Here is a 72,089-nt window from a genome sequence, read left to right on the forward strand (position 1 = left end):
CAATCTTGCTGCATCATACTGGGCATGTTCTCTCCTGGGGACCCTTGTACCTGCTCTGCTCCTTCTGACTCATATCCCCTTTTTTGAGACAATTCTTCTGCATTCTTCATCTTCATCCTCTTTCAGATCTTCAGTCTCCTTCTCAGCAAGACCTCCCTGACCACCCTACTGAAAATTCCTCCACCACCTCCTCATCTGACACTCTGCATCCCTGTTCTTGGCAATATTTTTCTCTTAGGTACCACTGTTACCATCCTCATTTCATGGTAAGCTCAAGTATCTTGCTCAAGATCACAGAGCTAGAAAATGAAAAAGCCAACTCCCTGGAAGCTTACTCCAGAGCTTGTATTCTTACTTAGTGCTTTATAGAGTCTCTCAACGACTATTTTCTACAGCCAATTCATTACCCACTTGGCTAGGATGTAAAGGCCCATGCTTAGTGACAATTGACAGATGTCTTATCAGGGATAAACTGTACTTGCCTCAGTTTTTAAATTTTTCTTTGTCATCATTCGTAAAAGTCTGGTTTTCAGTGAAAGATTCAAAATGGAAATTCTGAGCATGAGCGTGTAAACCAGTATTTTCATTTTCTTTGACCAGTGATCCAGGAGGCTGACTGAGCAATAAATCGAGGAAAATTTATGTTTTATTGAGTCCCCATCATGTCTAAACACTGGGGGGTCCTGGGGCCTACAGAACGTCACAGACCCATAGTGAAATCATTTGTTTCACCAAGCAATATTGTTTCTGCAAATCAATCAGAAATAATTATCAATTGCACCATTTCTAAACCATTTCTAAACAGAGTCTTGTTTATTGGTGTGATGTCACCCTGATACACTTGTTTATTTGCATGATGTGACATACACTCATACACATTTATTTATTTGCCTGTTGCTGCACCCCCTCCAAAAAAAAATGGTCACCCATGCCTGAAGAGATTTCTGGGAATTACCCAAAGCTACAGTAATATTCATAATAACAGTTACCATTCATTGAGTACTGCCCATGCACTAGTGACTGTGAAAAGTGCTTTTGATGTATTGCTAATTTAATTTCCATAACAACACTGAGGCAGGTATTTTATCTCAGCTTTCCAGACGAAGAAACTAAGCATTTAGAAGATTCACTAACCTTGACCAATGTCAGTCTGCCAGAAAGTCAGGATATTTTTTAAAAGTTCAAAAAGACTATAAAGGAGTACAACCCAAAGATTGTTCAGTACACTTATTAATTTCCAGTGAAAAACATGCATGGAGCAGTCAAGAATACTTATGTTGGCTAGCTTCACGCACAATTTTCTCTGGAAAAACATCTACACTGGCAACCATATCACTCTCAGACATGATGTTTGTGAACATCAGGACATTCCTCTCTTAGGCCTTCCTCAAAAGGCACCCAGAATCTTGTATTTTCTCTACTTAGTCCAAAAAATAAATCATCACCTTTCCATTATTTTGCAATTCACCTCACATTCTTTCCACTACAATTACAAAGATGATGATTTTATTTCTATCAGTTAGAATACAGTTATATTTTCCAGGAGGACGCTGACCATCTTGATTGAATTTGGGAACACCTGGCCTCTAGATAAGCCACACATAATATACCCCTCACTCCCCAACAGCAGACTTACAAGCTTCTGTGGCCACAATTCACTGGTTCAGGTAGCTAATCTCATCATATCTGTATTGATTCTGATTATCTTCAATACAGAGTGTTTGGTTTATTATATCTGTGTCCAAAATATCTGAGGGTGCACATTTTTTTAAGAGACTGTGGGTCTCCTGTACTGACCTACATAACTAAGAATCACCATTTTTTTGATATAGAAAAAATTAAAATATGCTAACAAGTCTGAATTTTGTTGTGTACTGTTTTATAACAAATTTACAAACAGTTTTCCTTTTGCTAGAGGGAAATAAAATAAACCTCTTCACAGACCTATGGTCTTTGAAACACATAGGTCAGTTACCAGGGCTTCCTCAATAAATGTGAGCTTCCCAGGATTAGAGCCTATCTTATTTATCACCATATTCTTCACACCTATCAAGAAGATTGGCACTTAACAGTTCTCAATGCGCACTTAGAAACTGGATGCAACTAACTCCAGCCCCTGCCCAAATCAGCTCTGTGGAGTTTCTCCACATTCTTTACAACCACCAAGAGAGCAAGCACTGGCGGGCAGAGAGATGACACTAATGAGGTATACTTACGGATTTTATTTTTAATCTCTAAAAAAAAAGAAAGGTATTATACAAAGCTGGACAGAATTTCTGTCTTAAAGTCAAGTGCCTAAGAGTATAAAGCCCTCCTATCTCAATAGTTTCATATCAATTATTTTCCTTGAAGTCAGTAGGGAAATTACCTAATTCTCATTTTATAGAAATAGAGAATACCAAATTCTTGTTGTATCAAGTTGATACAAGTCACACAACTCATTGGTGGCATGACTGGGACCAAAAACGAGGTCCCTGGCTATCGTTCCTTGTTTTATTCTGTTAATAACATCCTGAGCAAGCAAACAAAGGGCTTGTAGAAGAGAGGCAATAAATGTGGTTGTAAACAGTCAGGGTCTGTGCATTTTTGGCCTAAAGCACTTTCCATTAGTTGTGTGTAGCTGACTCACACTCTTAACTAACACTGGCTGACCAACTGAACGAGCCAACACAACTGCAACTTGTTCTTTTTGCCTCTTACGGAGCATTTATTTGAGGTAATCTCCAAACTGTTATCTGGGAATTTTTTTTTTTTACTTTAAACAAATACTGCAAATCTCTTGTTATCTCCAGTAGAGGTCTGAGCTGTCAAGAAAGGGTACAAAATAAAATCCAGCTTTGATTGAGAACTTAGAATATGCCAGGTATAGTCTAAGAATATTACACATATGACCTCATTGAACTTTCACAAGAACCCAGAGGTAGGTACTACTCTTGGTCTCACTTAACAGATAAGGAAAATAAGGCCAAAGAGAGCTAAGATTTGAACCCTGGGAATCTGGCTCCCAAACCTATACAGTAGTTCTCTTTTATCCGTGGTTTTACTTTTTGTAGTTTCAGCTACCTGACACTAACTGCAGTCTGAAAACATCACATGGAAAAATTCCAGAAATAAACAATTTATAAGTTTTTTTATTTCTGAGTAGTGTGATGAAATCTGAGACTGTCCTGCTCCATCTCACCCAGGATGTTAATCTACCCTTTGTCCAGTGAACCTGCATTATAGATGCTACCACCCTGTCCTTAGTCATTTAGTAACCCTTTCAGTTATTAGATCAACTGTCCTGGTGTCACAGTGCTCGTGTTCAAGTAATGCTTATTTGACTTAATAATGTCCCCAAAGCACAACATTAGTGATACTGGCTGTTTGGATATGCCAAAAAAAAGAAGCCATAAATTGCTTTCTTTAAGCAAGAAGAGAAAAGTTCTCAACAAGAAAGGAAAAAAAGTTACCTGCTTAAGTTGCTAAAATCTATGGTAAGGATGAATCTTCTGCCTGTGAAGTTCTGAAGGAAAAAAATCATGCATAATTTATACAGGCTTCAGTACTATCTTCAGTTTCAGGCCTCCACTGGGGGGTCCTGGGACGTATCCCCCATGGATAAGGGTGGGGGGGGGGGCTACTGTATTCCTTTTATTTTTTATTTATTTTATTATGTTTTTATTTATTTTATTATGTATTTATTTATTTATTTTGAGAGAGAGTCTAGCTCTGTCGCCAAGGCTGGAGTGCAGTGGCGCGATCTCAGCTCAGTGCAATCTCCGCCTCCCGGATTTAAGCAATTCTCCTGCCTCAGCCTCCTGAGTAGCTGGGATGACAGATGCCAGCCACCACACCCAGCTGATTTTTGTATTTTTAGTAGAGATGGGTTTCACTGTTTTGGCCAAGCTGGCCTCGAACTCCTGAACTCGTGATCCACCTGGCCTCCCAAAGAGCTGGAGTTACAAGTGTGAGCCACCGCACCTGGTTTACTGTATTCTTGAATGTTACAGTAACATGCCTTTATATTCCTAGCGGTTAGCCTATTACTCAACTAAATCTTCTATTCTTATTTTTTGCATTTGCTTCTCCCCTGGAGAAAAACATATGAGTCCTTTGAGAGCATTCATCCATTCATAGGCTCACTCTTTTAATACATTCTTCATTTATTTGTTCAGTAAACATTTCTGAGAACTGGCATACTCTTGGGTAGATTCTGGGGATATAAGGACTGAACATTGCCCTTTCTTTTAAAAAGCATGTAATCTGGCAGATAAGGTGGACAAATAACATTGATACATGGTGATATTATACTGTGGTACTAAGGAAGCACCCAGGAGAAATATTAACCCCAGAGTAAGGTAAGAAGATAAATCGGGATTCAGGATGGGAAAGCATCTAGCTGTCTTAGAGGAAATACCATCGATTTTACAGATGAAGAACATTGATAATGGCACTTCAAACACAGGTGAAAAAGTATGAAAAAAAATTACCATTAGAAAACTTCAATAATTCTGTAGAATTATAGGTCAAAAAAGGCAAGCAGGTAACAGGTCACAAAAGACCTTGATAATCATATTAAGGGGCAAGCATGTTCTTATACTGTTTGTGGCAGAAAGTCAATGGAGGGATGAAAGAGACAAGCAACATAATAGATTAGAATTTTTTTTAAATGACTCTATCTCAATAAGAAGAATAGACTAGAAGAGGGTAAAAATAGAGGAAGGGTATTGAGGTAGGACATGTTTGCAGCAATCCAAACATGAAATAATAATGATGGAATGTCCTAAAGCAATGGCAGTAAGAATGGTGAGAGGGAAGTAGATTCTGGACATATTAGAGAGAAAAAGTCAACAAGTCTCAGAGAATGGTTAGATGTGCTATACAAGGGACTCATACACTGGTTTGGCAGTGTACCTTTCATTGACATGGGACAGGGGCACAGGAGAACATATGAGTCGAAAGAGAAAGATGAAAACCTCTAATTTTGCATATTGTTAGGTTTTGGGTTCCAAAGAAGAATGCTATGAGCTAGTGATTTCCCCAGCAGAGCTGGCAGCTCTAAAATTTCAAAAGAAATGAGGGCCAGGCATGGTGGCTCACACCTGTAATCTGAGCAATTTAGCAGGCCAAGGCAGGAGGATCACTTGAGCCCAGAAGTTCAAGATCAGCCTGGGCCACATAGTGAGACCCTATCTTTTTATTATAGCAAATAAAAACATAAAATAATGGAGACAGATGAGTAAGTAAACTGAGCCATTATTGAGAGTTTACAGGGCAAGTGAGAGGAAAAGATAGAAGGCCTTGTGCTGGAGAGTGAAGCTGGCAACAAACCAGGAGAAATGAGAAGGCATGAGAAACTGACAGTCTTTGAGAGACAAACGTGTACTTGGGAGTGAAGAACTGAGAAATCTTGGAGGAAAGAGGCTTTGTTTAAAGATGGGTACTTTGTGGTTTAAGATTTTCATAGCTGTAGAATTGATGGCGACTTTCCTAGCAGAGAAAGTTTATAACATTACCAAATATACCTCTTTTGATTCATTCTCTCGAAGTTGACAAAAGGCTAAGTGTTTTTTAAAGAAAAGTACATGAAATCCATGTGGTTATCTTTGTTTTCCACAAGGATATCCTAAAGGCATCTGTGATCAATTGACATGTGCAATTTTTGTTACTTCCAGTTATTTGATACAGAACTATTTAGTAATAACCTTCTCTAGAAGGACTGAGAAGATAAGATTCATCTAGGAAATATGTTAATCAATAATGTAATTTGTTCCTTAACTTACGATATAGAAAGTATAGTAGAGTATATATTTTCCCAAATGTATTACAGATTTTTATCCATTTCATTTTTCTTTTTTTGAAGGGTTGTCTGACACATACTTTAAAGACATCATTCCTCAGTTGGGTTTTAGTCTGTTGAAAGTTGGATTCTCATATCCCTGAAGACAAATCATGTGCAAGACATGTTCATCTCGTGAGACTGCTCTGTGGAGACTTGGAATGTGAGAGTTTTGCCAAACAGTTGCTAAAAGGCAAACAGTTGAGATACCCCAACATTTTTAATACCATGCAATTTTCTTTGAGACACCAGATTTGGATGAATATCAACTCATTGAAAACTCATATATTAATTGCAGTTTCCTTTGAGAACAAGTTCAAGGAAAACACTGCTCATAAAAATGAAGATAAATTATGAAATCAGAGAACATGCTATACCATAGGAAGTATGAAAACAGTTCTCAGCTACATTGTACTTAGAAATGTTTTGTAAAATTATTACAGTCATATCTTTGAAGTAGGTAACCATTTCATCCAACAAAAAACCAATACCATTTACTATTCAAAAGAGAAAACACATGTGATCTAACTTAAATTTTTTTCAATGTCTACAGTTTAGTCTACCTCATTAAAATTTACTACTCAAACATGTTATAAACTATAAACTACTAAGACAGTAAAAGCTTTAACGGTAAATTTTAATGAAATAATTATTAAGAAATGCTTTATTATTGTAAAGAGGCTACACCAGACATGGAGAATGTGTACTGAATTTACAAAACATTCTTCTCTCAGTTTCCTCATCTATAAAATGATGCTGTACAAGTATATGCCATGAGAATTAAATGTGATAATACATATGAGACATCCTGTGTAAAGGTCCTAAGTTGTAGCACCTAAAACAAGTTGGGTCCTACAGGACTAACAATTATTATGATTACCCTCTTAGATTGCCAACACATTTAGCATGGCTATTTGAGACCACATATAACACAGTAGAGGCCCCTTCACTAATCCTGGGGAGGCATTATACCATACTTTTTATACACTACAGTCCCTTATGTACCAGATATAAGACTGGATTGGTAAGATTTAAAATGTTTTAAAAATTGGAATGAAATGAGAATTTTTAAAGCTCCATTAGCAACTTTTCATGACTGGGAACTTTTTGAAACTGTATCTTTTTTATCTTAGTAGATAAAATTTCCCTATCAATATATTTTTGGCAGACTGGCACATATGCTATGAGATTTTTCCATTATGGGACTTGCTCTCTTATTCCTTTTTTGAGGAAGATCACCAAGAAGCTAAAAGTACTCCTAACTGGGTTGACGGAGTAACATAGGAGACAGAATTTGGAAATAGTCACCTAAGTGTTTATTTCATTTAAATTTCACTATAAGCTCTTTACACTCTCATACAATTTGAATGTACGAATTTTGAGAGTAAAATGTGATTTGGACAAGTAGAAATGGAATTAGGTCATATTCTACTATATGGGTTTCCTTGGTATAATTTGGTGAACAGTGGATACAATAATAAAAGTCCCAATCCTGATTGGCATCTAGAAAGGCTGTTTTTCTCAGGAAAGAAATGACAGAGTTTTGTAGAATCTTGGTTTTTCTGGTACTAGAATTTCATTAGGTTGATTATTTCTGGTGGGTCTTGATCATTGACTCTTCATTTCCATTGTGAACTCTATGGATGTGGCCCCCACCCCTACTCTGGAGGCGCCCAAAGTAGAGACAATCACTTTTCTTTGAAGAAAATCCTGTGATATCCGCAAGTTATGAATCTACTGGCTTGTTAAATATATTTTGCAAATTTCATGTCAGTTTCTTTTTTGGGGCGGCAAATTTTAAGTTTTGGCCAATATCCTGCACAGGAAGAAGGTGGGCTCTTCCATGGCTGATGATTGTTACACAATGTATCATCTTTTGAGAAACTCAGAGATGCAGCAGAAGATTTGCAACTCTCATTGATAGCTATTCAACTTTTGACTTTATGGACAGTCAAGCCTGTAATCCCAGCACTTTGGGAAACCTATGTATGAATTCCCTCTAGAGTCATTGTTATTCATGTATATACTAGATATCAACTTTTAAGTACGTAAAATGGTGGTGGGTTTTTTTTGTTTTGTTTTGTTTTTTTTTTTTTTTTTTTACCAATTTCTCTTTGTCTTGGATCTTAATGATATAAAGGCAATACTTAAAAAGCAGGAACAATGGCTCTTCTGCTACCAAATATTGACAGCTAAATGGTCTTCTCTATTTCTTTGTTTTCAGGTGGATAATCAAGTGATTTGGTTGCATTATCTGTGAACTCACTGCTCATCAGGTTTGAACTGATCAACTAGACAGCATCTCTTTCATTGCTTCTGGGGTTACATGCTGGCTCAAAGGCAATGACCCTCCCAAGTAGCTAAGAATAAATAAAGCCAAAAATAGTAACTGAGTTTCCATGTAATTTTCATTAAAATGAGTTGAAAATCAAAATTTTAAAGCCAAAATAATCATTTTTGACAAGTGTCCTCCAATATTTAATTGGCAAGTGTCTGTCAGTTCTTCACATGAAACCAAATTGTTCTATTGTCTAGGGTTATATTTTTCTCACTAATCTATATCTGATTTTCATGAAAGAGCTAAATTGGTTTAAATTAGTTAACCTGCATATATCCTTATGGAAACTACTTTATACTACCATAGGTAGTTGTCAATACTTTGTTTGAAAATCCTCCAAAATAAATTGGTGTGGTTGTGCCATATAGAAATGAACTTTGGGATCTCAGCACCGATGGACATAAACATTCAAGAGGACCTAGATCTTCCTCTGAGTAAAACTTTGTGCTACCTGTAGACAGTACTTCAGACCACCTTAATACTGATATCAGTGAAGTGGCACTAATCTTTATTTTAATTAACTACTTTCTTCTTCCTTTGACCCATTTATCTACTTATTGTATCCAGTTGTGAATTATGTTTCTTTAAGCCATGACTTCGGTTATTTATTTATTTATTTATTTATTTATTTTTTAAAACAGAATCTTGCTCTGTTGCCCAGGCTGCAGTGCGGTGGCATGATCTTGGCTCACTGCAACCTCCACCTCCCAGGTTCAAGTGATTCTCCTGCCTCAGCTCCCGAGTAGCTGGGACTATAGGCATGAGCCATCACATCCAGTTAATTTTTGTATTTTTAGTAGAGACAGGGTTTTGCCATGTTGACCAGGGTGGTCTCTAAATCCTGACCTCAGGTGATCCACCTACCTTAGCTTCCCAAAGTGCTGGGATTACAGACATAGGTCACTGTACCTGGCCAAGCTCAAACACTTTATGTCCCAAAGTGGGGTATAAATAAATAGTAGGAAGAATAATAACAGTTACTATTAACAATACATTTTTACTTTAGACTTTTCTAGCTGGAAGAGGCTTGTAGAGACTGCCTAGCTTTTTAATCTTAACAGCTCAGGTTCAGAATAGTTAAGCAACTTAAGTCTGTAGCAGTCTCTGGTGAAAATCAATAATTTCTCATTCTCCACTTAATATTCTTTCCACTATTCCATGATGTGTCTTGGGTCAGGTGCCTCTGATTTTTCAGAGCAGTAGTTTTTGTTCTCATCCTTTGACCAGATGAAACATATGGAATCCATCTATCCTCTGCCAGAATATCACTAGAAACTATGAAAGTAGGGATTTCCTTTCTCTAACACTGACCCTTTCACAAACCTGAAAATTTTCTGAACAAAAATTCCTGTTTGATAATCTACATAAACATTAAAGCTTCAACTTTGATTTTCAAGAGTTAATAACAGTTAAAATATCTTATAATGTAGTAAAATCCTCACACCCCAAACACAGGGCTTGTAGTTGTATTTACATAGATATTCAGAATCTGAGAATTTTTATAAGTATTAGTAGCTGGCAAGAGAAAATAGAGGGAATCCAAAATTAAAGTGATTAAATCCATCCAAGAGGCTATTATCAAAAGGAAACTCCTCTCATTCTCATTCCACTTCCAAAGTGGAAAACAGCCAAGAAGCATTTTTCCCCCACCTCTTATCAAAAATTGCATCCCTAATTTCAAAAGTCTAATGGTGCTAGCCTCTTTCTGGATCCATCTGTGCTATGTCTGGACTCTCTCTGCCACAGAAACTCAGGTCTGGTTTTATTCAGTTGTACTTTGCTCTGTACTTTCTTTTTATGTACTCTTTAAACGGTTATTTTGACTATAGTTCTCATCAAACAAAAGATGTCTATCTTTTATCATTTGAAGATATTGAAGGAATGTTTCTTCTCTCACCGCCTCTCAAAGCATTTATGCCATTATATAATGAGAAGAGAAATTCCACAGAGACCAGTTACAATAAACATGTGCAGGCTAAAGATATGTATATGTATTTTATATTTGATATATTTAGTTCAATATCTGAAGAGGCCTGAGTAAATTTATGATGTTCTATTGCAAGCTATGTGATTTTTACAGACTCCAAGGAAAACATATTCTAACTTTTGCTCCCTCAGATAAAATGTATATTGAATAAAAGACAGCTTGTCTTCTAAATGTACCTATTCATGTTGGAAGTCTAAGCATTTCACGGTATTTTGAAGTATACTTTGATATTTGAAAATGCATTGGTTTGCATAGATCTCTTTTGTCACAATGTCAAACATAAGTAGAAATATTGTCCGCAGTATTATTATCAGTTCTAAAGTATAATGATGACATAATTTGAAATGCAGCCAGCCACAACCTGTAGTCTAGAATGGTAAAAATGACAATCATACCATCAACATGTGATCTGGTGCCCACATGAACTCCTCCTAGAACAGAGGTGGAGATGGCAATGCCAAAGGCACAGAAGGGACATAGCAAAAGACCACAGGGATGTAGTGTTTGCTGGGTCCATTGATTCGACATCTTGTGCATATTGAAAGAAGGTTAAGGTAGTTGTCATTCGTTAACTTGTGTGGGTTTGAACCCCAGCTCCAAGAGTATAAAAAGGATGTTCACTTGTGCAAATTATTTAACCTCTCTATGTCTCCATAGCCTCTTCTGTAAAGTAGAAAAACAGTAGTCACCTTACAGAATTAATGAGGTTTAATAAGAACGAATATCAAGTTCTTATCAGAGACATCTGTAGAGAGCAATGGTTATTAATGCAGTCTCTGGCCCAAGAATGGCTAAGTTTTAAACTTGACCCTGACACTATCTGTGAAATTTTCTTCACTTCTTTTAGCCTCCGTTTTCTCTTTAGAAATACAGAGATGGTAAATAATAGTAGCATTGTTGTGTGGATAACATTAGTTAATTCATGTGATTTTAAAAAGTGCCTAATGCATGACAAATGCTCAAAAATATTAGTTGTTATTAGATTTCCTTAAAATGTTACTTGGAAAGCACCCACGGCTGTGGCAATAGGGTTTGCTTTCCATTGTTTGCTTAGTTTGCTCCCATAACAAATAGAAGGAGAAAAATTCTCTCTCTTTTTCTCTTCCTGTCAGTGTGCCTCTTGTCTAAACCCATTTTCTCTGCTCTCAGAAGAAACGAGGTATACTTGCTTTGGTGGTGGTGGTAAGGGGAGGGATGCACATTAGGCTTGCATCCTGACTCATCCTGACCCATCTGTCTAGCAATATCTCCAAAATGCAGTGTGCATTGCCATGAAAGCTGGGAAACCAGACATTTGCAGGCACATGCATTTCCCTGAATGGTGTTACGAAGGACTGCATTTAAGAGGTCTTAGATTTCATCTTTATTCATGGGATCAACAAGTATGGCCTCCAATGCCAGGGTGCAGTTGTCTGTGGCTCAGCACTTGACAAAGGTGATTTTATTGGATGATGAATCTTACTGAATGTTACAACTAACAATGCTATTGTGTGTAAGTAGATGGGGTTTGAGGTACAGCCAGGTGTACCAATCCTGAGAAAAGACAATGCTGCTTTGCATTATCAGTTTAATAAAGCATGTGCTGTCAGTAATATTTCTTTCTTTTAAAAATACATATGGTTGCTGATACGGTTTTTTGAATTGTGGCATACTGAGTCCTTGAACTCACAGATTCAGTTATATCAACATGAGCATCTTGCACAAATGTTAGCCTTGCCCACTCACCACCCTAGTGGAAAAGGCTACTGAAAAAGCAGGTCTGGTTGCCTGAAACGTCTGCCTGTCTATTTGTAAGGAGGAATTGAAGTGGGTTGAATAAGAAGAGAGACAGGTGGGTGGAAAGTGATATGAAACTAGGTTTAGCTAGAAAGCAATTTCCTAAAGAACTTTTACTCTCACTGGTGTTCATCGTCCATAAAACTTGACCTTATTTCCAGAGCAAAAGAATTAATGATCATGTGAAAAGGGATGCTGTCAATTTTTCCTAAGTTTCTCAGCAGCAAAACTTCTTCATTCAACTCTAACTGCCATTTGGTCAAGGTAAGACAACTTTCTATGTATCTAATTTACTGCGTGTCATTCATGCTAAGAATGCAGTACAGGACTCTGTATATTAACTGAACAGTCAGATGGTAAAAGAATCACTTTGACCATTTACTGTGTGAAGTTCAGGAACATTTTTTGATAAAATAAGTAATTCCATATGCATGTGAATTGTTAGCATTTGATTCTTGTTTCTCTTGTAATATCCTTGGTCTTTCGTCTTTTGAATCAATTAGGTCAGTCTCAAGGGGATTAAAAAAAAGAAAAAGAAAGAAAGAAAAACAGACCATAGTTTAAGCCAGAACATTCTAACACTGTCCACTCAACATATGGTGTTTATAGATCTTGAAAACAGAATGAGGAGGAATGCTTCAGATTAGAAGGACTCCCTACATCAGGGATGGTTTTAATTTGTTCATGTTTTAAGTCTTTGGTCCTGGAGTAGTTCTTATTACAGTCAATAAAATGCTTAGTGAAATGAGGGTAAAATATCATAATTATGTTCCTTGAATAAGATTTGTATGTCCCCTGTGGCATGCAAATATGCCACTTTGTACTCTTTTTGTTTTTGTTTTTTGAAAGAAAATATTAGAAGAAGGTCAGATTTGCTAAGGATAGAGGACTTACCTGATAATTCTGCACCTCTTCTAAGACACCATGTGAGAAGTTGCTGCATGGAGGTAGAGCTACCTTAAAAATCTTTACCCTGAGCCAGGGCAGTGCGGCTGGCCTTTGACTCCACAGGAAAGTCCGCCCTCTATCCAAACCTTCTTGGTCCAGACAGCCCAGCACAGATGGCATGAGTGTTTCTGCCGAGCCAGCCGGCAAGAACAGGCAGGCAGACATCTGCAGGTGAAGGCCAGGAGGGAATCACGGCTGGAAGGTCACTGAAAGTCGATGCACAGAAAGGCTGTTTCCCCGGCAGCAGAAATTACCCTGTAAGACCTCTGCAGGTCCACATAGGCAGTAGGCCAAGAGCGACGGACGCCGCATACTTACGCAGTCCTTAGAAGGGGATCCTGCACCTGGTGTCGATTAAAATCCAAAACACCTGAGTCACATCTGACTCTAAGATTATAACAAGCTTCCACCTAAGGTTCTGAGCACCATACTGCCCTAGGAATGGGTCTGTTAGCACATTAAAATCACATGGAAAGTGTTTTAAAAACCCAAAGCCCAAGCTATACTCCAGAACAATTAAGTCATCAACTCCGGGGGTGGATAACAGCATTATCTACCTCTAAACGGTTCCTGCAGAGGACAAGACTCAAACAGAAAGGAACACTTCTCAAAGCACAAAGCTAGGGTGTTTTCTGATATGCTGTATTAAGGGAAGCAGAGGCCGAGCTCTAGACACGCAAAATTAAAACTTGAGCCAATGGCTATAGAGATGTCATTTTTTCTTAAGAAATTGTATGTTAAGGAATGGAGAACTTTAGTTTCCTCATATGTAAAATAAGATAATTGGATAAATTGATCTCCAAGGTTCTCCCATTTCTATTTCCATAATCAAATGCTGGTGTAAAATTTCACACAGACCATTCTTTTCCTTTCTTGCAAAAATGTTAATTGATTTTTCTGATGATTAAAAAATGAGAATATCAGAATTTTATGTTTTAAAGCACCTCCCCCAACCATCATTCTCAGCAAACTAACAGGAAAAGAAAACCAAACACCACATGTTCTCGCTCATAAGTGGGTGTAGAACAATGAGAACACATGGACACAGGGAGAGGAACATCACACACTGGGGTCTGTCAGCGGGGAGGGGGGCTAGGAGAGGCGGAGCATTAGGACAAATACCTAATGTAGACGACAGGTTGATGGGTGCAGCAAACCACCATGGCACGTGTATACTTATGTAACAAACCTGTACGTTCTGCACATATATCTAAGAACTTAAAGGAAATAATTTAAAAAGTCAAAAAATAAAAAAAATAAAGTGCCTTCCCCACATTTCCAAATATCACATAATAGTTAGTAAATGAAACATTTTAAAAAGTTAAAAAGTGATAGCCTTGCTTTCACCACTTCTGTTCAAAATTGTGTGCAAGGTCCTAACCAGTGCAACAAGAGAAGAAAAAAAAATAAAGAATACAGTTAAAGAGAAAAAAATAAAACTCCTTATATTCACAAATGACATGATTGTCTACATTTAAAAAATCCAAAAATATACAAAAAAGACAACTATATTTAATAACTGAGTTTTGCAAGGTCTTGGGATATAAGAACAATATACAAATATCAATTATATTTTTGTATAAAAGCAAGGAAAAAATCACAAATTTTTTAAAGTATAATTTAAAATTACATCAAAAACACCAACTACTTACATGTAAATTTAACAAAATCTGCACAAGATTTGTATGTTAAAACTACAAAATATTGATGAGAAAAATTAAAAATATTTGATGTTCATGGATTACAAGGCTCAAAGTTGTCAAAATGTAAATTGTCCCCAAATTGATCTATAGATTCAATCCTATTTCAATATCCAAGCAGGCTTTTGTAAAACTGAAAGGCAGATCCTAACATTTATATGAAAAAGCAAAAGACATAGACTAACCAAAATAATTTTGGAAAAACAACAACAAAGTTGACTGATTCATACTACAGGATTTAAAGGCTTACTATAAAGCTATAGAAATCAGGGCAGTATGGTATGAGACTTTCAGAACTAGATGAGGGCAGGAGGATATGGATTGAAGGAGGCACCTGAGCCATACCACACATGGCCCATACAGTGGGAAGGGACCCCATCCATGCACTGGTCCCATTTTTGTAAATAAAATTTTATTAAAATACAAATTATTTTTTCCTATAAGTATGACTTATGCAATAATCATTACATACTTACACTACAAAAATGTTTTATGGCTTATCTGAAATTCAGATTTAACTGGGTGTCCTGTATTTTATCTGGCAAACCTATGCAGAACCTCAAAAACTAAAATATTTACTATTTGGATCTTTTATAGAAAAAGTTTGCCAACTCCTGATTGGAAAGGAAGAAAACTGTCTCTAAAAATTATATTATCAATATTTCCAATCATTTTAAATTGTGCTGTCATTAAAAGTAGTCATAAAATAAAGCATAAATATATTTGTCTTCTTTTGGCTACAAAGATTGAAGTATTACACATACAATTTTAACAATCTGGCTAAATATTTTCACCAGTTTTAAAACTTTCAACTAACCATTCTGAATGTGAGGACATACTATAATCTAGGGCAGCAGATCACAAACCTTCACATCAGATCAACCTAGGATGCTTTTCTAAAGAAAAGTACATATTCTTAGACCTCCACTCAGAAATTCGGATTTTTAAGTGCCTGAAATAAAAACTAGGAATCTGTATTTTTTTTTAAAGTTCTTTGAGATGATCCCGATGTAAAGACCAGAGAGCTGGTGACTTCTAGCAGTAGTCTGAAAACTTTAACCCGCATTGGAATAAGCTGGAAGTCTTGTTTAAACAGACTGCTGAGCCCCCAACTCGAGATGTTCTGATTTAGTAAGTATACAGTGGGGCACAAGAGTGTCTAACAATTTTCCATGTGATGCTGGTACTGCTGGTCTAGGGACCTCATTTTGAGAAAGAATGTGCTGTAGAATTTTATGTACCTAATTTGCAACTCTCTTAAATTCAAATCTACATTATTAACAAAAATTCAATATTATATAATATAATGGAATTTTATTCCTACAAAATGGACTGTATTGTTTATTTCATCTACAAAAGAAATGTTAAGTTTTTATATTTGTTCTTCAAACTGTTTTGCTATAATCTAGAATATCTCTAATTTCATCAAAAATAAGTCATAAGAATGTAATGCCTATAAGTCTTAAGCAGACAAGTCTTAAATGTGGAATTGGAAGATTATTGTAAAAATTAAGCTATTTACTAATAAACAAGCTTAGTAAAGTTTCAGGATACAAAATCTATATGTAAAATTCAACTGTGGCTGGGCATGGTGGGTCACACCTGTAATCCCAGGACCCTGTGAGGCCAAGGTGGGCAGATCATCTGAGGTCAGGAGTTCAAGAACAGGCTGACCAACATGGTGAAACCTCATCTCTACCAAAAATACAAAAATTGGCCAGGCATAATGGCTCATGCCTGTAGTCCCAGCTACTTGGGAGGCTGAGGAAGGAGAATTGCTTAACCCAGGAGACAGAGGTTACAGTGAGCTGAGATTGCACCACAGCACTCCAGCCTGGGTGACAGAGAAAAACGCCATCAAACAAACAAACAAACAAAAAAACCAGCCAATTGTATTTCTCTAAAGTAAAAATGAACAAACCAAAAATGAAACTAGGAAAACAATTCTATTTTTTAAATAGCAAAAGTAATAAAATGCTTGACAATAAATTTAACCAAAAAAATGTAAGACTTACACACTGAAAACTATAAACATTGTTGAAAGATATTAAAGAAGAGTTAATGAAGTTGAAAGACATCCTATGTTCATGGATTGTAATGTTTAACATTATTAAGATGTCAGTACTCTACAAATTGATCTACAGATTCAACATGATTCCTATTAAAATCTTAATTTACTGTTTTGGAGAAATTTGCAAGCTAATCTCAAACTCATATGGAAAAATATTTCTCATATGCTAGAGAAAAAGAATAACCAAAAAGTCTTGAAAGGAAAGAACAATGTTAGAGGATTTACATTTTCTAATTTTGGAACTTACTTGAAAGCTAGAAAAATCAAAACAGTGTGATACTAGCAATAGACTAGACATATATAACAATAGAATTGAATTATGAGTGCTGAAATAAACCCTCACATTTTTAGTCAATTGACTTTTGACAAGGGTGACAAAAAAAATTATCTTTTCAACAAATGGTTCTGGGATTACTGGACATTCACACACAAAAAGAAGAAAGTTAGAACTATCTGTCACACCATATACCAAAATTAACTCAAAATGGATCAAATTACTAAATTAAGAGATTAAAATTATTTTTAAATTATAATTTTTATTAAAGATTATTTACAATGTATACTTTTTAATAAAAATATTAGAAAACTTGGGTTTAAATCTCCATAATTTCGAATCAGAAAACTGCTTCTTAAATAGGGCACAGGCTGGGTGCGGTGGCTTATACCTGTAATCCCAGCACTTTGGGAGGCCAAGGTGGGTGGATCACAAGATCAGGAGATCGAGACTGTCCTAGCTAACACAGGGAAACTCTGTCTTTACTAAAAATACAAAAAATCAGCCAGGCGTGGTAGCACATGTCTGTAGTCCCAGCTGCTCAGAAGACTGAGGCAGGAGAATTGCTTGAACCCAGGAGGCAGAGGTTGCAGTAAGCTGAGCTCACGCCACTGCACTCCAGCCTGGGTGACAGAGAGAGACTCCATCAAAACAACAACAACAACAACAAAAAAGTCAAAATGGCACCCAAAGCACAAACAACAAAAGAAAAATTTGATAAACTGGGAATAATCAAAATTAAAAACTTTTGTGCTCCAAAGGACACTACAAAAAGTGAAAAGGCAACCTACAGGAGAAAATTTTTGTAAGTCATATACTTGATAAGGGACTAAGGTCTAGAAATTTAATAGTTATATAAATGACTATTAAAACTCAGTAGTAAAAAGACAAATAGCCCAGTTGAAAATGGGCAAAAGATCTCAATAGATAGTTCTCTAAAGAAGATATACAGCTGTTCCATAAGCACATGAAAAGGTGCTCAAGGTACTTGGGAGGTTGAGGCAGAAGAATCACTTGAGGCCAGGGGTTTTAGACCAGCCTGAGCAACATAGCAATACCACGTTTCTAAAAATAAATAAATAAGTATTTTAATATCTAAAAAACAACAACAAAAAAAGATGTTCCAAGTCATTAGTCAACAAGAAAACACAAATCAAAACAACAATGAGATACTGCTTCATAGCTACTTGGTTGGCTATAATAAAAACACACATATACATACATAAACACACACACACACACAAAGAGAGAAAATAACAAATGTTGACGGGAATATGGAGAAATTGAAGCCTTCATGCATCACTGGTAGAAATGTAAAATGCTGCAGCCATTTTGGAAAACAATTTGCCATTTTCTTAAAAACTTAAACATGGAGTTACCATATGAACCACCAATTCAACTCTTAGGTATGTACCTAAGAGAAAAGACAATGCATGCCCACAGAAAAACGTGCACACACATATTGGTAGTAGCATTATTTATAATAGCAAAAAGGTAGAAATAGCCCAAATTTCCATCAACCAATGAATGGATAAATCAAATGTGGTATACTCATACAACAGACTATTACTCAGCAACAAAAAGTAAATGAAGTACTGATACTTCCTACAATATAGATGACCCTTGAAAATGTTATGCTAAGTTAAAGCATCCAGCCTCAAAACATTACATATGGAATGATTCCACAAATATAAAATGACCAGAATTGATGCATCTATAGAGACAGAAAGTCAATTAGTGATTGCATAGAGTTGGTGGGTTATGGGAAGATTGGAGGGTGACTACTGAGGGATACGGGATTTCTTTTTAGGGCAATTAAAATGTTCTAAAATTGATTGTGATGGATTCACAACTCTGGCTACACTGAAACAGTTTTAACTGTATATTTTTAAAGTGTGAATTGTAGCCCAGGCAACATAGTGAGACCCTGTCTCTACAAAAATATTAAAAATTCACTAGGCATGGTGGTGTTACGGGGTCTTTGGGGTGTTGCTTTTCTGGCCAGAAACCTCTCTGGCTGGTGGCACCTTTGCCTAAGTTCTTGTCCTGTGTCCAAGAAGAATGGGATATGCAGACAAGTGGAAGGTGAGCAAGATGAAGAGGAGTTTTATTGAGTGTTACAACAGCTCAGAGGAGACCCAGAGTGGGTAGCTCCTCTCTGTAAGCAGGTTGTCTCATCAGGTGTTCAGCTCTCAGAAGAGACAAGGCCCTGGAGAGGGTAGTTGCAGGCCATCAGTGGCACAAATCTATAGTGTGCTTGCCTACTCCCAGTTCCCAAGAGAACAGGGGTACCTGAGTTTCAGTCATGGCTTGGGCATCTGCAGCTGCACCTGGGGAGTTCCTGCTCTGCCAGCTTGGAAGGGGCAGGGCTCCCACTTGTCCCCAGCTCCCACTGGCTCCATGGAGCATGGCACCCAGCCATGCTCCCTTGTTTCCCGGGACAGGGGCTCCAAGCCTTCACTAGGTCTGGGCTGGCATCCAGGGCAGAAGCAATGTTGCCGTGAGCTCCTCCTGTGGCCCCAGCACTCAGCAGTAGCCCAGCACATAACCCGGACTGGCCCCATCATGGTGGTCTCCAGGATGGCGGGCTGTCCACCTCCTTCCTGTGCCTTCCCTGCAGCTGTTGGTGTGATGGCAGTGGCTGCATCAGATGGCCGACTGCTGCCATCAGTGGCACACATCTGTAGTCCCAGCTACTTGGGAGGGTGAGGGAAGAGCATCCCTTGAGCCCAGGAGTTTGAGGCTGCAGTGAGCTGTGATTATGACACTGCACTCCAATCTGGGTGAGAGAGTGAGACTCCATCTCACAGAAAAAGGATAATTTGTGTAGTATATGAGTTATATATCAAAAAATGTGTTGTTCTGTTTTTTAAAAAAGCCACTTATGTTAAGAACATTGTTCTGTAGTAAAACAGGCATTTTCAATTGCAACAAAAGCAAAAAATGACAATTGGGTCTAATTAAACTAAAGAACTCTACACAACAAAGGAAACGATCAACAGAGTGAACAGACAACCTACAGAATGGGAGAAAAATTTTGCAATCTATCCATCTGACAAAGGTCTAATAGCCACATCTATAAGGAACTTAAACAAATTTACAAGAAAAAAATCAAACATCCCCATTAAAAAGTGGGCAAAGGACACGAACAGACACTTCCCAAAAGAAGACATACATGTGGCCAACAATCATATGAAATAAAGCTTAACATCACTGATCATTAGAGAAATGCAAATCAAAACCACAATGAGATACCATCTCACATCAGTCAGAATGGCTATTATTAAAAAATCAAAAAATAACAGATGCCGGTGAGGTTCCAGAGTAAAAGGAATGCTTATACTCTCTTGGTGGGAGTATAAATTTGTCCAACCATTGTAAGACAGTGTGACAATTCCTCAAAGACCTAAACCAGAATTACATTTGACTCAGCAATCCCATTACTGGATATATATACAAAGGAATATAATTTTTTCTATTATAAAGAAACATGCAGCTGGGCATAGTGGCTCATGCCTGTAATCCCAGCAATTTGGGTAGCCGAGGCGTGTGGATCACCTGAGGTCGAGAGCCTGAGACCAGCCTGGCCAACATGGTGAAACCCCATCTCCACTAAAAATACAAAAATTAGCTGGGTGTGGTGGTACACCCCTGTAATGCCAGCTACTCAGGAGGCTGAGGCATGAGAATTGCTTGAACCCAGGAAGCAGAGGTTGCAGTGAACCATGATTGCACCACTGCACTTCAGCCTGGGCAACAGAATGAGACACTATCTCAAAAAAAAAAAAAAAAAACAGACGCATGCATATGTTCATTGCAGCACTATTCACAATAACAAAGACAGAGAATCAACCTAAATGTCCACCAATGATAGACTGGATAAAGAAAATATGGTACATACACACCATGGGATACTATGCAGCCATTAAAAAAAACAAGATTATGTCCTTTGCAGGGACATAAATAGACTTGGAGGTCATTATTCTTAGCAAACTTATACAGGAACAGAAAACCAAATACCTCATGCATTAGTACATTCTCGCAATGCTGTAAGGAATTAACTGAGACTCGGTAATTTATGAAGAAAAGAGGTTTAATCGACTCATAGTTTTGCAGGCTGTACAGGAGGCATGGCCAGGGAGGTCTCAGGAAACTTACAATCATGGTGGCAAGTGAAGGGGAAGCAGGCACATCTTCACATGGCAGAGCAAGAGAGGGAGAAAGCAAAGGAAAAAGTGCCATACACTTTTAAACAACCAAATCTCATGCAAACTTACTCACTATCATGAGAATAGCAAAGAGGATGTCTGCTCCCATGACCCAATCACCTCCCACCAGGGCCTTCCTCCAACAATGAGGATTACAATTTGACATGAGATTTGGGTGGAGACACAGAGCCAGACTAAATCACCACATTGTCTCACTTATAAGTGGGAGCTAAATGATGAGAAGATATTGAACGTGCAGAGGAACAACACACACTGGGGCCTATCAGAGAGTGGAGTGGGGGAAGAGGAAGAGGATCAGGAAAAGTAACTAATGGGTACTAGGTTTAATACCTGGGTAATGGAAATAACTTGTACAACAAACTCCCAGGACACAAGCTTACCTGTATAACAAAACTGCACATGTACCCCAAACTTAAAATAAAAGTTAAAAATTTATATATATATATATATTTTTTTTTTGATGTTCAGTCCTAGTTCTCTTTGAAAATATGTTGTTGAATTTATATTGAGTTTAGCGTTTGTTTCTTAGTTAATTTGGAGTCTTTATAGTAAAACTACAGTACCATATATTTTCACTGTTTGTGCAAATAAGCAGCCTTTGCTTCAAATGGATGTTTCTATTAACACTATGCTAATTATTGAAAATAAACATGTGCAAGTATGAGCTTCTGCTGACTGCCTCTCAACCTATCTTTTCCTCCTGCTGGTTCATGCTGAGGGGCTTCGGCTTACTGAAGCTTGCCAGGGACCCAGTTTGAACATTCCCTGATCTAATAGTAATCTACGGAGTCTATCTGATCACTGAAATTTACACAACTCTTTTCATCATCCTGGTAAAGAACAGTCATACATAATACATGTAATACTATAAAACAAATAAGGAAAGTTTCATTCAAAATAAAAAGCTTAGCTCATGAAATACTGCATTTTTAAGATAATTATTTTTTTCTTTGATGAATACAGGCAGGATCCCAGAATCCCAAATCAAATCCCCAAACCAGAATCATAGACAAAGGTGAGCATGTGTCTGCATTTCAACTAACAAAATTGACAATGTTTGGGGTGTGGTAAGTGCTTGTTTCCTCTTCCTACTTTCTTTTTAAGCCTTCAAAGTACTAATCCTCTTTCTGTTCAATAATTTCTACTTCACACCATTTTTAGGGCATCACAGATTCTTCAGTTCTTATTTTGACATATTGTATCAGAGCCATTCTAATGCCAGGAAGATTAAGCATCATGACTGACTGGGAGACTGTTCTGACAGACACAGAATAATCCTTGGGAGCTTCTACCAAGTAGAGTATGGATATTTCTTTGTATTAGGAAAATATTTAAGTCAATATATGGAAAGCAGTGTGCAAAACCAAATATGATATTTTCCCTTCAATGATTAGGTGATCTACAACAAACATAAAAGAATTTAGCAAGATAAGAGGCATGAAACAATCTTATAAAGTATTATACAAAGATTATTTAGAACTGGTAGTAATAACAGTAATAATTTCTGAGAACATAACCATTATTATTCATTTGCAAAGCTGCATGGATTTAGTAAATATTTAAAATGCTTTATCTATGAAGTTCTAAGGATATGAAATTAGAAATCAAATCAGATTTACTAAGATTTGGAACCAGGGCATATTGCCATATTCTTAGAAGAGAAAATATATTGCATTTTCAACATGATTTAGTGGTAAAAAGATTCCATTATTACTGAGCCTATTGAGGCCTAGAAGATCATCAATAAACAGTGATAAGTAGGCTCACTTGCAAGGAAAAAATGCCTAGCCTCTGCAAATGAGATTTCCTAATGCAATACTGGGCCAAATTTGACTTTATTTCATTCAGTGACTTCACAGCCTCTGAAAAAGGGGTTCTTGTGACTTCTGCAGTTTAACGACTGCAAAGATTGAGCAAAGTTTGTTTCTTTAAGTAAATACTTCAAAATGGATGCCTTGTGAGAATAAATACCTTTTGTCTCTAATACTTGTTTTATGAGACAAAAAAGATGTCCTAATTTTTTAAAAAGTCAATTCTTTGGAGGAAAGGAAATCATTAATGGTAAGAAATAAGGACCCCTCAGTTTCACCTGACTCCTTTCACCCCCCACCTCATAAATTTTAGGTATGGATGATAGAGAATATTTTAACAAAACACCAAAAAGACTTCCTATTTCATATGAAGGCAGGTTAAGTGATAAATAGATACCTTGAGCCCTAAAGAGCTAATTTCAAAACTTTGCACATCTGTCTAGTTTCTGGTAAAGAAAGGCTGGTTTCTGGTAAAGAAAGGCTAATTACCTGGCCTGAAACTTGTTCTTGTTTCCATTATTTTAGCCAATTCACTTATATTTGTTATATGAGTAATAAAGTACTTGTAATTCTTCTGAGTTTTTCTCCAAATCTCTCCATTATGACTTAATTTTTATAGTAAATGGTTTAATTTTTAGGCTAAAGATCTTGAAAATGGATGATTCACTACAGATCTGCTAAAAGACCTCCTCAAAATATAAAGCTTTCTATTATTTCTTCAATACAGTAATACTGCACTTTATAGAATCAAAGAGTCCATAAACTGCAAGAAACACAAATGTTGTATGCCTTTCTAGAAAAAGAAAAGACTAATGCCAATTAAACCATGGTTCATGCCTCTTTATACTGAACATTTTTATTTTCTATTTAATGACAGAGTTATTTGAGACTTATTTGGACATAGATATTTATCACCCAAGTCCTATGTAGAAAGGAAAATAGAAGCAAAATCAATTTATTACGACATTAGTAAATCTTGGCATGTGACAGAAAATCCTTTAGAACACATCTCAGTACCAGGCATAACATGGATTCTACTTTGGGGCATCTTTCTTTCTAAGATCTCATAAAGCATGTGGTTATTGCCTTATAAGAAAATAAGAAGTTGTGGTTATTTCCACAGAGATGAGCATTTGCTTCACTACATCATATTGATGCTTCATTGCTCTGCTTCTGTGCTTTTCTGTTACATAAATTTCTATTTCAATGCCAAATCATAGTGTAATATTTTAAGAACATTTTGCTTGGCATTTAAACTCAACACATATAGCTGACTCAGTTGAATTAACAACAATAAGACCAGCAATGACCAGGTTCACACATAAGCAAGTAATGACTACTATGTCAGATTGGCTCCTAATCATCAATTGAAGGATGCATGCTGATTTTAAATGTGTTAAAATGGGAAGAAATGTGAATCTTAGGGTCATTTAAATCCAGTAACGATCTTTATATCTGTGTCATGGTGGCTGTCATCATAAATTTTATAATGAAATAGACATGGATGCTGATATAGTCATTTAATGCTGTGTGATGCCGAGCAAATTATTTAACCTCTGTAATCCTTAGATCTCTTAAAAATGAATACTATAGTAATACCTAGTGCATAGAATTAGTATAAGGATTAAACAACATAGTTTCTGCATAAGCTGTTCATTAGTTAGATATTATGATTTTTATTAGAAACATTACCTTTTTGAATCTTCATAACCATCTGTGATATGGATAGGGAGACAACATTATCCCCATTTTGCAGCTGGGAAGAACAAGAATCAGAGATTGTGATCTACCCAAGATCACAAACGCAGCAAGTGACCTGGGGGGAACATCAGAGGTCTTTCCATACTCCCCTTGGGTTGAAGCTGGTAAATATAGATGAAGTTCCTATTCCCATTTTTTAAATGTTGAATTAGCTCGAATAAATATAAAAATGATCTTAGCATTGTGGATATTTTCAGTTCTAAGCATCCAACTTCTCTTTATGCAAGTAACTGTAACTCTTCCCAACTTTCAATCCATATGCTTTGCATTGGGCCTTAATTCCTCGTTTAGGGGATAGAACAAAAGGCCTAGGTTTAGCCAATCAGGACTTTGAATTCTTCTGGCTGCAGTTTGATCCAAGAATAGACACTTAATTCAAGCCAAGTCAGTCAGAATAAATCAGAACTAATCTCAGGACTTTTACTTGACTAACCAGAAAGAGATATTTAAACAGAAAGGACATTTCCCTCTTCTGTTTGGCTTTAACTTGAGGAGGTGTGAGGCTGGAGCAGCTGCTGCCATATTGTGACCACATGGATTCTGAAAATGAAGCCAAAACATGGAAGAAAGTATGGCCAAGCTGGGCAACAGATAGAGACCAGCTACTAAATCCAATATGTGAGCTTCTGAATCCAACCACACTTGAATTTAGCCCTAGTTTTTACTTCTCAGTTATGTCAGTCAATAAATTCCCTTTCTCTGAACAAATAACAGACTCCTGAGCAAAGGGCTCTAGGTTGGGCAATATAAGCTGACAACAGATACGTGTTTGACAGGCACTGTGATGTCCATGTCCAGTACATAATTCTTTATCTTTTTCCTAAAACAGCCAAATTGGACAAATAGTCGTGATTGAACACCACCCATCTGCAGTGCACACAAGTCCAACAACAGCAAAAAAATGTTTACTGTGTCAGTGTCTGTGCCACTTGCCAACCATGTTTCTGTATTAATTTATACTAACCAATGCTGCAGGAAGAGTTAGTTTTGTTCATATTTAAATATTTTGCACCCTAAATGACATGCACATGGAATTGTTTATTTCACTATAGTTAAGTCCACTCTGATTGGTGTCATCATGCATTTGAAAATAGTTGACCCTATGCAATTAAATTTGTTGCCTCTTAACACTCTACAATCTGACTAGTCAGAAAGCCAATGAAATTAATGCAACTAGCTAATTACAAAAATCTATTCAGACATGCTAAAGAATAAAATCTAGGCTCATCAAGACACCACTAATACTGATGTTCAAATATAAAATCAGAAAAAGGGCAAAATGGGAAGTAAACATTTCCTTTACTAGATAGGTAGTACATTTTCTTTACTAAATGTGAAATATTTATTGAGGAGGTTAGTGTATCTAAGATTGTTCCAGGAGGTATTAACAACAGCTGAAACATTTATATGCATATAGAGAAATCTATATGTTTCCACATTTTAGTGTTTCCCTCTTATTTCCACTGTTACAGAGAAATTACTGTACTATTTTGATTTTTATGTTTCTTTAACATGCTGACTTAAGTTGTTGCTTTAACAAAATATTTTTAAACTATCTATTCCTACTACTGATCCACATGTGTTGCAAAAATGTTTGTATACAGAATGGGGCTCCAAAGAGAAACAGATTGTGAGTTAACACCACACACATAGAGTTTTGTTATATTTCTCATATAATTATATATAGTATAGATAATAAATCTGCATAGGCACATGTGTTCAATAAGTATGAATATTATCATACATATACACTTCTATTTCTAAAGTTATTTCTTTTTTTTTTCCAGGAGAAATAACTTTATTTGGACTGAAAGCTGGAGAACGAGAATAAGACATGAGACAGCATATTGGGCTAAGGAGGAGAGGTGAGTTTCCAAAACAGCAGTCAAAGCTCATCGACCGAATGGACTCTACTTCCCAGCAAACTTGCAGTTAGTGCAACCAGCAAAAGGCCTGCTGAGGAATGTATTTACCACAAATTCCCCAAATATGACAACAGTACAAAAAAGATAGAGGCTTTTTGTCACAGTTAAATTTCCACAAACCTCCCCAATCACAAGTATTATAAGAGGAAGTAAAAAATCACATTTTACAGATCTCAAACTTGTCTTCAACATTTAGTTCATCATCTTAAAAAAATAACTCCCCTGCTAAACTCATTAGCTATAGAATTTATCCAAGCAGCAAGAAGATGGCCATGCCATGGCAATCCTCTTCTCATTTTCCCTAGTCACTCAGGGCTGAAGAGCAGGGTAAGGCTCAGGTGGGGGTAGGGGTGGGGAGCACAAGGGCTACTTTTCCTCAGTACAACATGGCATCTGAAGCTGGATGGGAGAGCAGAACTGGTGAGACTTTAGGGAAAGGTCCAGGGCCTGTATTCAATCAGAGTCACTGCTGGAAGAGGAGATGGAAGGGAAGGAATAAAGCTTGCCATGCTTGTGGTGCTTGTAGTGCTTGTGCATCTTTTTAGGAGCTTTCTTCATTTTCTTCTGAATCTTCTTGTCCACTATCACTCCTGGTCCAACCATGTCAGGAGCCAAGGGATTCATAGGAGGCATTCCAGGGGCAGGAGGTGAGTGTGGAAGAGGGTGGGGAACAAAGGGTTGGCATTCTGGATACTGTGGCTGTGGCACAGGATGAGGGGACACACCTGGGGGAAAAGCTGGATTACCTGTGGAGCTCCTCAGGGAGGAGGAAAGGGGCCTGGGGGAAAGGGTGGATTGATAGGTGGTGAGTGGGTAGGATTGGACCTCCAGTGTACCCAATGTTGGGAGAATATGGATTTGGCCCTGGCTGCCTGGCATTGGGATTCCACATGTTTAAGTGTGTCCTCCAGCCCCATCACCTTTCCACCACCACCTGGGCTTGGTGCATTCTGGTTATTTCTTTCTCCTTTCCCTTACAGGACAAGAATCCAGAGAGAAAAATTCTCCCTCAATTTACCACATCAAAAAATGATGCACACATATGTGTTCTTGAAACAGTAATTGCTACTGCCTGCCTTCTCTCAATACAGCAGATGAAATGTTAAATTAAAGAAGCTTTTGTTACTGGCGAAGGGTCTTGACTATGAGTGGTCCAGGTTCTTGCTGTTTTGAACAAAGAATTGGACAAGGGGGGCGGAGCAAGATGGCCGAATAGGAACAGCTCCAGTCTCCAACTCCCAGCGCGAGCGACACAGAAGACCGGTGATTTCTGCATTTTCAACTGAGCCTCTGCTGCTGATACCCAGGCAAACAGGGTCTGGAGTGGACCTCAAGCAATCTCCAACAGACCTACAGCTGAGGGTCCTGACGGTTAGAAGGAAAACTATCAAACAGGAAGGACACCTACACCAAAACCCCATCAGTACATCACCATCATCAAAGACCAGAGGCAGATAAAACCATAAAGATGGGGAAAAAGCAGGGCAGAAAAGCTGGAAATTCAAAAAATAAGAGCACATCTCCCCCGGCAAAGGAGCGCAGCTCATCGCCAGCAACGGATCAAAGCTGGACGGAGAATGACTTTGACGAGATGAGAGAAGAAGGCTTCAGTCCATCAAATTTCTCAGAGCTAAAGGAGGAATTACGTACCCAGCGCAAAGAAACTAAAAATCTTGAAAAAAAAGTGGAAGAATTGACGGCTAGACTAATTAATGCAGAGAAGGTCATAAACGAAATGAAAGAGATGAAAACCATGACACGAGAAATACGTGACAAATGCACAAGCTTCAGTAACCGACTCGATCAACTGGAAGAAAGAGTATCAGCGATTGAGGATCAAATGAATGAAATGAAGCGAGAAGAGAAACCAAAAGAAAAAAGAAGAAAAAGAAATGAACAAAGCCTGCAAGAAGTATGGGATTATGTAAAAAGACCAAATCTACGTCTGATTGGGGTGCCTGAAAGTGAGGGGGAAAATGGAACCAAGTTGGAAAACACTCTTCAGGATATCATCCAGGAGAACTTCCCCAACCTAGTAGGGCAGGCCAACATTCAAATCCAGGAAATACAGAGAACGCCACAAAGATACTCCTCGAGAAGAGCAACTCCAAGACACATAATTGCCAGATTCACCAAAGTTGAAATGAAGGAAAAAATCTTAAGGGCAGCCAGAGAGAAAGGTCGGGTTACCCACAAAGGGAAGCCCATCAGACTCACAGCAGATCTCTCGGCAGAAACTCTACAAGCCAGAAGAGAGTGGGGGCCAATATTCAACATTCTTAAAGAAAAGAATTTTAAACCCAGAATTTCATATCCAGCCAAACTAAGTTTCATAAGTGAAGGAGAAATAAAATCCTTTACAGATAAGCAAATGCTTAGAGATTTTGTCACCACTAGGCCTGCCTTACAAGAGACCCTGAAGGAAGCACTCAACATGGAAAGGAACAACCGGTACCAGCCATTGCAAAAACATGCCAAAATGTAAAGACCATTGAGGCTAGGAAGAAACTGCATCAACTAACGAGCAAAATCACCAGTTAATATCATAATGGCAGGATCAAGTTCACACATAACAATCTTAACTTTAAATGTAAATGGACTAAATGCTCCAATTAAAAGACACAGACTGGCAAACTGGATAAAGAGTCAAGACCCATCAGTCTGCTGTATTCAGGAGACCCATCTCACACGCAGAGACATACATAGGCTCAAAATAAAGGGATGGAGGAAGATTTACCAAGCAAATGGAGAACAAAAAAAAGCAGGGGTTGCAATCCTAGTCTCTGATAAAACAGACTTTAAACCATCAAAGATCAAAAGAGACAAAGAAGGCCATTACATAATGGTCAAGGGATCAATTCAACAGGAAGAGCTAACTATCCTAAATATATATGCACCCAATACAGGAGCACCCAGATTCATAAAGCAAGTCCTTAGAGACTTACAAAGAGACTTAGACTCCCATACAATAATAATGGGAGACTTCAACACTCCACTGTCAACATTAGACAGATCAACAAGACAGAAAGTTAACAAGGATATCCAGGAATTGAACTCATCTCTGCAGCAAGCAGACCTAATAGACATCTATAGAACTCTCCACCCCAAATCAACAGAATATACATTCTTCTCAGCACCACATCGTACTTACTCCAAAATTGACCATATAATTGGAAGTAAAGCACTCCTCAGCAAATGTACAAGAACAGAAATTATAACAAACTGTCTCTCAGACCACAGTGCAATCAAACTAGAACTCAGGACTAAGAAACTCAATCAAAACCGCTCAACTACATGGAAACTGAACAACCTGCTCCTGAATGACTACTGGGTACATAACGAAATGAAGGCAGAAATAAAGATGTTCTTTGAAACCAATGAGAACAAAGATACAACATACCAGAATCTCTGGGACACATTTAAAGCAGTGTGTAGAGGGAAATTTATAGCACTAAATGCCCACAAGAGAAAGCAGGAAAGATCAAAAATTGACACTCTAACATCGCAATTAAAAGAACTAGAGAAGCAAGAGCAAACACATTCCAAAGCTAGCAGAAGGCAAGAAATAACTAAGATCAGAGCAGAACTGAAGGAGATAGAGACACAAAAAACCCTCCAAAAAATCAATGAATCCAGGAGTTGGTTTTTTTGAAAAGATCAACAAAATTGACAGACCACTAGCAAGACTAATAAAGAAGAAAAGAGAGAAGAATCAAATCGATGCAATTAAAAATGATAAAGGGGATATCACCACTGGCCCCACAGAAATACAAACTACCATCAGAGAATACTATAAACACCTCTACGCAAATAAACTGGAAAACCTAGAAGAAATGGACAATTTCCTGGACACTTACACTCTTCCAAGACTAAACCAGGAAGAAGTTGAATCCCTGAATAGACCAATAGTAGGCTCTGAAATTGAGGCAATAATTAATAGCCTACCAACCAAAAAAAGTCCAGGACCAGATGGATTCACAGCTGAATTCTACCAGAGGTATAAGGAGGAGTTGGTACCATTCCTTCTGAAACTATTCCAATCAATAGAAAAAGAGGGAATCCTCCCTAACTCATTTTATGAGGCCAACATCATCCTGATACCAAAGCCTGGCAGAGACACAACAAAAAAAGAGAATTTTAGACCAATATCCCTGATGAACATCGATGCAAAAATCCTCAATAAAATACTGGCAAACCGGATTCAGCAACACATCAAAAAGCTTATCCACCATGATCAAGTGGGCTTCATCCCTGGGATGCAAGGCTGGTTCAACATTCGCAAATCAATAAACATAATCCAGCATATAAACAGAACCAAAGACAAGAACCACATGATTATCTCAATAGATGCAGAAAAGGCTTTTGACAAAATTCAACAGCCCTTCAAGCTAAAAACGCTCAATAAATTCGGTATTGATGGAACGTACCTCAAAATAATAAGAGCTATTTATGACAAACCCACAGCCAATATCATACTGAATGGGCAAAAACTGGAAAAATTCCCTTTGAAAACTGGCACAAGACAGGGATGCCCTCTCTCACCACTCCTATTCAACATAGTGTTGGAAGTTCTGGCTAGGGCAATTAGGCAAGAGAAAGAAATCAGGGGTATTCAGTTAGGAAAAGAAGAAGTCAAATTGTCCCTGTTTGCAGATGACATGATTGTATATTTAGAAAACCCCATTGTCTCAGCCCAAAATCTCCTTAAGCTGATAAGCAACTTCAGCAAAGTCTCAGGATACAAAATTAATGTGCAAAAATCACAAGCATTCTTATACACCAATAACAGACAAACACAGAGCCAAATCATGAATGAACTCCCATTCACAATTGCTTCAAAGAGAATAAAATACCTAGGAATCCAACTTACAAGGGATGTAAAGGACCTCTTCAAGGAGAACTACAAACCACTGCTCAGTGAAATAAAAGAGGACACAAACAAATGGAAGAACATACCATGCTCATGGATAGGAAGAATCAATATCGTGAAAATGGCCATACTGCCCAAGGTAATTTATAGATTCAATGCCATCCCCATCAAGCTACCAATGAGTTTCTTCACAGAATTGGAAAAAACTGCTTTAAAGTTCATATGGAACCAAAAAAGAGCCCGCATCTCCAAGACAATCCTAAGTCAAAAGAACAAAGCTGGAGGCATCACGCTACCTGACTTCAAACTATACTACAAGGCTACAGTAACCAAAACAGCATGGTACTGGTACCAAAACAGAGATATAGACCAATGGAACAGAACAGAGTCCTCAGAAATAATACCACACATCTACAGCCATCTGATCTTTGACAAACCTGAGAAAAACAAGAAATGGGGAAAGGATTCCCTATGTAATAAATGGTGCTGGGAAAATTGGCTAGCCATAAGTAGAAAGCTGAAACTGGATCCTTTCCTTACTCCTTATACGAAAATTAATTCAAGATGGATTAGAGACTTAAATGTTAGACCTAATACCATAAAAATCCTAGAGGAAAACCTAGGTAGTACCATTCAGGACATAGGCATGGGCAAAGACTTCATGTCTAAAACACCAAAAGCAACGGCAGCAAAAGCTAAAATTGACAAATGGGATCTAATTAAACTAAAGAGCTTCTGCACAGCAAAAGAAACTACCATCAGAGTGAACAGGCAACCTACAGAATGGGAGAAAATTTTTGCAATCTACTCATCTGACAAAGGGCTAATATCCAGAACCTACAAAGAACTCAAACAAATTTACAAGAAAAAAACAAACAACCCCATCAAAAAGTGGGCAAAGGATATGAACAGACATTTCTCAAAGGAAGACATTCATACAGCCAACAGACATATGAAAAAATGCTCATCATCACTGGCCATCAGAGAAATGCAAATCAAAACCACAATGAGATACCATCTCACACCAGTTAGAATGGCGATCATTAAAAAGTCAGGAAACAACAGGTGCTGGAGAGGATGTGGAGAAATAGGAACACTTTTACACTGTTGGTGGGATTGTAAACTAGTTCAACCATTATGGAAAACAGTATGGCGATTCCTCAAGGATCTAGAACTAGATGTACCATATGACCCAGCCATCCCATTACTGGGGATATACCCAAAGGATTATAAATTATGCTGCTATAAAGACACATGCACACGTATGTTTATTGCAGCACTATTCACAATAGCAAAGACTTGGAATCAACCCAAATGTCCATCAGTGACAGATTGGATTAAGAAAATGTGGCACATATACACCATGGAATACTATGCAGCCATAAAAAAGGATGAGTTTGCGTCCTTTGTAGGGACATGGATGCAGCTGGAAACCATCATTCTTAGCAAACTATCACAAGAACAGAAAAGCAAACACCGCATGTTCTCACTCATAGGTGGGAACTGAACAATGAGATCACTTGGACTCAGGAAGGGGAACATCACACACCGGGGCCTATCATGGGGAGGGGGGAGGGGGGAGGGATTGCATTGGGAGTTATACCTGATGTAAATGACGAGTTGATGGGTGCAGCAGACCAACATGGCACAAGTATACATATGTAACAAACCTGCACGTTATGCACATGTACCCTACAACTTAAAGTATAATAATAATAAATAAATTTAAAAAATAAAATAAAATAAAATAAAATAAAAAAAAAGAATTGGACAAAATGTACAAACAAATCAATGAAAGAATAAAGCAACAAAAGGACAGATTTATTGCAATGGAAGTACACTCCACAGAGTGGGAGCGGGCTTGAGCAAGCAACTCAAGAGCACTGGTTACAGAATTTTCTGGGATCCAAATACCCTTTAGACGTTTCCCATTGGTTATTTGGTTTACACCCTATGCAAATGAGGTAGCAACCTACAACCAGTCTGATTGGTCATGGAAGGTGACCAATCAGAGGCTGAGTGAAGTTACAAAGTTAACACACTATGCAAATGTCTGATTGGTTGCAGGAGGGGACCAATTAGAGGCTGAAGTAAACTTACAAAGTTATACCCTTATGCAAATGAAGACTAGGCCTGTGACCAGTCTGTCTGGTTATTGTATAGGAACAATCAGGAACAATCAGAGGTACTTTCCATTTCTCATCTGTGATGCAGAAAGGAGTGGGACAAAGGAAGTAGCCTCTGTTCTTTTGTTACTTGGGTGTGGAAAGTTGGGGTTTTCCTTTTGATTCATTTCTAGGAAGTCACTGTGAATTGGCCTTAGGTTCCCTACCTCCAGGCCCTATTCTCCTGCCTCACTTGACAGTTCACCATTGATTGAAATGAGAAGGGAAAGAATTGGTCAGCTAATGTTTCTCAGCCCCCACGAAACTTCTCCTTTTCATTCCCTTTCTGTCCTTGCTATGTTGTCTATGTGAGATGTATTGGGCTGTCAGTTATCTATAAACATTTAACTTCGAGCAAAAAGTGCTCGCTATGGAGTGGCAGAGTGCTAACAGCGATTCGATTGATATTTTACTGAATGAGTTTTTCAAACATTTCAAACCCCAAGCAATAATAAGAAGCACATTTCCCATAACTCAGTACATATAAATATTTGTATTTATATATATATGTATAACTAAAACAAGGTTTCAGCCAATGTTAACCATTATTACATGCAATGCATGCTGCTAATCTATTTCTTGATTTTATTTTATTATTACTATTATTATTATTATTATTTGAGACAGAGTTGCTCTGTCACCCAGACTAGAGTGCAGTGGTGCTATCTTGGCCTACTGTAACCTCTGCCTCCCAGATTAAAGCAATTCTCTTGCCTCAGCCTCCCGAGTAGCCTGGACTACAGGTGTGCAGCACCATGCCTGTCTAAGTTTCTGAATTTTTAGTAGAGACAGGGTTTCACCATGTTGAGCAGGGTGGTCTTGAACTCCTGAACTCAGGTGATCTGCTCACCTCGACCTCCCAAAGTGCTGGGATTACAGGTGTGAGCCACTGTAGCCAACCTATTTTATTTTTTCAAATGCTAATTAGGAACCACTACTTTGATAGTCATGATCTTTTATTAGGTCATGATCTACTGGTTTGAAAAGCACTGTTCTCTAGGGAAGAACACAGCTTAAACTAGAAAGAGCTTGAGTCTTTATATAGGCATAAGTCTGACTTCCCCATTAACTAGCCATGTGAAAAATTAGTTTTATTCATGCTCAGTTTCCTCATCTATAGAATGAAGAAAATTTTCCTACTTTTCTACTTTGTAGGATGAGAATCAATGAGATGATGTGAAAATCCAAGCCCATTTACTGACACATAGCAGACTGAAAATAAATATTGGTTCCTGGACCGTCTCTCAAAAAGAATGAGATCATGTCCTTTGTAGGGACATGGATGGAGTTGGACGCAGGAACAGAAAACCAAATACTGCATGTTCTCACTTTTAAGTGGGAGCTAGATGATGAAAACACATTGACACATAGAAGGTAACAATATACACTTGGGCCTATCAGAAGGTGGAGGGTGGGAGGAGGAAGAGGATCAGGAAAAATAACTAATGGGCATTAGGCTTAATACCTGGGTGACAAAATAATCTGTACAACAAACCCCCATGATACAAATTTACCTAAGCAGCAAACAAGCACTTGTACCCTTGAACTTAAAATGACAGTTAAAATATAAATAAACATCAAGACGCCTGACAAGGAACAAGTTCTATGTAGAAACACTGCCTTTCAAACCCTTTTAAAACCCTGTCTCTGTCTCCTTTCTTCTTAGTCTTTCTCACAAACCCAGAGGCAAAGCAGTTGTTTTTAATAGGGCCTCCCACTTTAAAGAGTGAGAAACTACTTATGGAATCTCTTGTATCTTAAACTTTTCCACTAATTTCTATGCAGAGCTGGATAATTAATCATTCTTTAGAATATCAGGATCAGAAATTTAGTATAAATTTCAAAATCCTTGGATTGACCCTTACCCATTGTGATCTGACCCTGCTCTTTTTCTCCAACATTATATCAAAACATTTCCCCACCTTCCACCCCAACCTTCTAAAGCCCTCCACACCCCACCTTGTCAATCCTATTAGTCACTGCCTTGTCATGCTCCATCATGCTTTTGTGCTTTGCAAATGTTGTTTTCTTTGTGCTGGCCTCACCACCTCCTCCCAGCATTCCATTCTGCCATTTAGTGCCTATGTAATCTTGGGTAACTTACTAATTATTTTTAAACACACTTTCCTCGTCTACAACTTGAGAATAATATTGTGTCTGGAATTGGTTCCTTCTGATGGGTTCTTGGTCTCTCTGACTTCAAGAATGAAGCCGTGGGCCCTTGCTGTGAGTGTTACAGTTAAAGATGGTATGTCTGGAGTTTGTTGCTTCAGATGTTCAGATGTGTCCAGAATTTCTTCCTTCTGGTGGGTTCGTGGTCTTGTTGACTTTAGGAGTGAAGCCGCAGACCTTCGCAGTGAGTGTTACAGCTCTTAAAGGTGGTGTGTCTGGAGTTATTCGTTCCTCCCGGTGGGTTCGTGGTCTTGCTGACTTCAGGAGTGAAGCCACAGACCTTTGCAGTGAGTGTTACAGCTCTTAAAGGTGGCACATCTGGAGTTGTTTGTTGTCTCACTGACTTCGGGAGTGAAGCTAAGACCTTTGTGGTGAGTGTTACAGCTCATAAAGGTAGTGCAGACCCAAAGAGTGAGCAGCAGCAAGATTTATTGCGAAGAGCGAAAGAACAAAGCATCCACAGCGAGGAAGGGGACCCAAGCGGGTTGCCACTGCTGGCTCGGGTGACCAGCCTTTATTCCCTTATTTGGCCCTTCCCACATCCTGCAGATTGGTCCATTTTACAGAGTGCTGTTTGGTCCGTTTTTACAGAGTGCTGATTGGTGCATTTACAAAACTTTAGCTAGACAGAAAAGTTCTCCAAGTCCCCACCTGACCCAGAAGCCCAGCCAGCTTCACCTCTCAATCCCCCCTCTAAACACGACACCCCAACTGCTGTTGGGAATTGGGCAATGACCGCTCTAGCTACTTCCTGCTGGATAGAGGTGAAGAAGGGGCCCTGCAGTTGTAGTGTCCTCCACAGGGGAACTCTTTAGGCCAGTGATAGGGCCAGCGGGTCAGTTCAGGGGTCCTCGGTAGAAGTTGTTAGTTGAACTCATTTGGAGTTCCATTTGTAAGACCATCTGTAGCTTGATGGCCTCGATTCTAGAGGAAACCAATTTAACAAGGAGGTTAAAAATACAGGGCCCAAAGGTGAGTAATAGCAAGATGGATGCCACGGGACCGAGAAAGGGGAGAAGCCATGTTGCCCAACTCCAGAGGTTGGTTTAGGAGTTTGAAAGGCGTTGTCTGATTTCCGAAGCTTTTTCCTGTAAACCCCGGGTGGCATCTTGTACTATCCCTGACTGGTTAGTGTAAAAACAACACTCCTCCCTAGGAAGGTGCGGAGTCCTCCTTTCTCAGCAGTGAGGAGGTCTAGGCCTCGGCAATGTTGGAGAGTCACTGCTGCCAAAGAGTCTATTTGGGATTGTAGAGTAAGGATCGATTCTGTTATTTTTTGCAAACTGTCTGAGACATCATTTGAGAGTGTGTGGTAGTAGGATAATGAAGTATATAAACCTGCTATTCCGGTTTCTGTAGCAGTAGCCATTCCTAACCCTATAAGTAGAGGTATTAGTTGTATGGCCCAGCGCTGATAGACTTGAGCTTTGAGGGGCACAGACAGGGTCTGATTTCCATAAGATTAGAAGTTAGGATAATACATGTTACACTGTTAACTTTTTAAGCAAACTTTACTTTTGTTGAAAACCTTGTAAGTTTGGGATTTCAATTATTCTTTGCTATTAATAAGACCTCGTTCAGTCCATATTAACTTAGAATTGGTATAGATGGCTCCTACCTGAAGGTACTTTAAGGTTTGGCTGAGTGCAAACAACTCGCATGTTTGAGCAGACCAATTATTAGGCAATTTTCCTAACTCTGCTTCTACAAGAGTTTCCTTATCACTTACTGAGTAACCATTGTGTCTTTTTCCCTTAATCACCTGGGAGGAACCGTCTATCGTCCTATGAAGGGAGTTCATCTTAGATCTGGTCAGAGGTTTGTATGGTAATTAATTAAGATTTAGATACCCTGTTAGGAAACCTGGTGGGCTAAAGATTTTTGATAGGAAGGCTATGGGTTGACAGTGGTCTCAGTGCTTTCAGGCTATGCATTTATTTACACTGATAACAAGGTGGTATCTGAGTCTTATAGGGTTACAGAGAAGACCTTCAATTACCAATTATAGGTTTTAAATTTACCCTGGCTTTTAAAGGAATAGGATACACTGATTTTTCTTTACAACTTCTCTCTTTCTCTTTGACTTCTTCTTTGTCTCTCTCTTTCTGACTCCCTCTTTGTCCCTTCCTCTCTCTCTTTGATTTTCTGTATGTCTCTCTCTCTCTCTGACTCCCTCTTTGTCTCTGTCTCTTCCTCTCTCTGTCACTTTGACTTTGTCTCTTTCTTTCTTTCTCTCTGACTCCCTCTTTGTCTCTCTCTTCCTCTCTGTTTCTCTCTCTAACTTTCTGTCTCTTTCTCTTTCCTTTCTGCTGGTCTTTCCCTGACTCTGCCAGCTACTTATGCTGCTGTTCTCCCCTCTCCTTCCCCTTTTGATGACTTTGGCAGTGTAAGACTGCCACCTCCTTGGGTTTTTACACAGCATGCAATAACTCCATGGTTTCCTTGTGGTATTTAATGGGGATTCCCCCAGAGGTTACAAACTCCTTTTCTTTCCATATTGCAGCATGGGCATGTAGGATTAGATAAGCATGTTTGCTATCTGTATACACATTTATTCTTTTTCCCTTTCCCAGTTCTAATCCTCGGGAAAGTGCCACTAGTTCTCCTAACTGGATGCTGGTCCCTGGGGGAAGAGGCTTACTTTCAAGTATGGTTACATCACTAACTATGGCATAACCTGTTCTTTGTATCTCATTCTCCACAAATGAACTTCCATCAGTATATAGGTTAACGTCAGGATTAGCCAAGGGGACTGATAAGAGATCATCTCAGGCGGCATAAGTCTGGACTATAAATTTTTGGCAGTCATACTCGATTGGTTCCCCATCCACTGGGAGAAAAGTGGCAGGGTTGAGGGCCACACACATGCATATTTGAAGCACTGGTCTTTCAAGGAGTAGCACCTGGTATCTAAGCAGGTGGTTGTCTGATAGCTATAAACTTCCTTTGGCACCCAGTAAGCCATTCACATAATGAGTAGTCCAGGCAGTGAGATCCTTTCCTTGTATTATTTTGATAGCCTCTGACACTGAGACAGCCACCGCCACAACTACCTGTAAACAGTGAGGGCAGCCTTTTGCTACTACGTCAGTTTCCTTACTTGGGTGTGCCACTGATGTGGGGTTGTCCCACGAGTCTGAGTAAGGACTCTAAGAGCTATTCCTGCTCTCCCTGTGACTTATAAAGAGAAGTTTTGTCCTGTGGGAAGGTTTAAGGCTGGACCTTGAGTTTGTTCCTTCCAATGCCCAGACTTCAGGGTTGACTCCCTCCTCAAGCAGGGGACAACAAATGGGTAACTTGTTCCCCATACTCATGTAGATAATCACTCCAGGTTTGGCTAATATATCCCTCCCTAATAAGGGTGTGGGACTTTCAGGCATAACAAGAAAGGCATGTGAAAAGAGCAAAGTCTCCCAATTACAACTGAGGAGGTGGGAGAAATATCTGGCTATAGGCTGTCCCAGTATTCTTCGGATGGTAATGGATCTTGACGACAGTTGTCTAGGACAAGAAATTAACACTGAGAAGTCCACACCAGTGTCCAGGAGGAAGTCAATGGTTAAGTGTACCTGGGGCTCAGTGAGGGTGATGACATGAACTGGCACTTGCCCTGGGCACCCTCAGTCCTGTTGTTGGATCATCTGGTTGAGGGCTTCGTCCCAGAGAATCTTTGTCCTCTGGGGCAGTGCGCCTTCTAGTGATTGCCTCAGCATAGTGGACATGGGTGAGGGGACAGCTTGTTTCTCATTGGACAATCTTTTTTAAGATGTCCTTGTAAACCACACTGATAACAAGCCCTACTGGGTGATTGGCCTGCTCCATTTTCTGTCCTCTCTGAACCACCAAGGTTTGTTTGTCTGAGGGCCATGACAAAGTCTGTGGCCTTTCTCTGATCTCACTTTTCCTTTTGGGCCTGTTCCTCTTGGTTCCTAGTGTAGAACCCCAAGGTTGCCAGGTTTAATAAAGCTTCCAGATTTTGTTCAGGGCTCAGGGCTCACTTTTGGAGCTTTCTCCTGATATCTGTGGCTGATTGGATAATAAACTTATCTTTTAGGATAAATTGACCCTCTAGTGAGTCAGGTGACAGGGGAGGATATTTTCTTAAGGTCTCTCATGGCTGCTCGAGGAAGGCAGAAGGATTTTCTTCCTTTCCCTGAGTTATGGTGGACATCACTGAATAATTTATGGGCTTTTTCCAAATTTTCCTTAGTCCTTCTAGAACACAGGTCAACAGATGTTTATGACTCCAGTCTCCAAAATCTGAGTCGAGGTCCCCGTGGGGATACATACTGGGGATGGCTTGCTGACCGGTAGGGAATTTGTCCCTATCTTCAGCTGTCATTCTATCATATACTTGACTAAGATACCAGGTATCTCCAAACTCTCAGACTGCAGCTAAAGCTACATTCTTTTCATTAAAGGCCAGGGTTTGATCTAACAATAGCATTATATCTCTCCAAGTGAGATCGAAGGTTTGCCCTAGACCCTGTAGGACATCTATATACCTATCAGGATCATCTGTAAACTTCCCCAGGTCTGCCTTGATCTGCTTTAAATCAGAGAGGGAGAGAGGGACATGTACCCAGGTTGAGCCAAATTCCCCTCCCCCCACAGCTTGAAGGGGACATAACCAATAGCCCAGGGGGATTTTGTGGTCCTTTGGAGATTTCTTTGCTTATTTCCTTCTGGGCAGGGGAGATTAGAGGAAGCTTATCATTAATAGGAAGGGGAGCTATAGGGAAACTAGGATATGGGGGTAAGCTGAGAGGTCCTCCTGTGGGATATAAATTGCAAGCTTTGAATAGTTGTGTATTCTCCTTCAATAAAAAGAAAGCTTGGACATAAGGTATTTCACTCCATTTGCCTTCCCTCTTACAGAAAAGGTCAAGCTGCAGGATAGTATTGTAATTTATACTTCCCTCAGGTGGCCATTTTTCCCATCAGAGAGAATATTGGGGCCAGGCCATAGTGCAGAAAAAAGTGAGCCACCTCTTTTTCAGGGTTTGCAGATCAAATTGGTCCCAAAGGCTTAGGATACATTTCAAGGGTGAGCCTATTAGTGCCTGAGTGTTTCCCATATGAAAGACAAAACCGCCAGCAGTTTTGGTTTGTTTCTCCCCCTGCCCAAGAACCCGCAGCGGTCCCTGGACCCTGCTGATCGGAATAGTGCTCACCTACTCAGCAGCAGAAACACTAGTTTTCCTCCTAGACCACAAGGAGGGCCGAGAGAGGTCAGATTTAGTGGCCCTTACTGATGCATTCTCAAAAACCTGCACCCTTGCCTGTCCTCCTAGACCACAAGGAGGACTGAGAAAAATTGGATTTAGTGGCCCTTACCAACACATTCCAGAAAACCTATTAGAGTCCTAAGCATTCTCCTGTTAGTATTGGGACTTTACCCGTGTCCTATAAAGATGTTATGCCCCAAAAATGAAGTGGAGGGCCATACCCTGAGAGAGGGGAGGGATCTCCACAGTTAGAAGAGTGATGCCTTTTGTCCTCACTTATTTGAGTAGGAAGGATACAATTTCTGAGGCTCCCCATATCCTAGTTTCAGGAACAGCTTTTGTTAGGACTGCTTGTCTGAGGAGAGATCCTAAAATTCCAGATAGTCCCTCCTACAATGGGACTTTGGGCAAAGATTATATCTTTCTGATTGGTGAGCCCAGGTGCCTAAAGAAGGTAACAGCATCCTGAAGTTTATGCTACAAATCATTCTTATAGGAGAAACTAGAAAAGCACCAAAGACAGGGAGTGGGTTTTAGAAGTGGAACTAGCCTCAGAGAAGAGAGGTGAGAGGAAGTTTGTCTGACAGGCACTAGGACCCAGGAGGCAAGGGTCAGGACAGGTAGGATAGATGGGTGAGTCTCACTTGGGCGACATGACTTTGAAAGTTCCACTCACAGCCACAGGGTCAACTAACTTGTTGTCAGGACCTTGGAGCTGAATGGCTTTCCCCTCTGTCAACCCTTGGCTCAGCCCAGAAGTACAGAAAAAGCGGAAGCTGGCTCCAGGCAAACCAATGTCACAACTCCGAACAGTCGGGGGCTGTTAGAGAGCCCTTTCCCAGAAAGCCTGACACCTGTGTCTTTAGTCTGGCAGTCACGCTAGTCGCTTTTAACTGGCCAACAGGTGCCCGGTATTTAGTTTCTGAATTCTAAGGAAAAATAGGACAGAATATCAAGCAAAAGGGGTCCAATGGTACTCACAACTTGGTGATTGTCTCTTTGTGGTCGCCAAAATGTGTCCAGAATTGGTTCCTTCTGGTGGGTTCTCGGTCTCATCGACTTCAAGAATGAAGCAGCGGACCCCCGCCATGAGTGTTACAGTTCTTAAAGACAGTGTGTCCGGAGTTTGTTCCTTCAGATGTTCAGACGTGTCTGGAGTTTCTTCCTTCTGGTGGGTTTGCAGTCTTGCTGACTTTAGGAGTGAAGCTGCAGACCTTCGCAGTGAGTGTTACAGCTCTTAAAGGTGGCATGTCTGGAGTTGTTCATTCCTCCCGGTGGGTTCATGGTCTGGCTGACTTCAGGAGTGAAGCCGCAGACCTTTGCAGTGAGTGTTACAGCTCTTAAAGGTGGCACGTCTGGAGTTGTTCGTTCCTCCTAGTGGGTTTGTGGTCTTGCTGACTTCAGGAGTGAAGCCGCAGACCTTTGCAGTGAGTGTTACAGCTCTTAAAGGTGGCGCGTCTGGAGTTGTTCATTCCTTCTGGAGAGTTCGTGGTCTCTCTGACTTCAGGAGTGAAGCTGCAGACCTTCATGGCAAGTGTTACAGCTCATAAAGGTAGTGCAGACCCAAAGAGTGAGCAGAAGCAAGATTTATTGTGAAGAGCAAACGAACAAAGCTTCCACAGCATACAATGGGACCCGAGTGGGTTACCACTGCTGGCTCAGGTGGCCAGCTTTTATTCCCTTATTTGGCCCTGCCCACATCCTGCAGATTGGTCCATTTTACAGAGTGCTGATTGGTCCATTTTTACAGAGTGCTGATTGGTGCGTTTACAAACCTTTAGCTAGACACAAAGCACTGATTGGCGCATTTTTACAGAGTGCTGATTGGTGTGTTTACAAACCTTTAACTAACCAGAAAAGTTCTCCAAGTCCCCACCTGACCCAGAAGCCCAGCCAGCTTCACCTCTCAATATTATTTACCACACAAGGGTTCTTGTCAGGAAAAATGACATTAAGGTTGTCAGTTGATTGTTAGTATACTAAGTACTCAAGGAATGATGACAGTATTATTTTTGTTATTATAATGTTTTCAGTCAATGCTGAGTTTAAGCACCATCTGTTCTAGGAAATCTTCATAGACTCTCTCATTCTGGGTTGCATGCCCTAATTCTGGGCTCCCCTTGCACCCTGTGCAAATGTCTCATTACAGTATTAGTGTGCATATTATAAGAATTGTTTTCTTGCTGCCTCCCAACAATACTAGAAGCCTCTCGAAGACAAGGATGTGTCCTGAATCTCCAAATCTAAAACATCTTGCAAAGAACCTGCAACATTGCAAGATTCTAAGTATGTTTGTTTAACTTTTTTGGTGGATAATCAGAATACAGAAGTGCATAATGACCATCTCTATTGTGTCCTTTAGAACCAAAAGATGTAAGAATAAAAAGGGTGATTGCTAAAATAAAGACTATTCAAAATGAAAGTGCTGTTCTGCCATTTCAAAAACAAAGTAGTGCTAAGGAATTACTTCCTCAATTTTAACTTCACCAGATTCCTTTGGAATCATGAAAAGAGAGGCCTCCTTTATTCAGTATTTTTCATTCATGTAATAACAACTTACTGTGTGCCAGGCACATTGCTTTATGTTCTGGGTATATAGCAACAAACAAAATCCACACCCTGGAGGAGCTTACATTCCAAAGGAAAAACAGAATCAAATAGCAGAAATAAATATATTCTATTATATGCAACATATTGTAGGTAATGAGAGATGCTATAGAGCAAAACTAAAGCACAATGAGGGAATAAGCAATGATGGAGTGGGTGGGGCTCTCTTTTACAGAATCTAGAATCAGAGAGGGCCTCTGGATGAAATGAGGGAATGAGCAATGCGTTTAAGTCTCTTAAACACTTCTACACCCAATTCGAAAAATTTCCAGGGTTGAAGATGATAACAAACTAGGGAAAAAACATTATCATCCCAAGCAATTTAAGGGGAGACCATCTCAGATGCTTAAAGCCACATAACAAGCAGAGATTTCAGCTTGAACACTGATTGGATTCTCAATTGTGACCTTGAACTCTATTTATCATTGCTATGGGAGTTACTCTACGATTTAAAGAAAGTGGCCCGGTGGCCCATGACCCTTTTATGTCACCAACTTACTTTACTAATTCAAAAAAGCCCCACCTTGACCTACTTAGACTAGGTTACTTGACTTGATATTTCATTAATTTGGTCACTAAAATTTCAGAAGCATCTTTTCCAGCTAACTTTAAATATCTTATACCTGGCCAGGTGTGGCTCATGCCTGTAATCCCAGCACTTTGGGAGGCTGAGGCAGGTGGATCACCTGAGGTCAGGAGTTTGAGACAGGCCTGGCCAACATGCTGAAACCCCATCTCTACTAAAAATACAAAAATTAGCTGGGTGGTGGTGCATGCCTGTAGTCCCAGCTACTCTAGAGGCTGAGGTGGGAGGATTGCTTGAACCCAGGAGGCAGAGGTTGCAGTGAATAGAGGTCACACCACTGCACTCCGGCCTGGGTGACAGAGTGAGACTCCATCTCAAAAAAATAAGTAAATAAACTTGATGGACTTATATATCTTTTTAAATACTTCCGAAATCCATAGACTGTATGGCTCATGACTCAATAAGAGTAAAATATATCCTAGCCTGATGTTTCTCGTTCTTTTGAATATTTGGTTATAACACCTAAGGTCATTTTGTTGATCCAGATTTGCTTATGAAAACTCACCTCAAGTTTATATTAATATGATCATTTCAAAATATCTAAATTAACTCTCACTTTTCAAAATGTCTCCACTAAAGTGGGTACAGTGGCTCATCCCTGTAATCCCAACAATTTGGGTGGTCGAAGCAGGTGTATGGCTTGAGCTCAAGCATTTGAGACCAGCCTGGGCAACGTGGCAAAATCCCGTCTCTACAAAAAAAAAAAAAAAAAAATTTGCCTGGCAGGGTTGTGTGTGCCTGTAGTCGAAGTTACTAGGGAGGCTGAGGTGGCAGGATCACTTGAGCCCAGGTGGTTGAGGCGATAGTGAGCCAAGATGTTGTCACTGCACTCCAGCCTGGGCAACAGAGTGAGATCACACCTCGAAACAAATAAAAATAAATTAAAAATAAATAAATAAATAAATAAATAAATAAATAAATACTGTCTCTACTAAAGTAGTATAAGTTGCAAAGTCAACATAATTTCTCTGAGGGATATTTCTAACCATATTCAAGTTACACAGACATGCTGTAGGTAATCAAACTTGAATAAGGAATAGGAATTCTCTAACTTCTTTCTGACAAGACTTGATATAAACCTCTGTAACTAAAACAGTTAAATAGCATTGCAAACTAATCAGTAAGTAAGGAGAAAAACAAACAAACAAACAAACAAACAAAAACAAAAACAAGAAAACCTAGGTTGAATTTGTGTCTACACAGGTTTGCAGCCTTGGAGCCATAGATAATATCATAGAGCCTAGGTGTGTAGTAGGCTATATCATCTAGGTTTGTGTAAGTATACTCTAAGAAGTTCACACCATGATGAAATCACCTAATGATGCATTTCTCAGAATGTTATTCTCAGATGCATAACTATTTGAAATTGTCCAAGTGAGTAGGTCTTAATTGTTCTCACACACACACACAAACAAGGGGGTGCATAAATACGTGAGATGATGTATAGGTTAGTTAGCTTGATTGAAGGAATCATCTAACAATATATACATCTATTGAAACATCATATTAAACCCATTAAATATGTACAATGTTTATGTGTTAACTATACCTCAAAAGCTTGGGAGAAAACAGTAAATATAATTATTGTTGACTTGGAGGAGGAGGCAGTGGCCATTTGGCTCTAGTGGTGTCTCTGAGCATGGAACTTAAATCTCTGAGATTCTGAGGTATCTAAGGTCACTGACGTCAATTCTTCAAGAGATAGAAAAACTATAAACTGGTTTTAGCTGCTGCTACAAGAAAGCACTTTGAGAAACATCACTGGGGTAATGCTCAAAGGAACTACCAGGAGAAAGAAATTCTATAGAAAGCCACAGGGAATAAACAGGAAGAAGCAAATGCCTCCTCCTTTTCCCAAAACTGCAGTATCCCTTCATTGCTGCCTCTTGGCAAATTCTAATATAGAACCAACTGACAAAGCAGAAATGTGGTTTACAGACACCCATTTAGCTGGGTTTGAAGCTGAGATGTAGTTACTGACACAGTGGGTTTAAGAGCAAATTAAAGTGAGCTGAAGAGAGAATTCATTAATTGGAAGATGGGACAGAAAAAAATATCTATACTGAAGCTGTAGAGTAAAAGGGAGAGATAATACAAACACAAATTCAAAGATCTAACATACATTTAGCTGGAATTCCCAAAAGAAAAGAGAAAGAGAACAATATTTTGAAATATTGAAAAATTAAAATATTGAAGCAATATTTTTAGAAATGATGACTAAAAACTTTCCAAAATTGACAAAGGACATCAAGACACAGATTCAAGAAGTGCTACAAACCTAAGCCTGGTAAACATTATGAAAAACACACCTATGAACATCATAGTGAAACTGAAAATCAAAGACAAAGACAAAAGTCTGTGGGGTGAGTGGATTATCTGCTTCCAGAGTCAAGATTTTCCAGCTTGGGTAGCCAGGTGGCATGGCCCAGTGTCCACCTGCATCTGCTTTCTGTGTCAGTCCTCTGCCCCGCCAAGGTCATAGAGCTGGTTGGTGTGGGTAGTGGGATGCTCCAAGGAGCCACATGCCAGCCGCACCATAGTCCACCTCACTACTCTCCTCTGCAAGGCCTACCATGGGGGTCACTTAACCATCTGCCTTGCCCTGGGCAGCTGTGCCAACCGGCCCTTTTACACCATTGTGGCTGGTCACAGCAAGTGTCCCAGGGATGGTCTTTTGGTAGAGCAGCTGGGCTCCTATGATTCATTTCCCAACAGTCATGGGGAAAATCTTGTTGCCCTCAACCTTGACAGGATCCAGCATTGGATTGGCTGTGCAACCCACCTCTCTTAAATCTATGCAAAAGCTTCTGGGTCTTGCTGGCTTTTTCCCTCTGCATCCTAAGATTATCACAAATGCTGAGAGACTGTGAAGGAAATGGGCACGTGAAGTCCTCTTAGTGTCTCAGAAAACAGATGCAGAAGCTACAGAAACATAAGTGAGCCAACTTCAGTGAGCATAGAGTGGGAACAAGGTCAAGGTCCTCTTAAAACACTGTGCAGAGATTTTAGTTTTGTTAGACTTGGGGGTGAATAAATGGAGTGTCCTGAGTCACCCTTGTTCTTCTGGCCTGGCCTGAGCAGGGCCCAGGGAGAGATCTGTTCTTTTGGGACACAGAGCTGGGGCTGATGTTGTTGATGACTTTAAGTTGAAGCCAGTGCTCGTTTACCATCCTGAAAACCCTAGGGTCTTTCAGAGTGATGCTAAACTACTCTGCCTGTGCTCTATAAATGGAACAACAAAGCCTGGATGATGGTACGTCTGTTTATAGCATAGTCTACTAGATATTTTTAGCCCACTGTTTAGACCTAATGCTCAGAAACAAACAAACAAAAAAAAGTACTTTCAAAATATTACTACTCATTGACAAAGCATGTGGTCGTCCAAGAGCTCTGTTTGAGATGTACAAGGAGGCTGATGTTATATTCATACCTGCTATCCAGCACCTATTCTGCAGCTCATGGATCAAGGAATCATTTTGACTTTCACATCTAATTATTTAAAAAATACATTTTATAAGGTTAGAGCTGTCATAGATAGTGATTCATCTGATGGATCTGGGCAAAGTAAATTGAATACCTTCTGGAAAGGATTCACCATTTTAGATACCATTAAGAACATCTATGATGTTTTTAGAAGGGACATTTTACCTGTGTTTTGGAAGATGAACATGTGTTAATTTAATGAAGAAGATTAAAGATGGAGTAGCAAAGATTCCAGACAGAGGAAAAAGAATAACTAAGGGCTTACATTAATTGAGCACTTACTATGTACCAAGAACTGTGCTAAGTGACATATGGCACATATGGCACATTTTATTTTATTTTTTTATTTTTTATTTATTTGTTTTTGAGACGGAGTCTCACTTTGTTGCCCAGGCTGGAGTGCAGTGGTGTGATCTTGACTCACTGCAACATCCACCTCCCGGGTTCAAGCCTTTCTCCTGCCTCAGCCTCCTGAGTAGCTGGGACTACAGGTGTGTGCCACCATACCAGCTAATTTTTGTGCTTTTTAATAGAGACGAGGTTTCACCATGTTGGCCAGGTTCGCCTTGAACTCCTGACCTCAGGTGATCCACCTGCCTCAGCCTCCCAGAGGGCTGGGATTACAGGCATGAGCCACTGCGCCCCGCCTAGCCACTGATTTTGGATACAATGATTCTAAAGTTCATCAAACAATAGATAAGAACAACACAGAATTTTTTAAAGTGACTAATTCAAAGGGATTTGCTTTAACTGATATTAAAACATACTTATTAAGCACCAAAGACTAAAACAATATTATGTCATCAAGTAGAATCTACCGATAGGTGGATGGAATAGGACAGCCATAAATTAGGTATTTTCATGTACAGATGCAAAAATTTAATATTTAAGCAAAAAAATCAGAAGCCTGTAGGGGGAGATAAATTATTTAACAAATTATACTGGAAAAATTGGCTATTTGTGAAAAATGTCAATATGGATTCTCAACATAATAATGAATTCCAGTATACCAGAGTTAAATGTAAACTATAATCAAACCACAAAAAAACTAGATTATATACTGATTTAAACAGCACATATACTAAAATTGAAACACTATGAATATTTGATGGGCAAATAGTTTAATCATTCTTCTGAAAATCAAAACAAAATACTTTTAAAAGAGTATATATAAATAAATAATGATTGTCTTACAGTACATAAAATCAATGGAAAAAATGAAAGTAGCAAAGGCCAATGAATTTCCCTGAATAAAAATTTAAACTGTTATGTGTTAAAGAAATTATAAATAAAAGTGAAATTGGGAACATTTACAAAAATTAATTTGATCAGAATTTAATGTCCTCAATATACAAAGATGATGTAAGAAGTGATAAGACACACTTTTACACTCCAGTAGAAAAGTAGGTAAAGAAAATGAATAGATAATTCTTAGAAGGAATTTTTTAAAAACTGTAACAAAGGAATATTGAAATACCATTCTCTAAATATCAAATTGTCAAGATTTATGAAAGTAATGATACCCATTGTTGGTGAGGAGGTACTGAAGCAAGCACTCTCATAGGCCAGTAGTAAGGTTTTAAATTAATGCAATCTTTTTAGAAAGTAATAAGATAATATGCATTAAGAGTGGAAAGATTCTAAGGTAGAGTGAGTTAGAAAAAACAGAATGGGGCGGAAAGAGCCTTTTGGTTTATAAGCCATTTGGAAAATTCTATTCATGAATACTAATTAAGGTAATAGCAAATTACATATATAATTAAAAATTAAATATGAATAACAGAATAAAACTGCATATATATTATGGTTACAAATTTATTAATATGCACAAAATATACAAAAAATAATATGCCAAAATATTAGCAGTAGTTAGCCCTAGGTGATGTGATTAAGAGTAATTTACTTTTCCATTCTTTATATTTCTTACTATTTCCAGCTTTTTTTGCCACGCTTCTGTAATCAGGAAAAATTACTTCATAAAATAGCAAAACCAAAGTCGTGTTAAAATAAACCTGATCATTGCTCACTTGTGAGAGTCTGGCACGTGTCATGTTGTCTTATTCATCTTGTGGGTCTTATTTATATAGAAAAGGACTGAATCTATGCCTATGCCTTGAAAAGCATTGAGCATATAATAAGATATTCATGCATATTAAATAATTATTTAAAGTGAGAGATTATAACCAGCAGGTGAGAATCTGAATTTATTGATTCAAAAGCAGAAATAATTATGAAGTTTTAAATGTATCTCAATTTTGTAGATATGTTTATTGTAGTATGGTAAATTTCTCAATTCCATCATGTGCCACATAACTTTTTGGTCATGATAGACCGTATATACCAAGGTGGACCCATAAGATCATAACGGAGCTGAAAAATTTCTATCACCTAGTGACATCATAGCCATTTTTAGGTTGTGGTACCATGCATTACTCATGTTTGTGGTGATGCTGATGTAAACAAACCTACTGCAATGCTAGTCATGTAAAAGTATAGCACATACAATTATGTATAATACATAATACTTGATGATGATAATAAAGGGCCATGCTATTGGTTTATGTATTTACTACACTATGCTTTTATTCATTATTTTAGAGTGCACTCCTACATAGTAAAAAAGAAAAGTTAACTATAAAACAGCCTCAGGCAGGTCCTTCAGGAGATATTCCAGTAGAAGGCATTGTTATAGGAGATTCATAGATGACAGCTCCATGCATGTTATTGCTCCTGAAGACCTTCCAGCGGGACAAGATTGGAGGCGGAAGACAGTGATCTTGTTGATTCTCACTCTATGCAGACCCAGGTTAATGTGTGCACTTGTGTTTTATGTTGTTTTTAACAAAAAGGTTAAAAAAATTAAAAATTGGAAAAAACTTATAAAATTAGATTATGAAGAAATAAAATATTTTTTACAGCTGAAAATGTGTTTATGTTTTAAGCTAAGTGTTATTAGAAAAGAGTCAAAAAGTTAAAAAAAAAGTTCATGAAGTAAAAGTTACAGTAAGCCAAGGTTAATTTATTATTGAAGAAAGAAACATATTTTATAAATTTAGTATAGCCTAAATGCAGTTTTTATAAAGTCTACAGTAGTGTACAGTAATGTGCTAGGCCTACACTTTCGTTCACCACTCACTAAGTGACTCACCTAGAGCAACTTCCAGTCTTGAAAGTTCCATTCATTGTAAGTGGCCTATACAGGTATACATTTTTTTTTAATCTTTTATACTGTATTTTTGTTGTCACAGGATGAGATAGGAGGTCACCACAAGATACAGGTCACAGAGACCATGCTGATAAAACAGGGTGCAGTAAAGAAGCTGGCCAGAACCCACCAAAAACAAGATGGCAATGAAAGTGACCTCTGGCTATCTTCACTGCTCATTATATGCTAATTATAATGTATTAGCATGCTAAAAGACACTCCCACCAGCCCCTTGACAGTTTACAAATGCCATAGGAAATTTTCAGAAGTTACCCTATACAGTCTAAAAAGGTGAGGGATCCTCAGTTTCTAGAAATTCCCCTCCCTTTCTCAGAAAACTCATGAATAATCCACCCCTTATTTAGCATATAACCAAGAAATAACTATAAGTACACTCAGTAGAGCAGCCCATGCTGCTGCTCTATGGAGTAGTCATTCTTTCATTCCTTTACTTTCCTAATAAACTTGCTTTCACTTTACAGACTTGCCCAAATTCCATATTGAGTAAGGTCCATGAACCCTCTCTTGGGGTCTGAATCAGGACCCCTTTCCAGTAGCAGTGAGTTCCCCTAATTCCATGTGTTTTTATTTGCGATACAGTTGTATTAGTAATACAATTATTTTTCTTACATTTAATATATAGTGTTTATATTTTAAAAATGAATATGCAGTAAATAAGCACACAAAACAAATCCATTAAATGTGTATTTTTCACTTCTCTAATAGTTTCTTCTCGAAAATGCAAGATAATTAGATCCAATTGTGCAGAGAGTAATTCATACCTAGCAAAATATAACAAAGTGTACATTTTTGTTTTCTAGGTAATATTTGGTTTTCATAGACCTTCAATCCTTACCTCTTCCTATCCTGTGAATTTTTTCAGTTTCTCTTCTAACTCCTAAAGATTGTTTTACTATTTTTGACCTCCATTTTTAATAATAGATCTAAGAAAAAAGCAAATCAGCAAAATCTGTCACCTAACTAAAGTCAAAGTTAATGGTAATGGTGAGCACTCCTATTTCTATTGCTATATTCTGCTTATCGTGTGATGTTTCCTCTGCCTTTTCCTGTTGTCCAAATATGCTTAGAAGAAAAAGACTAGAGTTAAACTACTGTTCTATAACCTAATATTGATATAACATATAAGAAAAGGAAAAGAAGAGTGTTAATAATGATACCATAAAGAATATTAAGAAGAAAGAAAGGGCTCTCCCTACCAGGCCCCTTAAATAAAATCTCTCTTGTCTGAAAGATAGCAGCAGGAGGCAGAACAACCCTAAGCAGACAGGGACAGGTCCCTAGTGAAACTCCACCTTCAAATCAGACAGTTTAAAGCCAGAAAGTCAAGCTACAAGTCCTGGGTAAATCCACAGACTGGATTGAGAACTTCTCTTCCCATTTGGCATGCTTTCCTCTTATTGATCCTCACCTTTCACCTATTTTACATATACATACCCTTCTGTAATTTGTATTTTACACTGTCAAGCCTGCCTTTGAGTGGTGCCTTTGTCTTACCTTTTTTGCATACTCACAAACCAATTAGCACACACTCCCCCATTCTGAGTCCATGAAAGCCCTGGACTCAGCCACCCTGGGAAAGGCCATCTGACTTCAAATGGGGAACCACCCTTGCATCCCCTCTCTGCTGAGAGCTGTTCTGTTGCTAAATAAAGCTCTTCTCCACCCTTCTCACTCTTCCATTGTCTGTGTAACCTCATTCTTCTTGAATGTGGAACAAGAACTTGGAACTGCTGAACACAGATACCAGCTGTAACACAGGCAGGCTTGGGCACACCCAACCCAGCTGCAGGCTGAGCCCTGGGCAAATCAGGTGTGGCCCAGCAGGTGGAGGGTGCAGGGTGCTCCGTGCATGCGGCAGGCCCAGGACTAAACAAGGCCCAGGTGGGGGCATTACCAGCTAAGGACTCCAGATGGCAAAAGTGGCCAAGAAAAATACTGAGCTATGGAGAGCATATTAAAGAGTCTGCTGTGCAAAAGTGCCTAGGAAGCTGAAGTCCTGGTTTCAGTAGAAATCCCCATTCAGAGATGTGAAGGATCTCTTCAAGGAGAACTACAAACCACTGCTCAGTGAAATAAAAGAGGATACAAACAAATGGAAGAACATTCCATGCTCATGGATAGGAATAATCAATACCGTGAAAATGGCCATACTGCCCAAGGTAAATTATAGATTCAATGCCATCCCCATCAAGCTACCAATGACTTTCTTCACAGAATTGGAAAAAACTACTTTAAAGTTCATATGGAATCAAAAAAGAGCCTGCATTGCCAAGTCAATCCTAAACCAATACAACAAAGCTGGAGGTATCACACTACCTAACTTCAAACTATACTACAAGGCTACATTAACCAAAACAGCATGGTACTGGTACCAAAACAGAGATACAGACCAATGGAACAGAATAGCGACCTCGGAAACAGCACCACACATCTGCAACCATCTGATTTTTGACAAATTCACAAAAACAAGAAATGGGGAAAGGATTCCCTATTTAACAAATGGTGCCGGGAAAACTGGCTAGCCATATGTAGAAAGCTGAAACTGGATCCCTTCCTTACACCTTATACAAAAATTGATTCAAGATGGATTCAAGACTTAAATGTTAGACCTAAAACCATAAAAATCCTAGAAGAAAACCTAGCCATTCAGGACGTAGGCATGGGTAAGGACTTCATGTCTAAAACACCAAAAGCAACAGCAGCGGAAGCCAAAATTGACAAATGGGATCTAATTGAACTAAAGAGCTTCTGCACAGCAAAAGAAACTACCATCAGAGTGAACAGGCAACCTACAGAATGGGAGAAAATTTTTGCAATCTACTCATCTGACAAAGGGCTAATATCCAGAATTTACAAAGAACTCGAACAAATTTACAAGAAAAAAACCAAACAACCCCATCAACAAGTGGGCAAAGGATATGAACAGGCACTTATCAAAAGAAGACATTTATGCAGTCAACAGACACAGGAAAAAATGCTCATCATCACTGACCATCAGAGAAATGCAAATCAAAATCACAATGCAATACCATCTTGCACCAGTTAAAATGGCGATCATTAAAAGGTCAGGAGTCTGACCTTTTATAAGAATATATATCTGGCCGGGCGCAGTGGCTCAAGCCTTTAATCTCAGCACTTTGGGAGGCCGAGACGGGTGGATCACGAGGTCAGGAGATCGAGACCATCCTGGCTAACACGGTGAAACCCCGTCTCTACTAAAAAATACAAAAAACTAGCTGGGCGACGTGGCAGGCGCCTGTAGTCCTAGCTACTCGGGAGGCTGAGGCAGGAGAATGCCGTAAACCCAGGAGGTGGAGCTTGCAGTGAGCTGAGATCTGGCCACTGCACTCCAGCCTGGGCAGCAGAGCGAGACTCCATCTCAAAAAAAAAAAAAAAAAAAGAATATATATTTATAACCCAGAATATATATTTATAACCCAGATATATAATATAAATAATTTATTTATATTATATCTTAAATAATATATAATATATTTATTTATTATATATAATATAGAATAAGATATATAAGATATATAAGATATTATATATTTATATTATATACTAAATAATATATAATATAAATAATATATTATATATAATATAAATAATATATAATATAAATAATATATTTATAACCCAGAATATAAAACACTAGGGTTTTATATTCACTGTTAATTCAACAGGTGCTGGAGAGGATGTGGAGAAATAGGAACACTTTTACACTGTTGGTGGGACCGTAAACTAGTTCAACCATTGTGGAAGACAGTGTGGCAATTCCTCAGGGATCTAGTACTAGAAATACCATTTGACCCAGCCATCCCATTACTGGGTATATACCCAAAGGATTACAAATCACACTGCTGTAAAGACACATGCACACGTATGTTTATTGAGGCACTTCACAATAGCAAAGACTTGGAACCAACCCAAATGTCCAACAATGATAGATTGGATTAAGAAAATGTGGCACATATACACCGTGGAGTACTATGCAGCCATAGAAAAGGATGAGTTCATGTCCTTTGTAGGGACATGGATGAAGCTGGAAACCATCATTCTGAGCAAACTATTGCAAGGACAGAAAACCAAACACCACGTGTTCTCACTCATGGGTGGGAATTGAACAATGAGAACCCTTGGAGACAGGAAGGGGAACATCACACACTGGGGCCTGTTGTGTGATGGGGAGAGGGGAGAGATAACATTAGGAGATATACATAATGTAAATGACAAGTTAATGGGTGCAACACACTAACATGGCACATGTATACATATGTAACAAACCTGCACATTGTGCACATGTACCCTAGAACTTAAAGTATAATAAAATAAACAAATGAAATAAAAAATAAATATATAAAAAATAAAATAAATAAAATAAAAAAATAAATATATAAATATATATATATATATGAAATTCCCATATTGGCTAGTAACCTGTGTGAACCTGACTTGTTTCACTTCTGTAGTTCCAACTAGCACTCACCCAGTTGTACTGATGTGCCTTTGGCAATATGAGCAGAAGGCTACATGAGGGTTATGACTAACCTGCCAATAAATCATCTCTATTGCTTTCAGAAACCTAGAGAACCACATAGTAGGCCTTCCTTTTTCTTTTTCTTTTTTCTTTTGTTTTTTTTCCTGCATGACTGTCATTTGGGGAATGATCACCAACGCCCATTCTGTTGATACGGGGTCAGTACCATTATACCAAATAGCAAATGTTAAATTCAGAATTTCATTTAGAATTAGCATTCTGTTAATATCACATTTTAGTAATGGTTGATGGGAAGTTACGTGCAAATTATTTAGTTGAGAGGTATTTTACCCCAAGATTCATATTAGCAAAGGCTAGCAACACTAGGGTTTTATATTCACTGTTAATTCAACAAAGAGGAACCCAGGTAAAGAGATTAAAATATTTGCCATTTAAGTCTCTTGAAAAAAACTCAAGGATTGGAGATGGGAGAAAGAACACAGAGTTAACTTAAGTAGTCAATTAAAACTCTGGTTTGAGATTTAATCTATTTTCCATTTTGCCACGATAGGGTTTTAGAAGGTATAGCCTGATAGTCCCTGGGGTTACAGGAAAGCACAGAGACATACCAATGTACCTAGCCATCCACTGCCAATATTTTTCTACATGAGTTAATAAGTTGACTACGCAAACTAGATAATTTCATTGATTTATAATTTCTATAGTTTTAAAACATTCTCATTTTCATTCTGCCCAATCACTTGAAAAAAAATTTTGTGCATATCTCTTTGTCTGAGTGTGTATAGTAGTGTAAACAAACTAGTGTAAACTAACTAGACTCTATCACATATTTTGCTTTATTGAAGTGACCACAGACCAAAATAGAATTCAAAGACTGCAACATATTTGACATTTGCGAAACTAAAAGACATTGTGATGTTTATTTGAGGCTCATGGAGGATAAACGAAATATGCATGGAAAGGTTCTATAAATTCTTGCCATGTAATCTCTCATGGTCTTTAAATAATTATTAAGTTTTTATGCTAGCTGTTGCCCAAGGAGGTTATGAAGAGATTTTTGTTACTTCACTATTTTTTTCTTTGTCTAAAGAACAAAAATGTATTTGTCTAAAAAAATGCACATAAGAACACCAGAAGGAACTATTTTACCCTTAAGTGATTTAACCTTTTAACTCAGGCTGTGTTAAAATGTAAAGATCACACTAGTGTGATCTGTTTCTATTTCCCCCACATTTTGTCTCAATTTGTTCACAAATTCATATGAAGGGACAAAGTCAACTCTATGAACATCGTTCAAGTCACATCTTCACAGTGGCTAAAAGGGGTGTACAAGTGAGGAAAAAAATTAGCCCTCATTGACTGCCAAAAGTCTCTTCTGTATTGTAAAAAAAAAATTTAATTGCATTCACTGATGACAAGTGTGGGTGCGTTTGGCAGACAAGGGGAAAGGACTTTGCTATGTATCTGCTGTTTGAAAATTCTTCTCATTCTGCTAACACTTTTCCTCTTCATGTCATCAAAAATAATTTTTTACTGATTATGTTGACACCCTCATAATGCCAGAATTTTTCTTACATCTCAGATGTAACTGTCTGTCATGATCTACATTCAAGTGTGTTGTCTTTTTTTAATATAGCATATATGTAAAAAAATACTTTTGAAACTACCAAGTTCAAGTTTTACTTTGCTTTATGAAGACTAGTGCATATCTACACAAGAATGGATAGGCAACACATTCATTTTCAACCTTCAGAAACTAATTTTATCTTTCCTTTCAGTTTTAAAGCATATTAAGCCATGTTAGCTTACAACACAAAGTAGTGTAAAACGAGACAATTTTAGAAGGTGAATTACTTTTGTCATTTCACTTGTGAAATGGTTTCTTTCAGGATATTTTTAATTTAAAAGAGATATAATCTGCCAACAATAAAAATGGGAAAAATAAAAATTCACTGTACGTTCTTTTATATAATAATTGTATTCTTGAAAATGTACTTGGAAACCACATCACGTTTTTTCACTGACTTGTTTTATACTTGAAAGATGTGTTCAGACTCTTTTGCAAACCATATATTCAAGAGCATCTTTTTGGAACAACTTTTGATTTTATAATATTGCTGGTATCTATATCTTTCACTAACTGGCCTCTTCTTAAACCTTTTTTTTATTGGTGATAAAAAAGTACGATTTCTTCTTTAGATTGTAGCATATGATTTCTGCAGCTTCTGCAAGTCATCCCCCTTCTCCTTCCTTGATTTCTAATAGAATTTAATGGAAGGCTCTAATAGATAATCTCATGATAAATTGGAAATAGAAGGTTAATAATTTTTGTGGCTTTGTGCTTTCTGAACTACATTTAACTGAAGATCATTCTGCACCTACCCAAAATAACTAGGAAATAAGATGGGGGAAAAAAAAAAAAAAAGACAGGTTGAAGCATAAAAGAGATAGCACAAAGCAAAATATCAAGGAATAGGATTAAATCAATAAAAAGCCTGAGGGAGAAATGTATATTTTTTTCATAACCAACCATATTAAAGGAAAACTAGAACAACATAGTGTCTTGTGGAATCTGTTTAAAGTATGTCCACTGGATCATTAAATTTATATGTTGTTATAGATATATCATAGATACATATGATAGATAGTCTATGATAGATATAGACTACATACGTAGTCATAGATATATCTAGTAATCATCACTACAAGTAGCAAGTATGTCAAACAGATGCTGAATAAGATTTTCCGTGGCATTGACATGTTGCTTGGTCAGTTTTCTTATCAAGAATTTCAGAAACACAGATGCTCTAGTTTGTCAGTAGATTTTTCTTTGTTTTTTTTCTTTCTTCTTTTCTTATTTTTTTGTTTTTGTTTTTGTTTGTTTTTTGTTTTTGTTTTTGTTTTTGTTTTGAGACAGGGTTCACTCTGTCACCCCAGCTGGAGTGCTGTGGCCTGATCATGGCTCACTGCAGCCTCTACCTCCCTAGCTCAAGGGATCTTCCTGCCTCAGCCTCCCAAGCAGCTGAAACTACAGGCATGTGCCACCATGCCCACTATGTTGCTCAGGCTGGTCTTGAACTCCTGGGCTCAAGCGATCCTTCTGCCTCAGCCTGCGAAGTGCTGGAATAACAGGTATGAGCTGCTGTATTTGACCTGCCAAGTACTTTTTAAATATTCCTTAGTCCTGGATGGGTATAATCAAGAAAAACATTAGAGACCAAAGAAAAAGAGGGTTCCATTGAAGGAAATGTGATAAAAATGCTATAATACATCTCCGTCCTGGAGGCACTTGCAATTGAGATAGGTAGCATAATCATACTCAAAGAAAATACATTATTTAACAAAAATGTATAGCTACAAAATACAAAGTAAATACTTATAATATATTGGGAGGTAGAGATAAAGAAAATTAATTTATTCACATCAATAGGAATATATAAAAATACAAGAACTTTCCACTCATATACTTGTTCACCAAATAATCTTACTTAAAATCTGATTTTAATTTAAACATTTTTTCTAATATACATTAATATTAGAGTTTCACCTTGCATTCTTGATTTGTAATGTTAACTATTTATTTTTCACTTATTGAAACACTATGCCCTCATAATCGAATAATCTGTTGGTAAGTTTCACTATTTATTTCTGAAATCAGTGGACTGGCTTTATAAATGTGTACCAGTCCTTCATGTGAGAAAGAGGAGATTGTTGGCAAAATCAAATACAACACAATGGCTCTCAGCCTCTACCTATTTCATTCAAGACCTTAACACTTGTTGTCCCTTCTCTTCCTCTTAACTACGGAAGTCACAAAGGGGAGTGCTTAAAAGTAGTCTTTGAGCTACTGTCACTGCATGGGGTATTTGCTGCCATTTTTTCTCTCTTGTTTCAGTTTCTACCTTGCTGTGTCCGCTGTACGAAGAGTGGCTTGAGTTATTCTCACCATTGCCAGTGCACCTCCTGTGTGAAGACAAATACCCACATCAGGATTAGAAGGGGGAAATCTACTGAAATGGCAGTGGGGAGGGATGGAAAAAGCATACCCAGGAAGGCTGGAGAAGAGGCAGAAGATGAAAGCAGAGTCTGTATCCGGTCTCAAGTGAAAAAACAGATTTATGAAAATAAGAGAGCACAGAAGGTGTTTTGAGGGAATTGTATTGTGCATGGGAGACCAAGAGTCACTGAAAACAACTCAAATTTTTGTTATAATTTCTAAAAGAATGTTAAAAGGATACCTATTTTTAACCCATGTCAAGATTTCTTAAATTTCTCTTACTCTGAGCATTTCTTTATTTATTGAGGATAACAATCTTTTGTCACATAGATGTTGTAAATATTTTTACATGAGTTTTACATGATACAATCATACCTTAATTGTATCATATGAAATGTTTATATTCATAAGTTTTATAATTTTTGATAATCAAACCTTTTAATTTATGATTATATTTTTAGCATGAAGCTTACAAATGTGTTCCTTTTGCCAAAATTTTGCCCATATATTTCCAGTTCTTCTATTATTTCATGTCTATACTTAATTCTTTAATCAGTTGATTTTACCCATTTCACAATCATTCATAAGGTAACCCAACATTTCTTACAATTTTAAAAATTACTTTTATTACATACTAAAGATTTAAACACTGTAAACTGTATTTGGAGGATTATATTCTGCTTCACTAACCAATCATTTATTTTAGCACATGTATAATATTAGATTAATTTTTGTAGTTTTATAATATATTATGTGGTGAAATAAACCCTCCTCAATCATTATTATTCCTCTCAACTTTTTCTTGTCCTTTTAAAAAAATAGTGGTTAAATAAACATAACATAAAATTTGTAATTTTAACCATTTTTGATGTGTACAATTCTGTGGCATTTAAGTACATTCAAAATATTGTACAGCCATCACCTCTATTGGATTTGCATAAAAATCCAAAATATTTTCATCATCTCGGAAAGAAACCCTGTACCTATTAAGCAGTCACTCCCTTTTTCTGTCTCCCCTTAACCTGTGGCAACCACTAATCTACTTTCTGTCCCTAATGGATTTGCTTATTCTGGGTATTTCATATGAGTGGAATCATATAATATTTGTTTTTTGTGTATCTGGCTCATTTCACTTAACATAATGTTTTCAAGGTTCATCCATGTTATGATGTGTATTAGTATTCCATTACTATAATTGGATACTATTCCATTGCATGGATATACCAAATTTAGTTCATTTGTTCATGGGTTGATAAACATTTAGGTTGTTTCCACTTTTTGGCAGGTGTGAATAGTGCCTCTATGAACACTACTGTACAAGTTTCTATTTGAATACCTGTATTCAATTCTTTTAGGAGTGGAATTGCTGGGTCATATAAGAATTCAATGTTTAACTTACAGAGGAACCACAAAACTGTTTTTGACAATGACTATACCATTTTACATTCACACCAGCAATATACAAGAGTTTCAGGTTCCCTGCATTCTCACAAACACTTAATTTCTGTTTTTATCTATTATAGGCATCCTTGTGAATGTGAAGTGGTATTTCATTGTGGTTTTGATTTCCATTTCTCTAATGATAATGATGCTGAGCATCTTTTCATGTGCTTGTTGACTATTTGTATTACTTTCTTTGGAAAAATGTTTATTCAATTCCTCTGCCCATTGGCTATTTTTGCTTGTTCATTTTTCTACAAAAGTAATAAAGTCATTGAATCAAATTCTATCTGCAAGACGTACTTTGAGATTTTGATGACAATTACATCAAACAGTTGGGCATGGTGACTCATGCCTGTAAACCCAGCACTTTGGAAGGCCAAGATGGGAGGATTGCTTGAGGCCAGGAGTTCAAGACCAGCCTGGTCAACATAGTGAGACATCCATCTCAAAAAAAAATTACATCAAATACATAAATTAATTTGTATAGAATTAGTATCCACATAATATTAAGTCTTACCATCTAATAACCTGCCATGTCTCCTTGGTCATTAAAATATTTTGACTCTCAAAAGTGTAATAGTTTTTTAAAAAAATGTTTTGCACAGTGCTTATAATTTTTGTAAGCTTATAAACTTCCTTTCTTCCTTCCTTCCTCCCTCCCTCCCTCCCTTCCTTCCTTCCTTAATTCCTTCCTTCCTTCCTTCTTTCCTTCCTTCCTTCCTTCTTTTCTGTCTTCGTTCCTATATGAATTGAATCTCTTTCTTCTCTTATGTTTTCTATAGCCTGATTGTGGTGATTACTTCACAATATTTAAATATATCAAAATATCAAATTGTACATCTTAAGTATATATAATTCTATGTGCTAATGATAGCTCAATAAATCTGAAATTTTTTTCTGATAATTTTTTTGAGACAGAGTCACGTTTTGCTGCCCAGGTTGGAGTACAGTAGCTCAATAATAGTTCGCTGCTGATTCAAACTCTTGGACTCAGGTGATTCTCCCACCTCAGCCTCTCAAGTAGCTGGGACTACAGGTGTGTGCCACCATGCCCAGCTATTATTATTATTATTATTAATTTTTTAGTAGAGATAAGGTCTCACTATATTGTCAAGGCTGAACTCGAACTCCTAGCCTCACACAATCCCGCCACATTGGCCTCCCAAAGTGCTGGGATTATAGGCATGAGCCACTGCCCCCAACCTGAAAATTCGTTTTAAAGAATAAACTTTCTAAATAATTATTCCTTATATATGGCACATGATAGGCCATTTTGCTAGTGAGCAAATGAATTTTAGGCTCACATCATGAATTTTAGCTCCAGAACAACTGCAAGAACAAACCAGGAATCCTGAGAGGACCCTCTGAAGGAAGCAGACTGCAGGACTAGGGAGACATCCCAAATACTCAGCTGCAGCAGAATCTCTTCAAGGAGAGTCTGAGCTCAGACATGCCTAGCCCTGACCCCACCTGATGGCCCTTCCCTATCTACCTGAGTGGCTGAAGACAAAGGGCACAAATTCTTGGGAGTTCTAGGGCCCTGCCTACCGCCAGTTCCTCTCTATACTACCACAGCTGATGTTCTCTGGAAAGCGCCACCTCTGGGCAGGAGGCCAAAAAGCACCTGAAAAGTAGAACATTAAACCACCAAAGCTAAGAACCCTCACAGAGTCCATTTCACTACCCCACTGCCCCCAGCACCTCCACTGTAACAGGTACTGGTATCTGAGAGACCCATAGACAGTTCACATCACAGGACTCTGTATAGACAGCCCCTAGTACCAGCCTGGAGCCAGGTAGACTTGCTAGTGGCTAGACCCAGAAGAGAGACAACAGTCACAGCAGTTGGGCTCTCAGGAAGCTACATCCATAAGAAAAAGGGGAGGGTACTACATGAAAGGAATAACCCATGGAACAAAAAAGTCTGAACAACAGCCTTCGGCCTTAGACCTTCCCTCTGACAGAGCCTACCCAAATGAGAAGGAACCAGAAAACCAACTCTGGTAATATGACAAAACAAGGTTGTTTAACACCCCCAAAAAACTCATACTAGTTTACCAGCAATGGATCCAAATCAAGAAAAAATCCCTGATTTACCTTAAAACGAATTCAGTAGGTTAATTGTTAAGATAATCAGGGAGGCACCAGAGAAAGGCAAAGCCCAATGCAAGGAAATCCAAAAAAAAAAAAAGATATAAGAAGGGAAGGAAGAAACATTCAAGGAAATAGCATAAAGAAAAAACAATCAAAACTTCAGAAAACACTGGACACATTTTGCATGTATAGAAATGCAAAATGGAAAATCTCAGCAACAGAATTGAACAAGTAGAAGAAAGAAATTCAGAGCTTGAAGACAATGTTTTCAAATTAATCCGGTCCAACAGAGACAAAGAAAAAAGAATAAGAAAATAAAGAAAATATGAACAAAGCTTCCAAGAAGTCTGGGATTACATTAAATGACCAAACCTAAGAATAATTTTTGTTCCTGAGGAAGAAGAGAAATCTAAAAGTTTGGAAAACGTATTTGGGGGAATAATCGAGGAAAACTTTCCCAGCCTGGCTACAGACCTAGACATCCAAATACAAGAAGCACAAAGAACACGTGGAAATTCATTGCAAAAGATCATTGCCTAGGCACATTGTCATCGGGTTATCTAAAGCTAAGACAAAGGAAAGAATCTTAAGAGCTGTGAGACAAAAGCACCAGGTAACCTATAAAGGAAAACCTATCAGATTAACAGCAGATTTCTCAGTAGAAACTCTTCAAGCTAGAAGAGATTGGGGCTCTATCTTCAGCCTCCTCAAACAAAAGAATTATTAGCCAAGGATTTGTATCCAGCAAAACTAAGCATCATATATGAAGGAAAGATGCAGTCTTTTTCAGACAAACAAATACTGAGACAATTTGCCACTACCAAACCACCACTACAAGAACCGATAAAAGGAGCTCTAAATCTTGAAACAAATCCTGGAAACACATCAAAACAGAACCTCTTTAAAGCATAAATCACACAGGACTTATAAAACCAAAATACAATTTGAAAAACAAAAAAAAAACCAAGGTACACAGGCAACAAATTGCATGATGAATGGAATGGTACCTCACATCTCAATACTAACATTGAATGTAAATGGCCTAAATGCTCCACTTAAAAGATACAGAACTGCAGAATGGATAAGAACTCACAAACCAACTATCTGCTGCCTTCAGGAGATTCACCTAACACACAAGGACTCATATAAATTTAAAGCAAAGGGATGGAAAAAGGCATTTGGAAACCAAAAGCGAGCAGGGGTAGTTATTCTAATATCAGACAAAACAAACTTTAAAGCAACAGCAGTTAAAAGAGACAAAGAGGGACATTATGTAATGGTAAAAGGCCTTATCCAACAGGAAAATATCACAATTCTAAACATAAATGCACCTAACACTAGAGCTACCAAATTTATAAAACAATTACTAATAGACCTATGAAATGAGATAGACAGCAACACAATAATAGTGGTGGACTTTGATACTCCACTGACAGCACTAGACAGGTCATCAAGACAGAAAGTCAAAAAAGAAACAATGGATTTAAACTATACCTTGGAACAAATGAACTTAACAGATATATACAGAACATTTCACGTAGCAACTGCAGAATACACATTCTATTCAACTGTACATGGAACGTTCTCCAAGATAGACCTTATGATAGGCCATAAAATGAGCCTCAATAAATTTAAGAAAATTGAAATTATATCAAGCACCCTCTCAGACCACAGTGGAATAAAACTGGAAATTAATTCCAAAAGTAACCTTCAAAACCATGCAAATACATGGAAATTAAATAACCTGCTCCTGAATGAGTATTAGGTCAAAAGTGAAATCGTGATGGAAATTAAAAAATTCTTCGAACTGAACAACAATAACGACACAACCTACCAAAACCTCTGGGATGGCTGGCTGGATCCAGGGCCTGACCCTGTCTGGGCCTCCTGTGCCAATATTGGGACTTAGAAACAATGTTACTACTGGGCAGCTCTGCGTTTCCCTCTATGCTGCCTGAACCAGTCCCAGGTTGCTGGGGAGCAGAGGCCAGACCAGGGCTGGTCTGGGTGCCCTGACCCTCAGCTGGCCCTGCCCAGCCACACAGCCATCCTGGACATGGTGTCGTCCCTCTGCCACACCAGGTCCTGTAAGGAGTCCCCCGAGAGGAGCCCACTGTGGGATGGGGTTGACCTTTGTTTCCTGCCTGGGTATCTGGGTCTGGCTACCAGCCGTGTTTTTCATGTGTTTATTTTATTTGACTCCAGGAATGGTAGGTCTCATCCTTCCTGTTTGGGCCAAGAGTGGCTGAGGGCTGCCTCACTGCAAACTCTCCCTCCAGTGTCACTGATGGTCATCCTTGTCTCAGAATGACCAGGGACCAGCCAGTGTCTGACCAAGGTCAAGGGGCACGTGCAGAGATGGCAAGGATGACTCTGAAGCCAGAAATGCCTTAAACTGCAACGCGCCATCTGGTCCCCACTCCCAGCCCCAGCCCTAACCCAGTCCTCTTAGGAGCAGGACCAGATAAAAGTGTGTGGCAGAGAGGCTGAGCACCGTGTTACTAACTCCAGTACGTTCCTGTGTCGATCACTGTGAAATAAAGTCTGAAAACTTAAAACAAACAAACAAGCAAAAACCTCTGGGACGCAAGAAAGGCGGTGCTAAGAGGAAAGTTCACAGCCCTAAACGCCTACATGAAAAAGACTGAAAGAGCACAAGCTGACATTCTAACGTCATACCTCAAGGAACTAGAGAAATAAGAACAAACCAAAACCAAATGCAGCAGAAAAAAGGAAATAACCAAGATCAAAGCAGAACTAAATGAAATTGAAACAAACAAACAAAATACAAAAGATAAATGAAATAAAAAGCTAGTTCTTTGAAAGGATAAAGAAAATTGAAATACCATTAATAAGATTAACCAAGAAAAGAAGAGAGAAAATCCAAACAACGATTAAGAAACAAAATGGAAGATATTACAACTGACACCACTGAAATACAAAAGATCACTCAAGGCTACTATGAACACCTTTATACACATAAACTAGAAAACCTAGAGGAAATGGATAAATTCCTAGAGAAATATAAACCTCTTAGCTTAAATCAGGAAGAATTAGATACCCTGAACAGACCAATAACAAGTAGCAAGATTGAAATGGTAATTTAAATATTACCAACAAAAAAAGACCAGGTCCAGATGGATTCGCAGTAGAATTCTTCCAGACATTCAAAGAAGAGTTGGTACCAAGCCTTTTGACGCTGTTCCTCAAGACAGAGAAAGAGGGAACCCTCCGTAATTCATTCTATGTAGCCAGCATCACCCTAATACCAAAACCAAGAAAGGACATAACCAAAAAAGAAAACTACAGACTGATATCCCTGATGAACATAGACACTAAAATCCTTAACAAAATACTAGCTAACCGAATCCAACAACATATCAAAAAGATAATCCGCCATGATCAAGTGGGTTTCATACCAGGGATACAAGGATGGTTTAACATACACAAGTCAATAAATGTGATACGCCAAATAAACAGAATTTAAAACAAAAGTCATACGATCATTGCAATAGATGCAGAAAAAGCACTCGACAGCATCCCTTTATGATTAAAACTCTCAGCAAAATTGACATACAAGGGACATACCTCAATGTAATGAAAGTCATCGATGACAAACCCACAGTCAACATAATACTGAATGGGGAAAAGTTGAAAACATTCCCTCTGAGCACAGGAACAAGACAAGGATGCCCACTCTCACCACTCTTCTTCAACATAGAACTGGAAGCCCTAGGCAGAGCAAACACACAAGAGAAAGAAAAAAAGGGCATCCAAATTGGTAAAAAGGAAGTCAAACTGTCATTGTCTGCTGATAATATGATCGTTTACCCCAAAAACCCTAAAAACTCCTCCAGAAAGCTCCTAGAACTGATAAGGGAATTCAGCAAAGTTCCAGACACAAGATTAATGTACACAAATCAGTAGCTCTTCTATACACCAGCAGTGACTAAGCAGATAATCAAATCAAGAACTTAAACCCTTCTACAACAGCTAGGAGAAAAAAAAAAAACAAACAAACAAAAAACAAACAAACAAAAAACTTAGGAATATACCTAACCAAAGAGGTGAAAGACCTCTACAAGGAAAATTACAAAACACTGCTGGAAGAAATCATAGATGACACAAATGGAAACACATTCTGTGCTCATGGTGGGTAGAGTCAATATTGTGAAAATGACCATACTGCCAAAAGCAATATACAAATGAAATGCAATTCCCATCAAAATACCACCATCGTTCTTCACAGAATTGGAAAAAACAATTCTAAAATCCTTATGAAACCAATAAAGAGCCTGCATAGCCAAAGCAAGACTAAACAAAAAGAACAAATCTAGAGGCATCACACTACCTGATTTCAAACTATATCATACAGCCATAGTCGCCAAAACAGCATCGTACTGGTATAAAAATATGCATAAAAATACAAAAATATAGACCAATGGAACAGAATAGAGGACTCAGAAATAAACCCAAACACAGCCAACTGATCTTCAATAAAGCAAACAAAAACATAAAGTGGAGAAAGGACACCCTTTTCAACAACTGGTGCTGGGATAACTGGCTAGCCACATGTAGGAGAACGAAATTGAATCCTTATCTCTCACCTTACACAAAAATCAACTCAAGATAAAGGACTTAAATCTAATACCTGAAACTATAAAAATTATAGAAGATAACATTGGAAAAACCCTTCAAGACATTGGCTTATGCAAGAATTTCATGACCAAGAACCCAAAAGCAAATGCAACAAAAACAAATAGTTGGGACTTAATTAAACTAAACAGCTTTTGCACGGCAAAAGGAACAGTCAGCAGAGTAAACAGGCAATCCACAGAATAGGAAAAAAATCTTCACAATCTATACATCTGACAAAGGACTAATATCCAGAATCTACAACAAACTCAAAGAAATCAGTAAGAAAAAAACAAACAATCCCATCAAAAAGTGGGCGAAGGACATGAATACACAATTCTCAAAAGAAGATATACAAATGGCCAACAAATGTGTGAAAAAAGCAATTGCAAAATCATGGAACCAACCCAAATGCCCATCAATCAATGAATGGATAAAGAAACTGTAGTATTTATATACATATACGATGTATATGTACTACTCGGCTGCAAAAAAAGAATGAATTAATGGCATTTGCAGCGACCTGGCTGAGATTTAAGACTATTATTCTAAGTGAAGTGACTCAGGAATGGAAAATCAAACACCGTATATTCTCACTGATATGTGGGAGCTAAGCTATGAGGACACAAAGGCGTAAGAATGATACAATGGACTTTGGGGACCTGGGGGGAAGCATGGGAAGGGAATGAGGGATAAAAGACTGCAAATATGGTGCAGTGTATACTGCTCAGGTGATGGGTGCATCAAAATCTCACAAATCACCACTAAAGGACTTACTCATATAACCAAATTCCACCTGTAGCCCAATAACCTATGGAAAAATTTTTTAAAAAGAAATGACTTTTAGAATGTCACCCAGTTTAGATCAGGGAAGTAAATAGATAAGAGTGATTGCTTTGGAAGTGGAATCAAGAGAGAAAAATCCAGGAGAAAATGAGGAGAAAACTCAATAGCACTTGTTTAAAGTGTCCCTTTTTTGTGTGTCTGTATTCACTAATACACACAGGAAGTAATATATTAAGTAGAACTGAAGTAATAAGTGGTAGTTATGTGTCTTCCAGATTCTTCTGGTGCCATTAGAAGTTGCCAACAACCGGTGCTATGCTTTTTTATGAAGCGTTAAAATACCAAGCCACTATAACCCTAGACATAGTCAAATATAAAAGGCACACATGATACTAACATTGCAGAGCTCCTGAATTTTGTTCTAACATGCTCTATCTCACTGACCAAAATTTTTTCTAATTATTATTGTTGGAAAAACCATATTTAAATTTTAAATCTGCTGTTTCACTGAATTGTAATTTATGTAAGTATAAATCTTTGGAAGAAGCATAAAGTCAGTACTTCTCTCTGAAATCACTATTATATATCAAAAGTACTACATAACAGGCATAATCACAAGAATCTTCCTACCCAATTCAGTGCGCCAAAGAAAGTAAAAATATTTATAAATTTAGAACTAAAATTTTATCTTCTTAACTCAGATGAAGTAGAACAGTAAACACATCGAAGACAAAAAGATTATTTCTTCTTTTTGCATTATCTTTTTTCTCACTCCTTCTCTCTCATGCACAAACACACACACAATACATAGACAAACATACTTCCTATTTAAAGACACATTTGTTGATTGTGATGTGTATTTTTCACTAAATCCCATCTGTAGTTTTTATAAGGTAGCATTCCATCAGGAGGTGCTTCATAGGAAGAAACAAAGAATGCTAGAATCACATAAATTTCAGAAGCACTATTTGCCATATCACATTCTTGGAAATTCACAGTGCATGTTAGTGTAGTGAAGCCTTCCAGAGATCCTGAAGAAAAAACAAACAAACAAAAAAAATTGTTTAAATTGGAATATCCCAAATGTAGTTGACCATAGGCCATTTTTATACCTAATACCTAACACAACACCATAGTAGTCAGGACATGCTTGGTCATGCCGTAATAACAAGAAGCCCCAAAACATCGCTGACTTGCATTGTAAAATTTATTTCTCACTTAATACTACATATCTAATGTGGTTCGAGGAAAGTTATGCTCACTGTATTCACTCAGATAATCAGGTGAGTTGTTTTTTCTTTTCACAATCACTACAACGAGAAAGAAATTCAGCAAATCATGCACTACTTTTAAAAATTCCTCCAAGTGATATTACTCTTCTTCTTCTTTTTTTTTTTTTTTAGTTAATCCCATTGGCCAAGGTGAATAATATTATTGCCATGCCCAACTTCAGTGTCAGAAGGGAAGGCTAATTCTACCATGTGTTCTGAAGAGAAGGAGTCAAATATTTTTGGAGAACAGCAGGACTACCACAAATAACACTTTGGAAAATGCTGGGCTGAAGAAACAGCTTTGGCACCTGTTATTCAATCACTCAGTGAACATACAAAATAAATACTCCTGTCAAGATAATCATCCTGGGGTTTGCCCAGTCGTCAGCATTGCCAACTTGGCTTCTTGGCTTTACCAGCTGCATAATGTGGTCTGTTCCAAGGCAGTTGCCCCATCTGTGACTCAAATCCTGCCCTTTGCTGATGTTGCTTCCTGGCAAATGATGATCATGATAATCACATAAAGCAGTTGTTCACCCATCTGCCTTGATACCAGCATTCCAACATATGTTATCTCCTCTAAACCTGTTTTAGTTCTTATCTCATAGTCTCTGTCTTAGTGTATTCAATCTGCCATAGTAAAATGTCATAAACTGAGTGACTTAAAAACAACAGGAATTTATTTCTCACAGTTCTAGAGGCTGGGAAATCCAAGATCAGGGCACCAGCAGATTTGGCATTTTTGACATTCGGTATAGACCTGGCCCATTTCCTGGTTCATAGATGTCACCTTCCCACTGTGTCCTCACATGGTGAAAGGGGCATGGCAACTCTCTAGGACCTCTTTTATAAGGGCACTAATCCCATTTATGAGGGCTCTGCCCTCATGATCTAATAATTACTTCCTGAAGACCCCACCTATTAATACCATCGCCTTGTGGGTTAGCATTTCAACATATGGATTTTGGGGTAACACAGACATTCACATCATAGCAATCTCTAACATTATTTTCAGAAAGGAGCTATTAACATATTACTTGTCAGAGACCAATATATTGTAGTGGCCTCCATCCATTACAAATTAGACATGTACAAAATAATATTAAATAGTGTAAGGGACTGCTTCCTTATTTCTAAAATTTTTAGATCTAGGAAAAGACGTTTCCAAAGCAGAGCTTGCTCCAAGAGAGGAAAGGACGACATGTAGGTGGGGCTTGATTTTGCTTCCCTGGCTTCAACTCCCCCACTTCTGGATTAATCTCCCTTGCGTACTTGGATTTTGTATATTACTTTGCCTATAATAAAAGTTCTCTGGTTAAAAAAATATATTTTACCTATTGACTAAATGTTCTTTAAGGTCCTTTTCAGTCTTGACATTTTAACATACTCCAATCACCAATAAGAGATATTTGACATTCAGTATAGACAGGACAAATGGTCAGTTCAGCTGATGCGAGTTGCTGTCCCCAGGTGAACCATGGTTAGCTCAGTTTTAGTATGCTTTTCTGATGACAAACAGGGTAACATGCTGCCAAGAATATGAAGCTGTGCTGATTTCTTTGCTTCTGTGTCTGCTACGTAACACTAGCTATTCTTCAAAAATTTGAGGAGCTTAGCTTATACCCCTAAAGAGACACAAACCGCTGGAGTCAAACTAAAGACACACAGCTGGTACAGAATGTGCACAAGGTCCAGAACCACCATGTGCAGAGGTGACCCCTGAACTCCAGTGTAGTCTTTTCAGCTTCACCTAAGTCTGACTTAGGTGATGACACAAATAATCCAAAGGATCCTGGAATTAAGCCCTTATTGAGGACCGGAGGCTTAGATCCACCTAGTTTGAACAATGAAGCTTGGTATTTAGATGTTCTTCACTTCCCATTCCTTCTAAGAGTTCTTTTAAATAAGGCCACCAAAGTTTACTATAAAGATCATGAAAGAGTTTCATCCAAGTGATAATTCTGATATGTTGAGAACACTGCTGGAGATTGGATAAGGAAAGGATTCTGAGGTCAAGCATAGACCCAGCAGAAAATAATACCATTATTCATTAGTGATGTCAGCATGGCAGCGCTCATGCCACATATTTGTCATCCTGAGGACCTTCTGATCCCATCACAAACTTCCATCATCAAAATAATGACCTTCAAATCAGTCCCTTTGTGTTTCCTATAACTGGAAGAGAAATGAATGATGTTCAAAGCATTAACACTCAAAATCCAGAGCAATAATAATGGATGATCAACAAATGTCATAAATTGAATCTTATACTACTGCTTTGTGTTATTTTACCTTTGAATGGAGAATACATACTCTGTGTTTTTCACCTTTACTAAAAAATATTTAACTGGTATCATTTCTGTTGATTGTATGAGAATTCACAT

The 72,089-nt window shown here is 38.1% G+C and overlaps 1 pseudogene; it reads left to right on the forward strand.

Annotated features, from left to right (window-relative positions):
• Positions 1-4,365: 4,365 nt before the first annotated feature.
• On the forward strand, positions 4,366-48,146 carry LOC101012628 (annotated as a pseudogene).
• The last annotated feature ends 23,943 nt before the right edge of the window (positions 48,147-72,089 follow it).

This window comes from Papio anubis, chromosome 8 (genome assembly GCF_008728515.1).
Source record: "Papio anubis isolate 15944 chromosome 8, Panubis1.0, whole genome shotgun sequence".
NCBI lineage: Eukaryota > Metazoa > Chordata > Mammalia > Primates > Cercopithecidae > Papio > Papio anubis.